Raw genomic sequence first — 72,089 nt, 5'->3', positions numbered from 1 at the left:
AAGAGGAAGTTTATGTATTCTGGGCGTTATGCCAAGAGAAGGAACGAAAGAGGAAGTGCTTTCCTTGCATAAATCTGTATCTAGATTTAGGGCTCATTCACATCTGAGCATTTTGTAGGTTATTCTAAAAAAAAAAAAAAAAAAGAAAAGAAAACATTTATTCCGTATGTATTCATATATCCCCTTTGAAACGCCTGAAGCCTATATGTGTTTAAGTTTACTGATTTGGGTTTTAGTGTGCTGAACAAAGCACATAGACACATGTTAATTTATTTCATGTCTTAAAGAGTCGATCCGAAAGGGTCTGAGTATAGAGTAATGGAGTAGTAGAGAGTAGCTCCTCGCATGATGGCCTCTGACACACCCTATCTGCGCCCATCAGTACCAACTCCAAGTGTCTGCTACAACTGCGGAAGACCTGGCCGTTCCAGAAGAGAATTCCGAGGACAGCAGAAGATTGCCCACAGGCAACCAGGCCCCAACCGTGACCCACGTGAAGACGACCAATAGGAGCGATGACAATTCTCCTCCACCCCCTCCAGACCATACAGACCTTCTCCGCTAGGATTTCAGGAAACCTGTGTCACTTACCCCTACAATGGTACAGAATGGTACAAGACCTTAGGGCTATGAACAAAGCTACTGTATTGGAGACACTTATTGTGGCCAACCCACACACCTTACTGGCAGGAATACCACCCACAGCAAAATACTTTACAGTAGTAGACTTAGCTGGACTGTTTTGCCACAAGGTGCCCAGAACTCCCCTTCTCAATTCGCCAAGGCAATAAGGTAATGGCCCTCATTCTGGACAACTGGATGAAGTTACACCCAGACATTGTACTCCTTCAGTATGTAGATGACTTCCAACTTGTGCAGATACCCTTGGTGATGCCTTAATCTTCTCTGAAAGCCTCCTCCACTACCTGGCTGAGCAAGGATGCAGGCGACCACGTAGGGACTGGCCTTAAAGCAAAAAGTCCAAAGAGAAAGTGACTTTCCTAGGCCTCTGCATCTCCCAAGGTACCCAACATCTCACTGAAGAAAGAGTTGCTGCATTCAAAGCCATCCCTTTGCCTCAAGGTCATCAACCCTTACATGCTTTCCTAGGATTAATCTCCTATGGCCGCTCTTGGATCCCAGAAGCCTCCCACTTGATGCAACCCCTCTATGATGCCCTTTCTTGCTTTCTCCAGAAGCTGTGGACTATTTTGAAACTCGGAAGGAGATCCTTTCAACAGCCCCTGCTTTGGGGCTAAAAGACTTTTAAAACTATTTGTCTCAGAGAAACAAGGAGGGACCATCCTGTCTCAGAGCTGTCTTTGCAGCCCAAGCCCTTTTGGACAAGACTGCTGACTTGGTGTTGGGCCACCTGTTAATCCCTCTTACCCCTCATGACATAACTGCCATACTAAACCAAGTATAGCCCAAGCATCTGTCTTCAGCAAGACACCTCAGACTCCAGTGTGCCTTGCTCCTCCCTGATAACATCACTCTCCTCCGATGTGATACTCTCAACCCATCCACTCTACTTCCACTTCTCGAGGGGAGATCCTCTTTGGAGAATGATGCTCACCTCACCGCTCATGACTGTTTCGAGGTGATGAAAATGGAGACTTCACATTTACCGACAGTCAGTGAAACAGCTCTTGAGAATCCTGACTTGACAATCTTTGTGGATGGTTCTAGGTATGCTGACAGCACTGGACGGTACCACACAGGATACACAGTCACCAACGAAGATACAGTTCTTCAGGCTTCAGCATTGCCTTCCTCCATGTCTGCCCAGGAAGCAGAACTCCAGGCCCTAACAATGGCATGAAAATTGGCAGAGGGGAAAAGAGCTAACATCTATACAGACTCAAGATACGCCCGCGGCGTTGCCTGCGATTTTGGGGTCATTTGGAAAATCAGAGGGTTCCTAACAGCAGCAGGTACACACGTAAAACACAGTACAGCTATCAAGGATTTAATGGACGCCCTACTCCTACCAGCACAAGTGGCTATACTCAAGATAAAGTTGGAAGAAACAAAAGGTGTCCCCAAATGATATTATGGGCAGAAGACCAGTAAAGGATAGTATAAAGTGGGGATACCAGATATATAAAATTTAACAAATTTATTTATTTATTTTTTTAATTTATTTTCTAATTTATACAATTAGAAAATATACAAAATTACAAAAATAGCTTAAGAACTTTTGAAAAGAGCATGATTTGTAAATGCAAACGATGTACATACCTAATAAATGCTACAGACGGCGCTAGAAAGCACAGTTATTACATAACCAAGCACCCTGCATGTTTCGGAAAAGGTCACAGAAAAATACATTTCTATGGAAAGTGTACTTTCTTCTTCAGGGGTTTAGGTAGGTTGTAATGTTGCATTTAGATCAAAAAGTGCTCTCTTAGTGGCAGGAAAGTTACACAGCACATGTGCAGGCAGATTGGGTCCCACACTCAAAAGGTCCTTTTGAGAAATTGGATCAGTGTGCAAGGAGTTGTTTTCTAAGCACAGAGGCAATATGCATCCACTCATTCAGTGAATATGGGACATATGGAGATGTTTGTAAAGATAGGGTGAAGTGATGGTGTCAGGGACCCCCCTCTCTCTCATATACCCATAAATCAGCGAAAGCGGCAGGTCAGAGCTTGCAGGAGCCACCTGAATCAGGGTATGGAGAGCATATACCTTGCCTTTAGATCAACCCCAGTGTGTCCATGTCAGATGCCTCAGCTGTGTAATGCTGGAAGCCTTTAGGATTAGTCTCTTGCATAGTTCCCTCCCCCCCAAACAATTTCTCTTCATACTCAAGATAAAGGCACACGGCAAGCTGGATTCCCAAGAAGCACAAGGCAATCACCTGGCGGATACTACTGCAAAACAAGCTGCAAACAGAACACAAGAAGTGGTCAGTGGAGTGGATGCACCCATCCTGGACGATACAGTGGGTACCCCTGAAGAAACAGTACAGACCACCATGATTCTACAAAACCCTCCTGTAAGCAAAACCCATCTCAAGGAGCAGCAAGAAGCAGCTGACAAAGAAGAAAAAGAAGTGTGAATCAAGAAAGGAGCCAAAGAAACTGAAGGGATCATGGAATTAAACAAGAGGCCGTGTCTGCCACAATCAATGTTTCCTGCAGTGGTACAGTGGGCCCACGGTGCCTCTCATCTGTCAAAAACTTTGATGAATGCCATAATCAATAAATACTACTTAGCCCCAGGGATTACACCACTTACCAACAACTTTTGCAAGTCATGCACTATCTGTGCTAAATGTAACCCAGGAAGAACGGAAAAAGTACCTTTGAAGCATCTAGCAAAGGCCCAGTACCCCTTTCAAAGGATTCCGTTCAACCACATCCAGATGCCAAAGAGTGGCCACTATGAATACGCATTGATTGTCACTGACATGTTTTCTGCATGACCAGAAGGCTATCCCGTCATCAACATGACAGCAAAAACCACAGGTAAAAGACTTTTAACTGAAATAGTGTGCAGGAATGGTGTTGCAGAGGTTATAGAGAGTGACCAGGGGCCAGCTTTTATGGCCTCAGTAACCAAGGAAATATGGGCAGCTCTAGGGGTCACATTATCTTTCCACACCCCATACCATCCTCAGGGCAGTGGGAAGGTGGAGAGATTAAACGGCACAATAAAATCTAGGATGCTAAAAATGTCTCAGGAAACAGGGATGAGTTGGCCAGATAACCTGCCCATAGCCTTGTTCAGTGTTAGGTACACTCCAAGGGGAAACCATGGTTTGTCACCCTATGAGATATTGTTTGGTTCAGCCCCCTGGCTGGGTTGTTACTTCCCACAGCAATTGCAGCTCCAATCTAATGTATTGACTGATTATGTGACTGCTTTATCTCGAGAATTAATCTATATCCATTTGGAAGTATTCTCCTCCATTCCAGATCCTGAGCGAGATACAGGATCACATAAGTTGGTCCCCAGAGACTGGGTCCTGGTAAAGAAGTTTGTGAGAAAACTCACCTTTGAACCCAGATATGATGGTCCTCTCCGGGTTCTCCTAACAAGTGCCACATCAGTCAAGGTGGCCGGGAAGAACACGTGAACACATGCCTCCACTGCAAGAAAGTCCCTGTACCTGAGGAAGAGGCCGAGGGGACCAAATGATTCTGTATATCCTTATCATTGTGACTACTGTTCAGGCACAGGAGGTAGCCATCAGGCAAAAAGATGGTATAACACAATTCTGGTATAACTCATCCAATACACATGTTGCCACTTTTATATCCTCTTATGAACAAATAATTCCAGGTACTATGTACAAAATCCGGCCCTGGGATGAAGCAGTGAGACCCATGACTGTGTATGTATGCGTCACAGACACCTATTGGGGCGACAACTGTGATTCTTGGGGAGCAGTGGCTCGGAACACTGGGGGTACAAACTGGGGGAACATACCTGAAAACGCCCAAAATAGAAAAGACGAAAATGGGAAGTCACTCTTAGATAGAATGACAATCAACAAACACACAGATCAGCCTTACACCAAAGAGTTCAGGCTGACCATTGAGAATCCTAGCCCAGAAGACAGTGGGACCTATGTTCTGGGCCTATGGTGGGGAAGTGGGTATCCCGGTTTTAGAAAGCCTTTCCAACTGAAAGATATGTTCAATAAGCCAGAGTGGGTAGTTCCCCAATCCACCTTTAGCTCAAACCCCCTGAGGCCCCATATACAGAAGTTAGGGGACATGGTGGCCATAGCAGACCCTACCTTTGAGGAAACCATGGCTGCAGAAACCGGGTTCTCAGATATCAACTTGTGGCTAGAGTGGATGAGGTACAATGCAGAGAAACATAACAAAACCAATTGTTATGTATGTGGGGGGGCTAGGCCTCATCTGGGAACAGTACCTGTCATGAGAGGGTTTACCCATTGGTGGCGCTATCGGTCTCTTGGATCGCAGTACCAGTGTCCATCAGCAGGTGTCTTCCAACACCTAGGACCTGCAGTAAGAGGTCTTTCCTGCTGGTGGCACTGTTGCATCCTTGGGCTGTAGTACCGGTGTCAACCAGCGGGTGCACTCTGGCAGTGTGGAGCAAACAACACACACTGCGCTCAGCTGTGACATGAGGTCAATCACCACAGCCTTATAAATACCCGGCAAGCCCTCATAGGCTTGCCTTGGTATCTCTCTCTCTCCCTGCGTTCTGACCTTGCTGCCTGTTTGACCTTGAGCCTGCATCTGCCTTGTCCTGATCTGATCCAATCCCTATCCTGAGGCCTTCCTAGTCCTGTCCCTTCTGTTCCTGGCTACCTTGGATCCCTGCCCTGAACCCCATCCATCCATCCTCTCCTTGTCCTGTTCAGGTTCCCGTCCTTACCCTTCTGCTGACTTCCCTGTGTATGACCTTGGCTTGGCTTTGTTTACGATTACGGTATCTCCATTTACCTATATATATTGTTGTTTGTAGTGGGTTGTTGTGTGGGTTTTGCACTGTTTATATTCCTTTCACTTATCACTTGTTAATAAACACCATCATTTCACTTACATGTGTTTCTGGTCTCCTCTGTGCAGTCCACACAGTCTGGTCTACTAGTCTCCTGACAGTATACCAAGGCCATCCCTGACCAGACGTGGCTGCACTGAGAAACCGTCCTGTTACGGTGGGCGCGCAAAATGGACTTTGATGAAATTGTCTATTATTCTCTGCTGGCGGCAGAGGATAATGAATATTGTTGTCAGGCTCTTAAAGATTGGACCCGAGACCAACTGCTGGAAACGATACAAACCGCCCATTTACTTGTAGATCGAGGTCATATGTTATTTGAGGATGTTCAGCCTTTGATCCAATTATGTACAAAGTCAGCCTTGTCATGCATTCCCGAAGGTAGTGACGATTTCTCCCCTCCTTTCAGTTGTGACCAGGTTGAATCCCGGGTATGGTTGTTAGAGGATGATCCGGCTTCCTTTGATGAACATTATTCCGCTTGTTCCCAGCAGGTGTTATCCGATTGCATTTATTCAGTACAATCTTTGGTTAGTCAGGCTGTGTGTAAATCAGCGTTTGTTCAACCTTTGCTGCAGGCATGGTCAGATCTCCTGTCTTTAGCTAAACCACAATATTCCAGCCCTGCCATTAATCATCTGCCTTCCAAAAAATCTATCTCCCCGTCACCTATGGCAACCTCAGCTACAACCCAGTTTAATCAGCTCCCTACCAAATACTACCACCCAGTCTCCAAGTGTCCCACCTATCCTGCCTTCAATTCACCTGTCTCTTCTCCTCCACCTGTAACAGTCCCACAAAACCCCTCTCTAGCTACAGTTCCTTGGTCTTCCTTCTGCCCAGCTACTTTCTTTTCTTACAGCCCTGCACCTACATACAAAACTGCACGGGCTAAACCAAAAAAGAAACAAAAATTCTTCCCGACCCACACCATCTTGCCAGTAACCCAACCTGCTCCCACTTTACAGTCTGATGTGCCTGCCTCCCAGTCTGTTGTCCCGATGCCTGCCTTCCAACTCGATGTCCCTGCCTTCCAGCCGGATGTCTTGAAGCTGGCCTTCCAGCCTGAAGTCCCGGTGCCTGCTTTTCAGCCTGTGCCCGCTTTCCAGTCTGATGTTCCAACTTTCCAGTCTGATGTTCCAGCTTTCCAGTCTGATGTTCCAGCTTTCCAGTCTGACGTTCCAGCTTTCCAGTCTGACGTTCCAGCTTTCCAGTCTGACGTCCCAACTTTCCAGTCTGATGTTCCAGCCTTCCAGTCTGATGTTCCAGCTTTGCAGTCTGATGTTCCAGCTTTGCAGTCTGACGTTCCAGCTTTGCAGTCTGACGTTCCAGCTTTGCAGTCTGACGTTCCAGCTTTCCAGTCTGACGTTCCAGCTTTCCAGTCTGACGTTCCAGCTTTCTAGTCTGACGTTCCAGCTTTCCAGTCTGACGTCCCAACTTTCCAGTCTGACGTCCCAACTTTCCAGTCTGACGTTCCAGCCTTCCAGTCTGACGTTCCAGCTTTGCAGTCTGACGTTCCAGCTTTGCAGTCTGACGTTCCAGCTTTGCAGCCTGACGTTCCAGCTTTGCAGCCTGACGTTCCAGCTTTGCAGCCTGACGTTCCAGCTTTGCAGCCTGACGTTCCAGCTTTGCAGCCTGACGTTCCAGCTTTGCAGCCTGACGTTCCAGCTTTGCAGCCTGACGTTCCAGCTTTGCAGCCTGACGTTCCAGCTTTGCAGCCTGACGTTCCAGCTTTCCAGCCTGACGTTCCAGCTTTCCAGCCTGACGTTCCAGCTTTCCAGCCTGACGTTCCAGCTTTCCAGCCTGACGTTCCAGCTTTCCAGCCTGACGTTCCAGCTTTCCAGCCTGACGTTCCAGCTTTCCAGTCTGACGTTCCAGCTTTCCAGTCTGACGTCCGGGTGTCTGCCCTCCAGCCTGACGTCCGGGTGTCTGCCCTCCAGCCTGACGTCCGGGTGTCTGCCCTCCAGCCTGACGTCTGGGTGTCTGCCCTCCAGCCTGACGTCTGGGTGTCTGCCCTCCAGCCTGACGTCTGGGTGTCTGCCCTCCAGCCTGACGTCCGGGTGTCTGCCCTCCAGCCTGACGTCCGGGTGTCTGCCCTCCAGCCTGACGTCCGGGTGTCTGCCCTCCAGCCTGACGTCCGGGTGTCTGCCCTCCAGCCTGACGTCCGGGTGTCTGCCCTCCAGCCTGACGTCCGGGTGTCTGCCCTCCAGCCTGACGTCCGGGTGTCTGCCCTCCAGCCTGACGTCCGGGTGTCTGCCCTCCAGCCTGACGTCCGGGTGTCTGCCCTCCAGCCTGACGTCCGGGTGTCTTCCCTCCAGCCTGACGTCCGGGTGTCTGCCCTCCAGCCTGACGTCCGGGTGTCTGCCCTCCAGCCTGACGTCCGGGTGTCTGCCCTCCAGCCTGACGTCCGGGTGTCTGCCCTCCAGCCTGACGTCCGGGTGTCTGCCCTCCAGCCTGATGTCCGGGTGTCTGCTGCCCAGCTCAAGTGGTTCCTGTCGTCTGCTGCCCAGCTCAAGTGGTTCCTGTCGTCTGCTGCCCAGCTCAAGTGGTTCCTGTCGTCTGCTGCCCAGCTCAAGTGGTTCCTGTCGTCTGCTGCCCAGCTCAAGTGGTTCCTGTCGTCTGCTGCCCAGCTCAAGTGGTTCCTGTCTGCTGCCCAGCTCAAGTGGTTCCTGCCCGCTGCCCAGCCCAATGACTCTGACATGCCAGCCGTCTGCTCGGATGTGCCCACTGTCATCTCAGACGTACCCACCGTCCAGTTTGATGTACCCGATGCCCGGCCTGATGTGCCCTCATCTGTTCGGTTGGAGGCCATGAACTTTGGACAGATGCACCTTGTTGGAGCGTCCGGAGGCCGCTCCTTTAGGGGGGGGGGTACTGTCATGAGAGGGTTTACCCGTTGGCGTCTCTTGGATCGCAGTACCAGTGTCCATCAGCAGGTGTCTTCCAACACCTAGGACCTGCAGTAAGAGGTCTTTCCTGCTGGTGGCACTGTTGCATCCTTGGGCTGTAGTACCGGTGTCAACCAGCGGGTGCACTCTGGCAGTGTGGAGCAAACAACACACACTGCGCTCAGCTGTGACATGAGGTCAATCACCACAGCCTTATAAATACCCGGCAAGCCCTCATAGGCTTGCCTTGGTATCTCTCTCTCTCCCTGCGTTCTGACCTTGCTGCCTGTTTGACCTTGAGCCTGCATCTGCCTTGTCCTGATCTGATCCAATCCCTATCCTGAGGCCTTCCTAGTCCTGTCCCTTCTGTTCCTGGCTACCTTGGATCCCTGCCCTGAACCCCATCCATCCATCCTCTCCTTGTCCTGTTCAGTTTCCCGTCCTTACCCTTCTGCTGACTTCCCTGTGTATGACCTTGGCTTGGCTTTGTTTACGATTACGGTATCTCCATTTACCTATATATATGGTTGTTTGTAGTGGGTTGTTGTGTGGGTTTTGCACTGTTTATATTCCTTTCACTTATCACTTGTTAATAAACACCATCATTTCACTTACATGTGTTTCTGGTCTCCTCTGTGCAGTCCACACAGTCTGGTCTACTAGTCTCCTGACAGTACCCCTAAACATACCCCCCGAACATGAGACATGTTTCCTTAGCCTGTTTACCAACACAACCACTAACCACTCCCTATGTGAACATTGGAAGGAGGAATATCCCATAGTCACCAAGACTCCCAAGCCAGGAGAAGGTATCACCATATATCCTGGCAATTACACATGCTATGGATGGTATCAGGGAATGGGGAAACCCTTTGGGAATTTCACTAGGGGTTACTGTGGATCTTATAGTGAGGCCTCCATAGATCTAGTACAAAATCAAGTCCAGTCCCTGGGAGACATATACTGGATTTGCGGGGACATGAAAATCAGAAGCAGATTGACAGAGCAGTGGACAGGAGAATGCGCATTGGCCAAGGCCATAATGCCTCTGCATATTTTTTCCAGAGGCCACTCCACAAATAGAACCAGACTTAAACGATATACCCAGGCTTAACAGGAGGCGTAGGCGTGCCCCAGCAGGAAGCTTTGACCCTCATGTATACATAGACAACACAGGGGTCCCTAGAGGGGTCCAGATGAGTTCAAAGCAAAAGACCAAGTAGCAGCAGGATTTGAATCTTTGATCCTCATCATCACTGTAAATAAAAATGTAGACTGGATAAATTACATCTACTATAACCAACAAAGGCTTGTCAATTACACCAGAGATGCACTCCGAGGTTTAGCCGAGCAACTAGAAGCCGCGTCACACATGACTTTCCAAAACCGCAGATATGGTCTTAGATATAGGATACTTGAGGATTTGTCCGCAGAATTAAAAAAGAATTCAGGGCTCACCAACCCTTGGGATCAGTACTTCACCTGGGTTAGGGGAGGGTGGCAGGGATTACTAACACAGATAGGAAAAACCATCCTGATAATTTTGGTAACCTTGGCTGTCATAGTTTGCTGTATTCTCCCCTGTCTTAAAAAGTGTGTAGAGAAAGCTATTAACCAATGTTTTTTTGCTTTTATGAATCAGGAAATACCAGATGAAAATTATGAAATGCACTCTGTTACAGTCACCTCCCCTCGGGATGCAACACCATAAGGTTATAGGGACAGACAGCACCTGATTGCCCTTCCCAGCTGTATCGAGTAGGGTAATGAGTTAGTCATTGCTTTCCTCTATATACAGTTGAAAAAAGTTGAAGGGGAACGGGCCAGGGGTAGGATTTTAGGTGTAAGGGACAGATTTTAAATAGACATTTTGAAAAGGGGGAACTGTAATGGATGTCAACAGATAAAAATATTAAAATGGCTATTTCAAATGTAATATTGTATCAGAGGTTTGAAATGTTAAAAACCTTAACTCTAAGAACTTTCAGATGACAGCAGATATTTGCTAGTTCCTCTTTTTCAGTCTGAAGCCAAACCGCAATGAATTATAAAAAGACTGTTGCTTCCTGTTGCTTCCTGCACCGATAGCAGACATGACGTTAACATATAATAATAGCTTTGATTAATTGTTAAGTTTGTTGAAATTATTGCTAAATTTGCTGAAACTGCTAAAAAACTCAGACAATGTCACAATAAAGTGTTTTGCAAGTGCTTTGTTTTTGTCTGGCAAATGTATAAAACTGTGGAAGCGGAAATAAAGAGATCAGAAGTCTTTCATTCTGAACTGAGTGTCAGAGCGTGATTACTTCATTGCATGCATGCTTTTTGATTTGGAAAAAGGGGTAGATATAATAATATCAGATTTTGTTCTGAATCCAAAACAGCGCCACCCCAGGCCCTATCAGGGAACCCTATATTAACCTGTGCACTGCAAGCCAGTGGTGCTGATCAACAATTGTGTATTCATTGTTTGGCTTCCTGTTTCCTGCTTGCCGTGGGCTCTTCGTTTGTCTCTGTTACTGACCTTGGTGTGTTCCTGACTATTCCTGTCTGCTCGTGAGCCTGACCTTTTGGCGTGTACCCGACTATCCCTATTTGTCTGTGACCCTGAACCTTTGGCGTGTACTCTGTTGTTCCTGTCTGCTAGTCGCCCTGACCTCTGCCTTATTCCTTTACTATCCTTGTTGTTCCAGCCTGCTGCTTGCTTCTCCTGTAGTCTACCGTGAGCGTGAGCTGTGTGACCCTAGGGGCCGCAACCTGGAGCCAGACTGCAGCGCAGTCCATCCTCACCACTAGAGGCTCTGGTGAACACCTGCTGGCTCTTAGACTCCACACCCTGGGGAATCTATGCTCTATCTCCCACTGGGATCTGTGTTAGTGATCCAGTAGACCTGCTTCCTGAACCTCCCTGGGTACAATCCGCAGCAGTCAGTCCTAGGGTCCACTATCTTAGCGATGCACTTCCGATTCCTACAGAGTGCATCTGTCTCCTGGTCTCAGGTGACCTGACAGTGAAGTTACATAGCTAGTCAGATTGAAAAAAGACACAAGTCCATCTATAAAATAAATAAATAAATAAAGAAAATAAAAAATATCATACAATCCCATATACCCAATCCTAAACACACAGTTGATCCAGAGGAAGGCGAACCCCCCCCCCCCTGAAAAGCACAATAAATGTTAGTACCCAGTTATATTATGTACATTTAGGAAAGAATCCAGGCCTATCTTAAAGCAATCTACTGAGCTGGCCAGAACCACCTCTGGAAGGAGTCTATCCCACATTTTCTCAGCTATTACTGTCAAGAAACCTTTCCGTACTTGGAGATGAAATCTCTTTTCCTCTAGACGTAAAGAGTGCCCCCTTGTCCTCAGTGTTGACCGTAAAGTGAATAACTCAACACCAAGTTCACTATATGGACCCCTTATATATTTATACATGGTGATCATATCCCCTCTTAATCTCCTCTTCTCAAGAGTGAATACATTCAGTTCCTCTAATCTTTCCTCATAGCTGAGCTCCTCCATGCCTCTTATCAGTTAGGTTGCCCTTCTCTGCACTTTCTCCAGTTTCGCAATATCCTTTTTGAGAACTGGTGCCCAAAACTGAATTGCATATTCCAGATGAGGTCTTACTAATGAGTTGTACAGGGGCAAAATGATATCTCTCTCTCTGGAGTCCATACCTCTCTTAATGCAAGAAAGGACTTTGCTCACTTTGGAAACCGCAGCTTGGCATTGCATGCTATTATTGAGCTTATGATCTACCCCCCAGATCCTTCCCCACCATTAATTCCCTCAGTTGTACTCCCCCTAGTATGTATGATGCATGCATATTCTTAGCCCCCAAGTGCATAACTTTACATTTATCAACATTAAACCTCATCTGCCACATAGTCGCCCAATTAGACAGTGCATTGAGGTCAGCTTGTAAATTGGAGAGATCCTGTAAGGAAGTTATTCCACTGCATAGCTTTGTGTCATCTGCAAAGACAGAAATGTTACTTTTAATCCCAGACCCAATATCGTTTCAAAAGTAAGGTTCATTAACCACTACTCTCTGAATTCTGTCTTTTAGCCAGTTTACTATCCATTTACAAACTGATATTTTCAAGCCTGTAGACTTTACCTTACACACAGTGGCGGCTGGTGCTCAAAATTTTAGGGGGGGAGCAAACAAACTGAAAAATACTGACTCCCCATCAGTTGCAGCCTCACTGTGCCCATCAAATGCAGCCATTGTGCCCATCAATAGAAGCCATTGTGCCCATCAAATGCAGCCACTGTGCCCATCATATGCAGCCATTATGCCCATCATACGCAGCCACTTGTGCCCATCAAATGCAGCCACTTGTGCCCATCATATGCAGCCACCTGTGCCCATCATATGCAGCCACTTGCCCACCAAATGCAGCCACTTGTGCCCATCAAATGTAGCCACCTGTGGCCATCATATGCAGTCACTTGCCCATCAAATGCAGCCACTTGTGCCCATCATATGCAGCCACCTGTGCCCATCATATGCAGCCACTTGCCCATCAAATGCAGCAACTTGTCCCCATCAAATGCCGCCACTTGTGCCCATCAAATGAAGCCACCTGTGCCCATCATATGCAGCCACTTGTGTCCATCAAATGCAGCCACTTGTGCTCATCATATGCAGCCACCTGTGCCCATCATATGCAGCCACCTATGCCCATCAAATGCAGCCACCTGTGCCCATCATATGCAGCCACTTGCCCATCAAATGCAGGCACTTGTGCCCATTAAATGTAGCCACCTGTGCCCATCATATGCAGTCACTTGCCCATCATATGCAGTCACTTGCCCATTAAATGCAGCAACTTGTGCCCATCATATGCAGCCACCTGTGCCCATCATATGCAGCCACTTGCCCATCAAATGCAGCAACTTGTCCCCATCAAATGCCGCCACTTATGCCCATCAAATGAAGCCACCTGTGCCCATCATATGCAGCCACTTGCCCATCAAATGCAGCCCCTTGTGCCCATCAAATGCAGCCACCTGTGCCCATCATATGCAGCCATTTGCGCCCATCAAATGCAGCCACTTGTGCCCATCATATGCACCCACTTGTGCCCAGTATATTCAGCCACTGAGCCCATCAAATTCAGCCACTGTGCACATCGACTGCCCCCCCCACTCGCGGGGTTTGGAGCTCTGACATGGGGGGGCAGTCGATGGGCTCAGTGGCTGAATTTGATGGGCTCAGTGGCTGAATATACTGGGCACAAGTGGGTGCATATGATGGGCACAAGTGGCTGCATTTGATGATCGCGGCTCTCCTGACAGGGGGGGTCTGTGCTGATTGTTTATCAGCACAGCCCCCCCTCGGATCCCACCCAGGACCACCAGGGAAGCTGCCCAGGACCACCAGGGAAGCCGCCCAGGACCTCCAGGGAAGCCATTCACACTGGACCACCAGGTATGCCCCCTAGACCCCCAGGGAAATACCAATCTGTGCCCAGGCAGCTGCCAATCAATGTCCAGGCAGCTGCCAATCAGTGCCCACTCAAAAGGCCTACCACTGCCAGTGCCACCAGGGATGCCTATCAGTGCCGCGTATCAGTGCCACGTATCAGTGCCCATCAGTGCCCAGCAGTGCTGCCTATCAGTGCCCATCAGTGCTGCCTATCAGTGCCCATCGGTGCCACCCATAAGAACCCATCTTTGCAGCCTTTCAGTGCCCATCAGTGTCGCCTATCTGTGCCCATCAGTGCCCACCAGTGCCACCCATGAGTGACCATCAGTGCCGCCTATCAATGCCCATCAGTGCTGCATATCAGTGCCACCCATCAGTGCCGCCTACCAGTGCCCATCAGTGCCGAATATCAGTGCCCATCGTCAGTGCCCGCTCATTGGTACCACCTCATCGGTGCCGCCTTATCAGTGCCTGTCAGTGCCGCCTTATCAGTGTCCATCAGTGAAAGAGAAAACGTACTTATTTACAAATTTTTTTAACAGAAACAAAAGCAGAACTTTTATTTTTTTCAAAATTTTCAGTCATTTTTTATTTGTTTAGCAAAAAATAAAAATTGCAGAGGTGATCAAATACCACCAAAAGAAAGCTCTATTTGTGGGAACAAAATGATAAAAATTTAGTTTGGGTACAGTGTTGGATGACCGCGCAATTGTCATTCAAACTGCGACAGCGCTGAAAGCTGAAAATTGGTCTGGGCAGGAAGGTGTATAAGTGCCCTGTATTGAAGTGGTTAAAATATATTTTTCCAGCAAGAACTCGTCTATGTGGTCTTTTATTAACCACTTGCTTACTGGGCACTTAAACCCCCCTCCTATCCAGACCAAATTTCAGCTTTCAGCGCTGACGCACTTTGAATGACAATTGCGCGGTCATACAACACTGTACCCAAATGAAATTTTTATCATTTTTTTCACCACAAATAGAGCTTTCTATTAGTGGTATTTGATCACCTCTGCAGTTTTTACTTTTTGTTAAAAAAATTTAAAAAAATGAATTTTTTAAATTTATTTATTTTTTTATATTTTGTTATAAAAAATTTAAAACAGGTAATTTTTCTCCTTCATTGATGTACGCTGATGAGGCGGCAGTGATGGGCACTGATAGGTGGCATTGATGGGCACTGATGGGTGGCAGTGATTGGCACTGATCAGTTACACTGATAGGCAGCACTGCTAGGTGGCACTGATTGGCACTACTGGTGGGCATTGATAGCTGGCACTTGTGGGCATTGATAGCTGGCACTTGTGGGCATTGATAGGTGGCACTTGTGGGCATTGATAGGTGGCACTTGTGGACACTGTTAGGTGGCACTGTGGGCACTGTTAGGTGGCACTGTTAGGTGGCAGTGATGAGGCATCTTCCACTTCGAGATCGGCTTTTTTTTCTACTCACGCTGTCAGCGTGAGTAGAAAAAAAAAGATTACCAATCTTTTGTTTACATCATGTGATCAGCTGTCATTGGCTGACAGCTGATCACATTTTAAGGGGCCGGGACCGGCCCTTTACTTGGATCAGTTATCACCCGAATCTTAGTGACTCGGTGATCACAGCGCACTCGGCGAGCGCCCTACAGGGCGCGTGCACAGGGGAGGCCATCATATGACGGCCCTTTGGGAATTCAGGTCCGCGCTGTGGCCGTCATTCGGCCACAGCGCGGATGTCAAGTGGTTAAACTCTCCAGTATCTTCCCGACTATAGAAGTTAAACTAACAGGTCTATGTTATTTGGTAAAGACTTTTTTTCCCTTTTTAAATATAGGCACCACATTGGCCCTACGCCAATCCAGTGGTACTATTCCCATCATTAATGAGTCCCTAAAAATTAGATACAATGGCTTTGAAATTACAGAGCTCAATTCTTATAGGATCCGTGGGTGGAAGCCATCTTTATCCACCTTTATTCTGTCTAAATATCTCTGGACCATATCCCTTTTGAGCCATTGTGGATCATTTAGGGCTGTGTCACTACCACCACCATTATGGACATGAGCTCCCCCATGCTCCTTTGTATACACAGAGCTGAAGAAAGTATTTAATAAATTTGCCTTCTCTTTTTCCCCAGTCTAGATTATTTTGTAAAGGGCCTCACATGCTCAGACCTGATCTTTTTACTATGAACATATTTGAAGAATTTTTTGGGGTTTGTCCTACTATCTTTTGCAATCTGTCATTCGTTTTGTGTTTTTGTGTCCTTGATTTCCTTTTTACATATTCTGTTATATTCTTTGTAACATTTAAAGACACTAGTGTTCCTTCTTTTTTATATTTTTTAAAAGCTCTTTTCTTATTGTTTATAGCTTTTTTAACTGTGGTCGTGAGCCACATAGGTTTAATTTTTAGCCTTTTAAACTTATAGCCCATGGGAATATACTTTCCAGTGAGTGAACAAACAGTCACATTGAAGAATTCCCATTTCTGTTCTGTGCCCATTGATGCCAATATTCCCTCCCAGTCCAAGTCCTGGAGAGCAGCCCTCATCCTTGGAAAATTTGCTCTCTTGAAGTTAAAGCGGAGTTCCACACAAAAATGGAACTTCCGCTTTTCGGAACCCTCCCCCCCTCCGGTGTCACATTTTGCACCTTTCAGGGGGGAGGGGGGTGCTGATACCTGTCTAAGACAGGTATTTGCACCAACTTCCGGCATAGACTCCCATGGGAGTCTACGCCTCTTCCCATCCCCACCGCGCTGTCTCCTGGGAAACACACAGCTCCCAGGAGAGAGTGGGGACCACTTGGGACGCGCAGCACGACTCGCGCATGCGCAGTAGGGAACCGGGAAGTGAAGCCGCAACGCTTCACTTCCTGATTCCCTCACCTAGGATGGCGGCGGCAGCTGCCGAGAACCGAGCGGGTTCTCTGCGTCACCTGCCGACATCGCTGGACCCTGGGACAGGTAAGTGGCCATGTATTAAAAGTCAGCAGCTGCAGTATTTGTAGCTGCTGGCTTTTAATATTTTTTTTTTTTGGCGGTGTGGGTGGACCCCCGCTTTAAGTGTTTTTATCTTTACCTTATGTGTTTTTTGCTTACAGCTAACATCAAATGAAATCATGCTATGGTCGCTGCTACCAAGATATTCCTTTATATGAACATTAGTAATATGCTCTGCATGGTTTGAGATTACCAGGTCCAACAGGGCATCGTTCCTAGTCGGGGCCTCAATAAACCGGACCATAAAATTGTCCTGTAATAGGTTTATAAATTTTTACCCTTTAACTGTCGCAGCAGTGCCATTACTCCAGTCAATTTCTGGGTAGTTAAAATCCCCCATTATTATCACCATCCCAGCCTTTTCCATCTGTGCAAGGAGCTGAGTCTCCACCTCCTCATTAACATTGGGTGGTCTATAACAAACTCCAATGATTAACTTTGAACCGCGCACATCTATATGCAGTTCTACCCATAATGCTTCAGACTCATCGCACTCTCCATCAACCAGGTCCTCTTTCACACTCACTTTGAGATCACTTCTCACATAGAGACAGACCCAGCCACCTTTCCTTTTTACCCTGTTTCTCCAAAAGAGTGCATAGCCAGGAATATTAATAGCCCAGTCATGTGAGGAATGAAGCCAAGTTTCAGCAATACCGATTACATCATAGCTCTCCTCGTGCACCAGAGCTTCCAACTCACCTATTTTGCTTGGCAGACTTCTGGCACTGGTGAACAAACGCTTTAACCACTTACGCCCCGGACAATTTGGCTGCCTAAAGACCAGAGGACTTTTTACAGTTTGGCACTGCGCTGCTTAAACTGGTAATTACACGGACATGCAATGCTGTACCCAAACAAAATTTGCGTCCTTTTGTTCACACAAATAGAGCTTTCTTTTGATGGTATTTGATCACCTCTGCGATTTTTATTTTTTGCAATATAAACGGAAAAAGACCGTAAATTTTGAAAAAAAATTATATTTTTTATTTTTTGTTATAAGAAAAATCCAATAAACTCAATTTTAGTCATACATTTAGGCCAAAATGTATTCGGCCACATGTCTTTGATAAAAAAAATGTCAATAAGCGTATATTTATTGGTTTGTGCAAAAGTTATAATGTCTACAAACTAGGGTACATTTTCTGGAATTTACACAGCTTTTAGTTTATGACTGCCTATCTTATTTCTTGAGGTGCTAAAATGGCAGGGCAGTACAACCCCCCACCCCAAATGACCCCATTTTGGAAAGTAGACACCCCAAGGAAATTGCTGAGAGGCATGTTGAGCCCATAGAATATTTAATTTTTTTGTCTCAAGTGACTGAATAATGACAAAAAAAAAAATGTTTTACAAAAGGTTGTCACTAAATGATATATTGCTCACACATGCCATGGTTATATGTGGAATTGCAAAATAGATTTTGCTGCTTCTCCTGAGTACGGGGATACCACATGTGTGGGACTTTTTGGGGCCCCAAAAACCAAGCACCGCCTTCAGGATTTCTAATGCCGCGTACACACGACCGGACTTTCCGGCAGAAAAGGTCTGACGGAATCATTCCATCGGATATTCCGATCGTGTGTGGGCTTCATCAGACTTTTTTTCTTTCGAAAATTCTGACGGACCTAGAAATAGAACATCTTTTAAATCTTTCCGACGGAATCAATTCCTACGGACCAAAAACGACACAAGGGCAGCTATTGGCTACTGGCTATTGAACTTCCTCTTTCTAGTCCAGTCGTACGTCATCGTGTTCTAAACGATCGGACTTTGGTGTGATCGTGTGTAGGCAAGTTTATCCTGCCGGAAAGTCCGGTCATGTGTACGCGGCATAAGGGCGTAAATTTTTGATTTCACTCCTCACTACCTATCACAGTTTTGAAGGCCATAAAATGCCAAGATGGCCCAACCCCCCCCCCCCACGAATGACCCCATTTTGGAAAGTAGACACCCCATTTTTTGCTGAGAGGCATGTTGAGTCCATGGAATATTTTATATTTTGCCTCAAGTTGCGGGAAAATTACAAACTTTTTTTTTTATTGCACAAAGCTGTCACTAAATGATATATTGCTCAAACATGCCATGGGCATATGTGGAATTACACCCCAAAATACATTCTGCTGCTTCTCCTGAGTACAGGACATGTGTGGGACTTTTTGGGAGCCTAGCTGCGTACGGGGCTCCAAAAACTAAGCACCGCCTTCATGATTTCTAAGGGCGTAAACTTTTTATTTCACTCCTCACTACCTATCACAGTTTCGAAGGCCATAAAATGCCAAGATGGCACAACCCCCCCCCCCCAATGACCTCATTTTGGAAAGTAGACACCCCAAGCTATTTTCTTAGAGGCATGGTGAGTATTTTGCAGCTCTCATTTGTTTTTGAAAATGAAGAAAGAAAAGAAAAACATTTTTTTTTTCTTTTTTCAATTTTCAAAACTTTGTGACAAAAAGCAAAGTCTGCAAAATACTCACCATACCTCTCAGCAAATAGCTTGGGGTGTCTACTTTCCAAAATTGGGTCATTTGGGGGGGGGGGGGTTTGTGCCATCTGGGCATTCCATGGCCTCCGAAACTGTGATAGGTAGTGAGGAGTGAAATTAAAAGTTTACACCCTTAGAAAGCCAGAAGGCGGTGCTTGGTTTTCGGGGTCCCATAAGCGGCTAGGCTCTCAAAAAGTCCCACACATGTGGAATCCCCGTACTCAAGAGAAGCAGCAGAATGTATTTTGGGGTGTAATTTCACATATGCCAATGGCATGTTTGAGCAATATATCATTTAGTGACAACTTTGTCCAAAAATTTTTCAAACGCTTTTTTTTGGAAAAAACACACTTTTTTTAATTTTAATGCACTAAAACACACTATATTGCCCAAATGTTTGATGAAGTAAAAAAGATGATCTTAGGCCGAGTACATGGATACCAAACACCACATGCTTTAAAATTGCGCACAAACGTGCAGAGGCGACAAACTACATACATTTTTAAAAGTCTTTAAAAGCCTTTACAGGTTACCACTTTAGATTTACAGAGAAGGTCTACTGCTAAAATTACTGCCCTCGATCTGACCTTTGCAGTGATACCTCACATGCATGGTGCAATTGCTGTTTACATATGACGCCAGACCAACGCTTGCGTTCACCTTTGCGCGAGAGCAGGGGGGACAGGGGTGCTTTTTTTTAATTATTTATTTTGCTTTTTTATTTTATTTTTAAACCGCTCCTTTCATTTTTTTTTTTTTTTATCATTTTTATTGTTATCTCAGGGAATGTAAATATCCCCTATGATAGCATTAGGTAGTGACAGGTACTCTTTTTTGAAAAAATTGGGGTCTATTAGACCCTAGACCCTCACCTCTGCCCTCAAAGCATCTGACCACACCAAGATGAGTGTGATAAAATGCTTTCCCAATTTCCCAATGGCACTGGTTACACCCGGCGAAATCTAAGTCATGAAATGCTCCTAGCTTCCGGTTTCTTAGGCCATAGAGATGATTGGAGCCATTCTGGTCCCTGATCAGTTCTATGGTCAGCTGGCGGAACCACCGGCTGCATTCTCAGATTCCCTGTTGGGACAGGAGCCAGAGAAAACCATGGAAGACGGTGGTGGAGGGGGCAATTCCCTCCCACTGCTTGTAAAAGCAGTCTAGAGACTAATTAGCTGCTAGGATTACTTTTACATGAAAGCCAACCGCTGTCTGAAAAGAATGATACCAGGATGATACCTAAACCCGCAGGCATCATTCTGGTATAAGCACTCAAAGTCCAGCAACATACCAGTACGTTGCTGGTCCTTGTTGGGCATATATTGTAATCTTTTTTTTCATGCAGCCTGTGGGAAGAGATTGATGGGTGGGTATGACCACCATTAAAGTACCTCCCTTCATCCACCCACTTCTAATGATGGGCATACATGCACCATTTTGTTTTCAACTGTGGTGGTGAAATCACCTCCTACAGCGCTGGAGTCATGGCTTTATGTATCGTGGGAGCAAACGCTGTTGCTATCAAGATAAATCAATCCGCGCTGCAACTGAATGGCGCACCTGCTAAGCAAATGATGGTTAACAATAAAACAAAGTAACATTACAGTATAATAGTAAGACTTACCATACTTGCAAAGCAAATACAAAAAAAACAGTAAAAAATAAAACATTTTTTAACGCAATCTGTGCCTAAAATATATATATGCCGAAGCATGGGGGCATCCGCCCCAAAAGTTAGGAGCAAATTGCTCCTCCACCCCTGCTGCCCCCCTTCTTCGGCATATATGCTTTTTTTTTTAACTGTGGTGGTGAAATCACCTCCTACAGTGCTGGAGTCACGGCTTTATGTATTGTGGGAGCAAACACTGTTGCTTTCAAGATAAATAAATCCGCACTGCAGCTGAATGGCGTACCTGAAAACAAAAAAATGGTTAACAATAAAACACAGTAAACAGTAAAGTATAAAAAAATTACATACCTGAAAAGCAAATGTGATAAAACATAATAACAATAAAACATTGCAGAATAGAATACAGTAAAAAAGAGCAGAACAATAGAGAGAGAATAGAGAGAGAGAGAACAATAAAACGACAACTATTTTTATTTTTTTATTATATTTTTTTTGTGTTTTTTATTTTTTACTTTTTTTTTTTACACTTTTATTTGTAACTGTAACGGTTCGGTTTCAGGTTCGGGTCGCTCAAAATGCGATGGCATCTTGGGAGACCCTGTGAAAGTGTGTCCTAGTCTGTGCAGTGCTGTACCCTACGCTAAAACTCCACTAGTGTATGGTAGCATTCAAAACATTCACCAATGCAAAGACCAGGATTGTCAGGACAGGAGGGACAATAACAGCGGGTGTCATGCCTATATTCGTGCTTGCTACAGACACAACATCTTCTTTGGGGGGCTCGTTGGGTAGGGGTACTCGGGAGGACATACGGAAAATGCCTCTCATGTAGCCGGCTTACTGCATTTGGATTGGGAAGGTGAGGTGGAGCACCATCTGGAAACAGAAGGGCTCTGACGATCACTTCCTGGAATCTAAGGAAGGATCCAGTCTGTCCTGGCCTTACGGGCAACTAGGTACGGTGCCAACAACTGGTCGTTGAGGTCCACCCCTCCCATATTTTGGCTATATTCGTGGACACAGAGGGGTTTCTCCACAACACCAGTCACCGTAGGAATTTGGACCGTCGTGTCTGCATGAAGGGAGGACAGAACAAAAAACATTCTAATTATCCCTCCACTTCACAGCAAGCAAGTTATTACACTTCAAGCAGGCTCTCTCCCCCAGCCTAAGACGGGAATCTACAAGCCGCTGGGGAAAGCCCCGGCGATTAGATCACACAGTGCCACCTGCACCAATCTGATGATCAAACAAGTGACTAAAAAGTGGCACGCTCGTTTAATACAAGGCTGCAAAATGTTAGTCGAAGTGGTTTACGAGGGGTCGAATTTTGTAGAGCCAATCGTATCCAGGGTCTCCACGAGGACGACAGAGTTTATTGTTGTTGAAATGCATGAATGCATGATCTGCTCATATTGTGCCCTGGTCATGGAGGCAGAGAACACGGGCATATGGTAATTTGGGTCAGTGGACCAATATGACCGCAACATACTCATTTTAACTATGCCCATGTCGAGGGATAGGCCCAGAAAGGTTTTAAATTCGGAAACCGTAATTGGTTTCCAATCTCTGGCAAGGGAGGACTGGGGATTAGCGGCAAAGAATTGACCAGTATACAAATTACTTTGGTCCACAATAGATCTATAGAGAACAGTGAACAGTGAATAAAAATCAAGTGATGTAAAATCAACTGTTTCCACCTCAATTCCGGGTTGGCCAGTGAATGGGGGAAGTACGGGTGCTGCAGATTGGCAAATTCTGCAAGAAGGACACTATGGGCACGACGGGCCTGTCTTTGTCTTCTTGGTGGCAGCGGGACACTAATTGTGCTTGCCACCTCGCCAGCTTGAGCTGCACTTATGGGACTCCCCACGTCACCACGTGATACTGCAGTGCTGGATGTACGACCAGGGTTTACTAGGCAGCTGGTACTTGCCAGTTCACCAGAAGGATGAGCGCCACTAGTACTTCTCTGCTCCATACGAGAGCCCTGCAGTTCTTGCACCTCAACAACCCTAGAAGAAGATAGGGGTCTGGTAGGCCTGACCATGGCAGGGACCACAACTCCGTCGTCAGAGCTATCTGTCATGGAGCCGCTGTCATCTACAGGATCATATTCTGAGCCTGAATCTGACAGATGAGTGACTTCCTCTTCACTATCTGTCATACTCAGAAACATGTAGGCCTCTTCACAACTGTACCTTCGATTTGCCATTTTGGGCTCTAAATTTACTGGTACAGTAGTGAGACTCACAGGTAAAAAAAGTTCCTAGGCTGTCAGCAACTGTATCAAACGCTACCAAAAAAACTGTTAGCGATTGCAGGGATTAGGCCTGACTCTGCGAAAGGTGCAGTTATGTGTTTAGCGTTTTGTAAGTGACAGTGATCGATCGATACTGCACTTGGGTGGGCTGGGCTAGGCAGAGGGGCAAAATGCAGGTGCTAGCAGGTATCTGGGCTGATCCCGCTAACACTGCGTTTTTGGGAACCCTAAACTGCTGGGGACGCTAGTATAGATCTGATCAGATCCGTTCAGACACTATACCACTAAGGGAGGTGTATGCTGCGTGCATGGGTGTTAGCGGTACTGGCACTAATCTGACGCTGCCTGGGGCGACGCAGACCCTATCTGACCCTAAAACCTAACTGATATCACCCATTGGGCGATCAGGAGTTTAAACCTTTATTGGGTAATAAACGGCGGGTATAAAAAACAAACTAACCAGCGTCACCTGTAATAGGGCGTACACACGGTCGGACTTTGTTCGGACATTCCGACAACAAAATCCTAGGATTTTTTCCGACGGATGTTGGCTCAAACTTGTCTTGCATACACACGGTCACACAAAGTTGTCGGAAAATCCGATCGTTTTAAACGCGGTGACGTAAAACATGTACGTCGGGACTATAAACGGGGCAGTGGCCAATAGCTTTCATCTCTTTATTTATTCTGAGCATGCGTGGCACTTTGTCCGTCGGATTTGTGTACACACGATCGGAATTTCCGACAACAGATTTTGTTGTCGGAAAATTTTATCTCCTGCTCTCCAACTTTGTATGTCGGAAAATCCGATGGAAAATGTCCGATGGAGCCCACACACGGTCGGAATTTCCGACAACACGCTCCGATCGGACATTTTCCATCGGAAAATCCGACCATGTGTACGGGGCATAACACTTATACGATGATCACTGATGAAAGGGTTCACTAGGGGGCAAAAATGGAGGTTAAAACCTTTATTAGGTAGTATATGGGGGTACCTGATGCTATAAAAAGCTGACGGTGAACCTAAATAACTAACAGGCTAACTAGCGTCACTCGTGACACTTATACGGCGATCAGAAAAATTATCGATTAGCGACACTGGCAACAGGGGGTGAAAGGGTTAACTGGGGGGCGATCAAGGGGTTAAACCTTTATTAGGGGGATTAGGGGGGTACCCTAGACCTAAAGGGGCCTACCACTAATTGCCCTAACACATATAACAGTCACAAAATGACACCAATGCATTGATCAGTAAAAAAATTAAAACTGCTATTGGTGTCACTGTAACAGGGGGTGAGAGGGCGTGCAGGGGGGTGATCGGTCCTTCTGATTTTAGAATTCCCTATTACCACCAACTGTTTGGGCCTACCTGCACTCCCCTCATCACCTCTACTAGATGGGCTACTCTCCCGGCTGTTAGGGGTAGCAGTGACATCTAGGGATACCACCTCTGTGTTTGCCACCTCCACAACTTTACCCAACTTGGCAAATTTGTTTTGATGTACAAATACAGGACTGGCCTTCCTTTTCTGTGAGCCCCTTCCACTCCCTTTAACTACATTAACCCATTTTCCTATCTGATAATCCTGACTTGCCCCTCCATATCAACCCTACTTTCAAGGTTGTCCTTTCGATGTCCGTGGGGATACCCACGATCGTCTCACGGAGAGGAAGAATGGGGAAATGCTAATGTAAACAAGCATTTCCTAATTCTGCCTAGTGACACTGACACTGATCACAGCTCCCTATAATCGGGAGCAGTGATCAGTGATGTGTCACACGTAGCCCCTCCCCCCCACAGTTAGAATCACTCCCTAGGACACACTTAACTCCTACAGCGCCACCTAGTGTTAACCCCTTCACTGCCAGTCACATATACACAGTAATCAATGCAATTTAATCACACTGATCGCTGTATAAATGTGAATGGTCCCAAAAATGTGTCAAAATTGTCCGATGCGTCCACCATAATGTTGCAGTCACAATTAAAAACGCTGATTGCCGCCATTACTAGTAACAAAAAATTATTAATAAAAAAGCCATAAATCTATCCCCTATTTTGTAGAATCTATAACTTTTGCGCAAACCAATCAATAAACGCTTATTGCGATTTTTTTTACCAAAAATATGTAGAAGAATATGCATCAGCCTAAACTAAGTAAAAAAATGTTCTTTTATATATTTTTGGGGGATATTTGTTATAGCAACAAGTAAAAAAATAATGCGTTTTTTTCAAAATTGTCACTCTGTTTATAGTGCAAAAAATAAAAACTGCAGAAGTGATCAAATACCACCAAAAGAAAGCTCTATTTGTGGGAAAAAAAAGACGTCAGTTTTGTTTGGGAGCCACGTCGCACGGCCGCACAATTGTCAGTTAAAGCGACGCAGTACCGAATTGCAAAAAGTGCTTTGGTCTTTGGCCAGCCAAATGGTCCGGGGCCGAAGTGGTTAAAAAGCAAACATGTTTTATTTTTTTCGTTCTGTTGTACATGTGTTTGTACAGTTTGAAATTGACTAACCTTTGCACATTTTTGTAAAAGTTGCAACTGTTATATTTGAATGTATGATTTTACTTTAGCAAAAGACTGACATATGAACCTGCAACTCCATGATTTGTCATTATCTTTTTAGTTGCCTACATCATGTTAAACAGGATCAAACTGATGCATTTCAGCACTTACAGCCTTCCTCAGATGAGTAATTATGCTTTAGATGAAACACATCAGCTTGTTTCCTATTTACATTTTTTGGGAGAAAAAGAGGAATCATTGAGTTGCCAGCTCTATTTTAACTTTGCCCATTTCTCAGGGTGGTTTGCTCCCCCAGCTACAGCACCAATTTGGACACTGCTGAATATGGTGGGGTAGCTTGTCCAAACATATTGACATGTACAAAAAGCTTGAAGGTGTGCTTTCACACATTGTACAAATATCCGTGTTTTGTATATTACTATTTCACCCAAAAACTTGAATACCTTCAACAGTTTGTTTCACGTTTACCTGTAATTTTAGAAATGTTATAAGAAACTTTTAGGGGAAATGTGGCTGTTAGCCAAGTTACATCTAAAAAAGTAGTAACCAACTTTGTGTCTGTCCTTGCATCTTTAGGAATGCTGTATTTTGTTTGCAGGAAAGTACAAATACGTACTTTAGGATGCAAATCGGTTTGGGCAACAAAGCTTTATGTGGCGAGTGCAAAAATCATTGTAAGCTCTGGTTCACATTGATGCTACTTGTAAATCGGACTACTTCACTTAAAGTTGTGTGATTTCTAAGTAGCAAGGTCAGCGCAATTTCAGGTGCTACTTGATAGACATTTGTGTGGCTTCATGCCCAGATGTCTAATGAAGTCGCACCTAAAATCTGCAAAAGTAGTATAGGAACTACTTTGGCAAATTGGTGCGGTGCCGCTAATTCTGTGTCGCACCGATTGGAACAGTGCCGTTGCCTCCTATAGGCTGCAATTTGTCATGCAATTTTATATCTTAAATCGCATGACAAATCGCTCCAATGTGAACCTAGGATTTAGTGTCCAAGATCAATGTTTCTCTATTCCACTTCTCTAGGTGCACCACCAGGTCTTGTTTTCTGTATTTTCCTCAGTATAAAAACGACTGTGTGAATTACTAACCTTGAAAATTACATCATCATCTGTGACAAAAGCAAAAAATATAGAAAACATGACCTGGGAATGCATCTGGAGAAGGAGAGTTGGGAAACACTGCCCTAAGTAATGTTAATTGCAATCTTTATGTTACATAGTTACATAGTAGGTGAGGTTGAAAAAAGACACAAGTCCATCAAGTCCAACCTATGTATGTGTTTTTAAGAATCGCAAAGCCAAAATTTGAAGATGCCAACAAATAGTCAGCTAAAGCCACAAAACACACAGTGGGTCAACATGTGGTAGCTCCCATCATGGACGTGTTCCGAGGGTACAAACCCTTCCTCTTACCTACTTTATGAGGAAGGATTGGCACCCCCAAAACACGTCCATTGATACCCCGTGATGGAAGATAGCACATGTTAGCAATGGACGTGTTTTAGGGGTGCAACCCCTTCCTCTTACCTACTTTTTTTATGAGGAAGGGGTTGCACCCCCAAAACACGTCCATTTATACCCTGTGATGGGAGATAGCACATGTTGACACACTGTGTGTTTTGGGGCTTTAGAAACTAACCTGTTTGTACCTACACACATTTTAGGCAGGGGATCATAAGGGACATTTAACAGTTATGCCTATACGTGGTTGTGGCTTCAAATTTTGGCTTTGAGAGGGGTGAGATCACCCCATCTGAGGAAGGCAACATCAACACAGTCTTGGGATACCAATGTCTCATATGACCTTCACTTTAACAAACTCGAACTTTGTAAGTTCCAGACCTGGGGATGTGTATCTTATATTTTCAAACATGCCTGTTTAGCCCCAAAAAAGGCAAAATAATGGCAAACATACATGTTTATACACCAAGATGTTGGTTTGTTATAAAACCTTAAAACGCACATGTGAATGTGCTTTGAGTAAAATGTTTTTTAATAAACAATGTGTGGCTTATTATTTCAATGCTCAATATCAGTGTATTTGTTACGTTTATGTAGTTATGCTGCGTACACACAATCGGAAATTTGGCCAGCAAAAGACCGATGAGAGCTTTTGGTCGGAAAATGCGACCGTGTGTATGCTCCATCGGACTTTTGCTGGCCTAACTTCCGCCAACAAAAGATTGAGAGCATGTTCTCAATTTTTCAGACGGAAAAAGTTTCTATCGGAAATTCCGTTCGAGTGTATACAATTGCGATGCGCAAAAAACCACGCATGCTTAGAATCAAGTATGAGACGGAGCCGCTCAGTCTGGTAAAACGACCGTTCGTAATGGAGATGGCACATTCGTCACACTGCCAATTTTTTAATCTTCAAATGCAGCGCATTCTCTTCTTCTTTATAATACTAGAAGAATGAAGTTGTTTTGCTGCTCATATTCACACAAAGTTCGCACAAACTGATTTCTTTATTATTTCTCGTAATCTCCTGAATAATCTTTTTTGTTTTTCAAGCCAGATCTCCCTAATAATGTTTAGAATTAATTTTTATAGTCATTTTTTTTAAATCAAGATCTCCTGTTGTATTTTTTGTTTTTAAATTATTTTATAGTCATCTCCATATTTTTTTTTTTTTTGTGTGTATGTCACGTTTCCACAACACCATTATTATCTTGTATTTGTAAACCTCAAGGAGGTTGCTTGGTGTCCCTTGTTAATTAGACATTATATTTTTGAAATGTACCTGCCTATTCACAAAAAACCTGTCCTATTTAAAGAAAAACACATCGGCAAGTATTTTCATTTCCAAAAATCACTATTTATTCTGGTTCATAATAACAAAATAAAGAGGGAAGGCAACACTGGAGAAATAGCTGGAATTGGCGAAGCCTTTGGCCCCCAGGGCAGACATCAACTCCGTGGATAAAAAAATTGGTAGCTTGAGAAGTCCATATAGAAGGGAGCACAATCTGGTCCAGGACTCCCAGAGATATGGAACAGCAGCAGATGACATGTATGTCCCCAGGCTGTGGTACTACAACAGGCTGCGTGTTCTGTCAGACCAGACTGAACCCAGGCAATCACTTTGTCTTCCGTACAACCTTCCCTCCACGCTGCCCTCCAGCCTTCCCTGCAGGCTGTGGCTCTGGAGGTGGACTTGTGGCAGGAAGAGGAGGATGGGCGAGCCTACGTAAGTGGACGTCATCCGTCATTTGGCCACTCAACCCCTTATGGATGGCCTCAAAAATGATTTTCTTGCATTTGCGGTGTTGGCCCTCCTCCATTTTCTGCAAATTTGAGGCTATATAGATGCCATAGGCCTCTACAGCGTCTAGGGGGGCTTTCAGGGCATCATTAGCCTCCTTAATGAGGACAAGTGCTGCCTCCTCCACGTTCCTCCCCTTCCTGGGCCTTTTGGTTGGAAGGCGGAGGGGAGGGACCTGGGATTTGGTGAGGCTGGGACCCGCCACCTCCTGGCTGACACTAACCCCTGCCTCCTCCTGTGTGCCACATTCCAGAGCCTCGTACTGGCAGAGGTCTTCCTGTGTATAAAAAAGGGACATAGTTTTAGTTTTTGGTTCATCAATCACACACAGTTTTCAGCTCATGACTGTTACTAATTGAATGTTAATAAATATAAAAGACTATCATTCTGACCCCAGCATTTTTCATTCTTGTCACAATCATTTTTGGCCCCTACTGTCTATTGATTAGTAAAACACTTATTGTTAAATCATTCATTTGTTAGTAATAATAACATCTAGTTAACAATAATCATTTTCCCACAAAAAATATGTTTAAAAATACTATACCTGGCTCATTCTGGGCTCCTCAATTTCTTCCAGGATGGAAGGCCCAGGTTGGTCCTCGGAAGCCTCAGCTGGGGTTGAGGGAAGGGTGGATGGAAGGGGGGCCGGAAGAGTCGAAAGTGATTCCCTGGCTTCAATCTGGTCTTCTAGAAAAAGCATCCTGTTGTAGTACCACAGACTGGGTACATACACGTCTTCTGCTGCTGCTCCAGATCTCAGGGACTTCTGGACCTTCTGAAGCTCCTTCCTATGCGTGCTTCTCAAGCTACCAATTTTCTTATCCACAAACTCAATGTCTGTGTCGGGGACCTGAGTATTCACAAATTCCAGCAGTTTCTCCAGCGATGCCTTCCTTGCTGGTTTGTTGCGATATAAGGGGTTTTTCACCTTCCACAAATTGCGCATATCCCTGTATCTGCCTATGAATTCGCAGAGGAAGTCTGGGTCTTTTTTTTTTATTTTTAAACCACATCAGCGAACACCGCTAGAGGGCAGAATCAGCTTAACATTCATTAACTGTCGCCTTCGCCAATTCACATCATTGTGGTATATGCATTTCCTCTTTTCCAGTTGAAAAATAACAGTGTAAAGCTTTATTAAATTAACATACTAAAAGCCCTGGTTACTTGCTCTCAAATACCCAGTTTTATCGAACTAAGAGCAATGAGGCAAAAAGACCTTGACTCTTGCTAACTGAAATATCTGGGCTAGTATTGCAATAGGGGTACCACGAGCCACCCTACCAAAGAAAAACAAAAAAGAATAAGAAAAGAGAACTAAACTAATGGGCTCCCCGCGCCCACCTCCTAATGATAAAGCCAATGTTGTACATACCAGTAAAAGGACATAGTTACCCACCTTCCCTCCCTCCCCCCAACCGACTCCCCCCCCTTTCCCAAACACTACCTAGGATAGTTACATACCCATGAACAAGATTTACATACTTTCTACAATTACCTAAAATAGCTTATCAAACCAGCCACCCTAAACACCCGATACCGTCAAAAGTTCCATATTCCTACCGGCTTTGTCTATGGCCCGCTCTGCTGCTCTCCGAACTCTCCATTGAGGCGGCCCACCTTTTCCCCCCATGGCTTCCACATTCTATCAAATTCCTGGAGATTACCTCTCTTAATATATTCCAATCTTTCCCTACACAGGGTCTCACTAAGTGTATCTATCCAGTCTTTCACAGTTGGGGGGTCCTTTGATTGCCATCTTAAAGCTATCATTTTCCTAGCTTGAAACAAGCCTCCCTTTTCACTAATGTGCCAAAAATATCTCCCAGGCTGTTAGTCATCCCCTCCCAGTACCGAAACAGCTTGGGGCACCTCCACATCATGTGGATGAGATCCCCAGTCTCCCGGCATCTGGGACAGCTATCATTAGACCTTCTGCCAAACTTAAAAAGGCGTTTAGGTGTGTAATAGGCTCTGTTTAGCAGCATCAAATGCGAGATCTTCTGTGGAGGGGACACCAAAACCAATGGCCCCAGCTCCAGAATCCTCTTCCATTGTTCCTGGGTCAGTACTCCTATATCCCCTTCCCATTTAGCTCTTACACTCTGGAGTAACCCCCCCCTGTTATCTGAGTTGCTTAGTTGACCGTAGATCTTAGAAATTAACCCCCTAGTGGGGACTACCTGAAGTATATTTTGAAACAGGGGCCTTACTTGCCATCTTAAAGGCTGATTCTTAAATTGAGCCTTGAGGGCATGTTCTATCTGGCCATACAAAAAAAGAGAGCTCTGTGGTATCTTAAATTCCCTTACCAACTCTGGGAATTTCTTTAGAGTGTTGCCTGTATAAAGTTGTCTTAACCTTTTGATACCAAGATTCTCCCACCCTCTAGCTTTTCCAATTTTAAGAATTTCCTGTAGGTTGCGATTATTCCAGATAGGGGTATAATCTGTAAACCCCTCATACCTCATCCGTTTCTTAACTGTTTTCCAAAGTCTAGCTAACAATTTGATTGTTGGAGATTCATGGTGAAACATGTCTGCCTCCAAGGCATCAATTAACGTGTTATGCAGGGCGCTTGTTAATAGCAGCCTACCATTCGGGGTGCCACCCTCCGGAATCCCACACCCCATTAATTGCTGCAGTTGAGTTGCAAGAAAACAACGCTCTGGATGTGGGAGGGCAAAGCCCCCCTCCCGAGTGGGAAGCTGAAGTACACATAATCGTATCCTGGCCTGTCTCCCTTTCCATATCAGTTCCCTAAAAAGAGCCTCAATTCTTTTAAACCAACTCTTGTAAATCCACACAGGGGAATTATGCAAGACATACAGCAGTTGAGGCATCCAAATCATTTTTATTAAACTACATCTTCCTGCGACTGACAAAGGGAGGCGTCTCCATATACCTATCTTTTGTTTAATTTTTTTCAAGAGTGGTACAAGGTTTTTACTAATATATTGGTTAGGATCCTTCATCAAGACGACTCCCAGGTGCTTCAATGCTTCCACATTTGTCATCTGGGGCAGTCCATGTACTGTTGGCACACCTATGGGGTCTATTGGTAGAAACTCGGACTTCTCCCAATTTATTTCCAACCCAGAAAAGCTGCCAAATTCCTCCACTATTCTCATTGCTCCCATCACTGAGTTTCTGGTATCCCCCAAAAAGAGCAAGATGTCATCCGCGTAAAGCGCAATCCTTTCTTCGCTCAATCTTCTCTGGAAGCCCGTTATCTCGTGGCTCTCTCTTATGGAGATAGCCAGGGGTTCCATCGCCAGTGCAAAAAGCATTGGAGAGAGTGGACACCCCTGTCTTGTCCCCCGCCCCAGCTCAAACCAGTCCGACAACTCATTATTAATTTTTACTCTTGCCTTAGGGCTGTTATAGAGCATTTTAATCCAGCCAATAAAGGAAGGACCAAATGTCCCCAACACACGCCACATATATCCCCATTCTACGCTGTCAAAGGCCCTAGAGACATCTAGGGTCATTAGGGCTCTCAAACCCACATTCTCCTTGGGGGACTGTAAGTTCAAGAAAGCCCTTCTGATGCTCAAACTTGTGGATCTGTTGGCCAAAAAACCCGCCTGGTCCTCATGAATTAATTTATGTATGACTCTATTCAATCTAGCCGCTAAGACCTTGGCCAGGATTTTAGCATCAGTGCATAAAAGGGAGATTGGCCTATAAGCAGCCACATCTAGGGGGTCTTTCCCCTCTTTCTGTAACACTATAATTGTTGCCTCTAGCATTGATGCAGGCAGCCGGCCCCCCTCAAATGCCCCTCCCAATGCTTTCAGCAATTCGGGGATTAATACCTCACCATAATGTTTATAGGCCTCGACTGGAAGTCCATCGGGACCAGGCGACTTAAGACTTGCCATACTCACTATTGCTTGTTGTAGTTCTGCAATTGTTATTGGGGTTTCTAGTAAGTCCCTTTCCTCTTGTGATATGGCCGGGATCGACAACTTCCCCAAGAAGTCCTCCATCACGGCTTCCTTTCCTTTTTTCTGAGAGGTATACAGGTTTTTATAGTAGTCCCTAAAGGTTTGTACTATTTTTGGGGTACTTGATAGTATATCTCCACTCTGAGATCTAATAGCGAGGACCGTGGATGGAGCGGTATTGGATTTCACCAATTGCGCCAGCACTCTTGCCCACCCTCTCGCCCTCCACCAAGGATACCTGTCGCCTAGTCTCTGCCTTCTGCATGATAACTAGCTTATACACTTGTTGTTTATCCCGCCATGCTATTTCCTTCTCCGGGGTTGGATTTCTAATAAAGTTATTTTCAGCCTCAAGTGCTTCCCTTAGAGAGTTCTCTTCCTTACTCCTAGCCTCTTTATTAAATTTGGCCATCTGTTGTATTAAGGCCCCCCTAAGAAAAGCCTTAAGGGTGTCCCATAGCACAGTGGGTGACACCGTTCCCTGATTGAATCCTACAAACTCTCTCAGAGTAGGGAGCACCCCATCCGCTTTTTTAATAACTTCAAACCAGTGTGGGCTTATTCTCCACTCCTTCCGAGATCTATTTCCTCCTAGATTCAATGTAACTACCATGGGTGAGTGGTCTGAGATACCTCTTGGCCCGTAAAAAAAATGTTTCTAAAAACTGGAGTGCTCTATCATTTCCCAGAACCAGGTCTATCCTTGAGAGTGCTGAATGTGACACTGAGCGACACGAATACTGTAACACACCCGGATTCCTCACCCTCCACAAGTCCACCAACCCCACTTCATCCAAAAATTGACTTAACTGACTCTTCTCAGTGTACTCTGAGAGGGTTCGTACCGGGAATCGATCCAACCTTCTGTCTAAGATCTCATTGAAGTCCCCTACTGCTATTATCGGTATCTCTTTTTTGTCTAACAGGAATTCATTCCATTTGAGCATAACATCTAAATCAGTGTTTCTCAACTCCGGTCCTCAGGACCCACTAACAGGCCAGGTTTGTAAGATAACTGAAGTACATCACAGGTGATATAATTTGCTGCTCAGTGATTGCAGTATTCTAGTCTGCCTCTCCCCAAGGTAATACTTAAAATCTGGCCTGTTAGTGGGTCCTGAGGACAGGAATTGAGAACCACTGATCTAGATTAAACGGCGGCGGGATATATATATTTGCCACCACATACATAACACTGACAATAGAACAGAGTAGAAAAATGTATCGGCCCATTTCATCAATCCTGGACTGCCTGCAGGAAAATTTCACCCCTGCTTTCACCAAGATACTTACACCCCTACTATAGGAACAGTGAATAGCATGAAATTGGCATTGAAATTTTTGCGACTGTAGATGCCTGACTGTATCTTTGGTTAGGTGAGTTTCCTGCAGGCAGACCAGGTCTGCCCCATAACTCTCCATCACAGAGAGTACTGCCAGCTTTTTGAGCGGAGTCCCTAGACCCCTAACGTTCCAAGATCCTATTTTCAAAGTTTTAACCTGCATCTAATTATTGAGAATCATAGAATGCCCAGACGGATACCACTGTATAAAACTGAGTTCATTACAGCGCAAAGTTTCCTGTGCCCGGCAACCCAAAAAAATGGTTTCAACCAGTGGGATCCATATTTTTTCTAACCATTTAAACATTAGTGATTCTAAAAAAAGTGTAAACAAAGCCACATCAACACAGCCTTAATACGTATGAAAAAAAAAAACAAAAGTGCTTTTCAAGTGCAAATTTAAGAGCCAGTTTCCTGTCATCATATCCATAAGTGTGAACCTGGGTCCAACCAGGGTGTATTCCAATAGTGTATATACTTCCTGTGAATATTTTACCAAAAATGCTGTCCCTCCTCCCCCTGCCACTCCTACCCCCTCACCCCCCCCCTTCCAACCCCCCTCCCAACCCCCCACCACCTAACTAGGTGAACCCCCTGGGGGTTAACCGTGACCAAAATGTAATCTTCCGTATGCCCTCCTCTACCCGGCGAGGCTACGGGTAACAGCTTTGGAGGAACCCTGTTCTTTCACTCCCCTGCCGGTGTGGAGAAGTGGCTCGAGGAGAATAGAGAGAAATGTTTAAGTTCCCTGTAGAGGGTCAAGGAAGATATGATAGGCTTGGGATATACCAGTTCATTGGGATATATATATGTTTTTTTTTTTTTGATACACCCTGTCAATGTTCCATGTTATGGGGGGGCCGGGGGGGGGGGGGGGGGCAGGTGCACATAGGCCTCTGTATGAGGGGTGGTGAATGGGAAGGGAAATTAGTATTAGTATTGGTTGGTTGGGTAATGGTCACGAAGTCTGGGTCTTTAAATTGTTTCATTTTTGCTGCAAGACCAAACAAAATATAAAAACACTAATATCAGGCTAAACTCTCCTAATCTTATCCCAATATAGGCCTCAATCTAGAATCAGTATAGGCCACTCGTGTCCCAAGGTAAAATATTACCTTCGTTATTACGTTTGTCGCTTCCGTTCCTCCTCCCTCCGCACACAGACCGTACATACGACAAGCGCGTGTTAGCTTTATATACACTGCATGTAAATGAGTGAAACTCCGTCCGCGTCGCTCTCCCCTGATGTTCTCTCTAGAATATTCCCCGCCCCGTCTCTTTCGTCGCAGTGGGGGAGAGGAACATGGCGGAGACACAGCAAGTGCATAATAGCAGTAATGACAAGGAAGAAAGCCCAAAGCCAGAAACATCCTGATCCAGTAGGAGATCTAAGGCCTCAAATATGTCCTTTGTCGAGATGGTGTAGATATTGAAGAGGGCCGACTATGATGGGAATTATGGACCGTACACCAACCCTAATGAGAGAAAGGCCAAGATCATGACTAAAGTTGTGAAGAGTCTGCACAGGAATTTTGGGGTACGACGATCCAAGGAGCAATTGAGGAAACGCTGGTCAGACCTGAAATTGAGGGAGCAGGATCAGTACAGAAAGATCAAGAATGTGCTTCTAAAAAGTAAGTAGTTGTCGTGTGTTCCTATTCTTATTATTACTTGCATGCTGCTCCATGTGCTTTTCTTTACTGTTGGACAGATTAAAATGGCTACTTTCATATTCGTGGGCACAGTAATCGGTCGTAGTAAACATAGTTCGTTTGCCAACTAAATACGATGTTTTTTCCAGATACAGGGTTAACTACATTTGGTCATGATAATATGTCTAAAAAGAAGTTTAGGACATTGTTGTCTAGATATGTTTGAAATAGAATGAATTGCAAACTTGATGCAGTGTAATGTAAGGAGAGGACACTCAGCAGCTGTTTACATGTCGGGACTCAGGAGTACTAGTGTGGGACACAAGAACAAACTTTTTAGGGTGTCCCACACAGGTGCTCCAGTGGATACCAGGGGTGTCTCCATGTGTGAAACTTGTCCAAAAAAGGTAAGTATTCCAGCTTTGGTAAGGGAAAAAATCTTGTCTTCAGCTTTGAACTCTGCCAAAACAGACACTTCCAACCAATGTTTCATATTCATATTTCTGGCCTAAAATATCAGTGTGCTAAGTATACCTTTTGTTTCATTCTCATAGGGGAGAAAAGACTCAGGACATCAGAGGACACTAGGGACCCCCCCTCCTCCTGAAGAAGGGGAACAGAGGTCACAACCTGAGGATGTGGAGGAAGGAGAGGTGGTGGAGATTGTCACCACAACAGGTGAGTGTCTGACACCACAGATTCAGGTAAAGGATGTATGCCAGCATATTTTTAATACATGGTGTGTATTTTTTATTTTAGGTGATGTGCAGGTTGTGGAAGAACAATCACATCATTTCACCAGTTACAGTGCCCAAAGGCTAATCCAGGACATCATGTTCTGTAGTCGGGATTTAGACTTTATAAAGCAAAAAACAAATGAGATAGAACAAAAACTGAAGAACATGATTGATGTACTAGGAAGAATATAAATATCCAAAAAATGGCACCATTTTTGATATTTGCGGACAAATTTTTTACACATTTTAAAAGCCAAATTTTGAAGATGCACACGCTGTATAGATAAAGAAGGGGCCAGGGGCGTACCACATCCATATGAAATTGCTAATGAAAAAGAGGGAACGTTGGAGCGGACTTTATAGGTAACAGAAAAGGAATACAAAATATTATTAGAAAAATAATTAATTTATTATACAAAGTTATAAACAATTGACAATATAACATTAAAAACAAATAGCGTTGGCTTCCAATAAAATAAGCCACACTAGTATGTATATTGCTCCCTATTGCTGCTTGAATATGGCAGGTCGACGTTTCGCTTCCTCAGGACCTATATGCCTGACACCAAGCAGAGGGATTCTGCATAAGAAAGGAGAAATAATCATATTTCAAATATGGACAATGGCTACACATATACATATCAAAAGGTGAGATGTCCCAGAAAGACATATAGGTGATGCATAGAGGAAACCACTCACTTAGAACAGCATAACTCTCATACGCATGACATGTCCCACCTCTTGTGGTGAAATACCTAATCTAGTGAGCACCCATTTACTGGTGTGTATCTACATATGAAAAAAATAAAATAAAAAATATATGTGCAATAGGTATATAATAATAACACACTATTGATAAAACCAAATAATTATAAAACACCAAATAAACAGTACATAAAGTGACTTTGTGCCAATACTGCTCAGATGCTAGTATGCATCAGTCCCCATGCAGTGACTACATAAGGGCCGTGCATACCATCACAATTAATAACAATCTTTTAAGTGTCACACTATGCCTATGTAACTACAACAATAAAATAATATAAATATAAAATCTGTGGGAAACACACATATGTGCAAAGTGTCCGTGATCGTGATCAAAGCAACTTTAAATGTGCAACAGCAAGTCCCTCTATTTCAGGAATGTGAGTTCTTCTACCAAATTCTTCCACCACACCACTGTGTTCAGTGACCACTCTCCCAGTGGACAGCCACTGTGCCTCCACTTTCGTATGAGGCTATAAGGCATAGATATCTGCAACTACTGGCAAGGGTTAAACCATTTCCATCTGGAGGATCGTTCCATATGAAAATTAAAAAAACTCCCAATAGTGTGATAACGTAAAACACTTTAATGATTCACACTGCAAATCACACTCCAACAGTTCCACTCACATTGTGTATAAAATTAAACAGCACAGCAAACTCCACAGCAATCTGTCTGATGCAATATTAATATAGCAGCTTAGATCAACCTTCTAGGGGGTGTGCGGTCACGGCGGACCCTTTAACAGCCGGCGTCTAAGAAGTCTCTCTCACCCTCTCCCCGCCTGCTTACTAGATGGGCCAACCGTCTCCCCCGCTCGGTAAACCGTACAGCTCGCTTCTTCCTGTCACTTGTACGTGGTGTTATCCTTCGCTCGGCCACGCCCCCGACATGTTTCGTTACGCCTGTAACTTAATCATGGGATAGGCCGCTCTAGACATCCATCACTCCTTATATCCCCTCTTGTCTCCAATCAAATGGGGATATCCCAGTGCGCATGCGCACCTGTCTGCTCAGCGCCTGCGCTCTAGGAGTGTTCCTGTGAGCGCAAACCCCCGCTGATCGCTAATAACAAGACATACGTTGCTGGTGTACTCCGTAGCGTTGTCAGATTGTCCCCACCGCTCCGACCCATCACCACTATTCATAGTGACATCTAAGAATGGCGGGTCATCCGACAGCGCTACTCAACCCTGACATGTCAGTTACAGAACCCGCAGTGTGCTTTTCACACATCAATACGGTCTTAACTTATAAATTGATTAAAATATTATACTTGTCAACTCGGTTCTTGTTATCACAACCTATTGACATAAATAGACTGAATATCCACACGATGGTGCATGTAATAAAAAACATCTAGAAATGGCTAGAATCCAAAGATATAATAAATATTTGGAATAACTATAATAAACGAATATATGGAAATGGCTGAAATATAAAAATCCAATTAAAATTATCACATCTTAATTCTTAATATAAAATGGAAAATACCAAATCTTTAATATATATACCTACAGATCAATCTGAAACTGAAGTCACCAGTTATTATTAATATTACTATAAATCACTGGCTATTTATGTTAACTACTAATATTATTCCTCATTACTTCTTAATTCCTCATTACTTCTTAATTTAAAGTTAAATCATTAAAAAGTAAATTTATTAAAAGATCCATAAAATTATATAAAAATATATATATTATCCTCATACTCATTACAGCGTGGGTACATATATAAAAAAAAAATGGGGAACCCTGTATCAAGCATAACTAAAAATTCTATCTAAAAATCATTAATAAAACAATTCAGGTCCAGCTCAATGTTGAGACCTCTCGGGGTTAAACTCTTATCCATTCCGTTTCTCTCCGTGACAGGTCCCTTACCCTGTTGGAACCCCTCCAGGAAGGATGGACCACATCAATGCCACAAAATTGTAGCAGAGATGGGTCCTGTTGGTGTTTATCCTTAAAGTGCATGGATACACTATGGTATTTGTATCCATTTTTAATGTTGGTCAGGTGTTCACTAATACGGATCTTCAACTGCCTTTTGGTCCTCCCAACATAACACAAGCCACAGGGGCACCACATGAGGTTTACCACATGTGTAGTGGTACAAGTGCTAAACTCTTTGATCTCAAAACTATCCCCTTCTCTGTTAGTGACACTCGTGATACCTCTATTACTGACCTTCACTGTTTTGCAACAAATACACTTCCTACAACAGAAAAAACCTCTAAAATTAAAGGATAAAGATCTCGGGTTTGGTGGATCAAGAATTTTCTTCACTATTTGGTCTCCTATGCTTGGGGCCTTCCTGTATATGAACTTTGGGTGTGTTGGTAATATTCCCCCCAAGTGTTTATCTTTACAGAGAATATACCAATACTTTCTATAAATGTTCTCAATCTCTCTGTACTGGTAGTGGAAGCCAGAGATGAAACTCAATTGGTGTTGGGTGTCCCCTCTTTTTACTTCTTTTTCCTTTAGACATTGTTCCCTGGGGATTTTGGCTACTTCTTGTATAATTTTTGTTAGTTCTTCATTCTTATATCCCTTCTGGATGAATTTCTCCTTCAAAGTATTCGATCGGATAACGAAATCCTCCATATGAGTACAATTCCGCCGGATCCGCAATAGCTGGCCCTTCGGAATATTTTTTATCCATGATGGATGGTGTCCGCTCGCCACGGACAAATAGCTATTGCGGTCCGTCGGTTTCAAGTACACCTTGGTTTTTAATGTGTCGTTCATTTTCTCTATAGTGACATCCAAAAAGTTAATTGTTTTATCACTAATAAGGTATTCCAACTTGATATTGTTTGTATTCTTATTTAACTGTTCCAGGAATACTTCCAGAGTTTCCTTGGATCCCTCCCATATCAACAGGATATCATCAATAAACCTCCGATAGAAAATCAATTGAGGTCTATTGATGTTGAACACTCGTCTATCTTCCCATTCAGACATAAACAGGTTGGCGAGGCTGGGGGCATATTTTGCCCCCATTGCCACGCCAACCTGCTGGGAGTAGAACTGTTCATCAAACCAGAAGTAATTGTGGGACATGCAGAAATCTAGTGCATGTCCCACAAATCTCTTCTGTATAAATGGGATGTCGTCCCTCTTACTTAGTGCCCAATTTAGGGCTAATGACGCATCCTCATGTTGTATGCTAGTGTAAAGAGAAGCCACGTCTGCCGTTACCAAGTAAGATGTTATTGCAGAGTCAAACTTTACTTGTTCTAACAGACGCAGCAGATCCGAGGTGTCCTTCAGATATGCTCTAGTAATCTTCACACTGGGTTGGAGGAATTTATCTAAGTATTCGCCAAGCCTTGCAGTTACAGATCCAATTCAATTTACTATAGGGCGCGGGGGTGGGTTCTGGATGTTTTTATGCACTTTGGGCAGCGTGTATATCACTGGTAGGCGACTCGCACTAGGTACAAGACATATTTTTTCCTTAGGGTTTAGGGCTTTCACCCCAAAACCCCACTCCACTAGTGCAGCCAACTGAACACTGTATGAGTCTGTGGGATCAGATTTCAATTTTTTATATGTGTTTTGATCACTTAATAACTCCACCAATTGTTCATGGTAAAACTGCTTCTCCATAACTACCACCCCTCCACCCTTATCAGCTGGACGAATAATAATGTTTTTCCTATTTTCCAAGGATTCTATCCCCTCCTTGATATACTGAGGGTTCACTCCTTTCCTCACTGGAAGATCCTCAATATCTTTCAATACCAAGTTCTTGAACACCTCCACATAATGATTGTTTTGGATTTGGGGATTAAAAATTGATCTATTCTTTAGGCCACTATCTATTTTATCCGATGCCATTGAAGCTCTCATTCCTGCTTCCACCGGATGACTCAAAAAATGTTTTTTTATGTTCATCGAACGAATGAACTTATGTGTATCAATGTACACCTGAAATTTATTCATTCTCTTTTTCGGTGCACATTTAAGGCCCAAATTCAAGATATTAATTTCCTTGTGATCCAACTCAACTCCACTCAAATTGTAAATTCCCGTATTTACATGTCCCTCTGCCGTTTTTTGGGTTGCTTGGATCTTCCTCCCCTGCATCCCCTCCTTCTTTTGGTGGGGCTTTGTATTCATATTTTGTGCGTGTGGGGGTCCAAGCCTTCCTCCACCTCTCTGTTGTTGTTGGGGTTCCAACAGGGTAAGGGACCTGTCACGGAGAGAAACGGAATGGATATTCCTGTTTAAGAGTTTAACCCCGAGAGATCTCAACATTGAACTGGACCTGAATTGTTTTATTAGTGATTTTTAGATAGAATTTTTAGTTATGCTTGATACAGGGTTCCCCATTTTTTTTTTTATATATGTACCCACGCTGTAATGAGTGTGAGGATAATATATATATTTTTATATAATTTTATGGATCTTTTAATAATTTTACTTTTTAATGATTTCACTTTAAATTAAGAAGTAATGAGGAATTAAGAAGTAATGAGGAATAATATTAGTAGTTAACATAAATAGCCAGTGATTTATAGTAATATTAATAATAACTGGTGACATTGATATTAAAGATTTGGTATTTTCCATTTTATATTAAGAATTAAGATGTGATAATTTTAATTGGATTTTTATATTTCAACCATTTCCATATATTCGTTTACTATAGTTATTCCAAATATTTATTATATCTTTGGATTCTAGCCATTTCTAGATGTTTTTTATTACATGCACCATCGTGTGGATATTCAGTCTATTTATGTCAATAGGTTGTGATAACAAGAACCGAGTTGACAAGTATAATATTTTAATCAATTTATAAGTTAAGACCGTATTGATGTGTGAAAAGCACACTGCGGGTTCTGTAACGGACATGTCAGGGTTGAGTAGCGCTGTCGGATGACCCGCCATTCTTAGATGTCACTATGAATAGTGGTGATGGGTCGGAGAGGTGGGGACAATCTGACAACGCTACGGAGTACACCAGCAACGTATGTCTTGTTATTGTGATCAGCGGGGGTTTGCGCTCACGGGGACACTCCTAGAGCGCAGGTGCTGAGCAGACAGGTGCGCATGCGCACTGGGATATCCCCATTTGATTGGAGACAAGAGGGGATATAAGGAGTGATGGATGTCTAGAGCGGCCTATCCCATGATTAAGTTACAGGCGTAACGAAACATGTCGGGGCGTGGCCGAGCGAAGGATAACACCACGTACAAGTGACAGGAAGAAACGAGCTGTACGGTTTACCGAGCGGGGGAGACGGTTGGCCCATCTAGTAAGCAGGCGGGGAGAGGGTGAGAGAGACTTCTTAGACGCCGGCTGTTAAAGGGTCCGCCGTGACCGCACACCCCCTAGAAGGTTGATCTAAGCTGCTTTATTAATATTGCATCAGACAGATTGCTGTGGAGTTTGCTGTGCTGTTTAATTTTATACACAATGTGAGTGGAACTGTTGGAGTGTGATTTGCAGTGTGAATCATTAAAGTGTTTTACGTTATCACACTATTGGGAGTTTTTTTAATTTTCATATGGAACGATCCTCCGGATGGAAATGGTTTAACCCTTGCCAGTAGTTGCAGATATCTATGCCTTATAGCCTCATACGAAAGTGGAGGCATGAGGAGCTGGTGAGTGGCTGTCCATTGGGAGAGTGGTCACTGAACACAGTGGTGTGGTGGAAGAATTTGGTAGAAGAACTCACATTCCTGAAATAGAGGGACTTGCTGTTGCACATTTAAAGTTGCTTTGATCACGATCACAGACACTTTGCACATATGTGTGTTTCCCACAGATTTTATATTTATATTATTTTATTGTTGTAGTTACATAGGCATAGTGTGACACTTAAAGATTGTTATTAATTGTGATGGTATGCACGGCCCTTATGTAGTCACTGCATGGGGACTGATGCATACTAGCATCTGAGCAGTATTGGCACAAAGTCACTTTATGTACTGTTTATTTGGTGTTTTATAATTATTTGGTTTTATCAATAGTGTGTTATTATTATATACCTATTGCACATATATTTTTTATTTTATTTTTTTCATATGTAGATACACACCAGTAAATGGGTGCTCACTAGATTAGGTATTTCACCACAAGAGGTGGGAAAAGCTTTAGAGATAGCGCCACGGTTTAATTCTTCACGTGGAGTGCATAGCACTTATTACACGTCACAGATTTAAATATTTTTTTATTGTCTCATATACACTAAGTGGCAGCTGCAGGTAGGTGCTATCAACCTGGTGTTAATTATCATTGTGGTTGACTTTCCAAGGCGCAGTGGGGGTTAACCTAGTATAGGGTGGATATTTTACCTAGGAAAACCGTTCATTCATGTTTTGAAACATGCCTGTTTATGTACTCTAAAAAATGTTTTACAATGCACATGTGCATGTGCACGGAATAAAATATTTTATACTCAACAATGTGTGGCTTCTTCTTTCAATGATCAATACCAGTTTTTGTGTGAAGTTGGTGTTTACAGTGACAATGGGTGTTATTTAATTATGGAAAAACCACTTGGCACTACAAGTGCACTAGGAGACAGCAAAAATAAACCCAAGCAGTAAATGAAAATCAAGATTTTATCTGATAAAAGAAAATTTATTCAAAATTTGCTGGCATAGCAATGGCCCCCCTACCCGTAAAATATTCTACATATTTTTCTCGCACTTCACGGGTGCTTTGGGGGGGCAAGCCAGGACAGCCAGCTTCCAGGGCCGTCATTGTTTCCTGAAGTACGGCCTCAGGCCCAACTGAGGCAACATAATTAGGAATATTGTGTTTCTAAAAGTTATGCAGGATGCAGCAACATAAAATTATGTGATTTAGTGTGTACTCTGCCATATTTATGGCTGTTTGAAATAGGCAGAACCGGCTGGCCAGTATCCCAAACACATTCTCCACTACTCTTCTGGCTCTGGCCAGCCGGTAATTAAAAACCCTCTTCTCCGGGGTGAGGGTCCTCTGGGGGAATGGTCTCATCACGTGGTCACCCAGACCAAACGCCTCATCTGCGACAAATGGCAGTCCTTCCATGTTCTCCTCTGGAGGTGGCAATCCCAAGCCACCACTCTCGAGACGTCGATAGAACTCCGGGCAAAGACTCCACCATCCAACATCTGGCCATTCCTCCCCACATCCACATACAGAAACTCATATGTCACCGATACCACCACCATCAACACAATACTATTAAACCCCTTGTAATTATAATAGTATGACCCCGAATGGGGTGGTGGGACGATGTGGACGTGCTTCCCATCGATTGCCCCTCCGCAGTTAGGAAAGTCCCACCGCTAGGCAAATTGGGAAGCCACAGTCTGCCATTCCTGTGGCATTGAAGGAAACTGTGGAGTCAAAGAAGAAAAAAAAATTAGTCATTTTGCACATAAACATTGCAAGCAGATTAGACACAAACATTCTTGGCCAACATCAGTATAACATTTATTTTAAGGAGTATTTAAAGGCAAAAATATAAGGCCCACTTATCAGATTCCTCACACCCTCTAATGGCCCACTGTAAAAAATTTTAGGGGGAGGAGATGTTTTGGACAGGTAACCCTCTCCACTTCATTGAGAGCTGAATGCATAAATAATGTGTGTTACTTTGGCCAGCCCCTCCTTACTTACACTATTGGCAGCCCACTGGACAGGTAAGAAGTGTCATAATACAAAAATATGAATACACACTGTACAAATGGAAGCACATTTTTACATTCTGCAAATACCTAACAAGATAATAGGAGAAAAAAAACTTTAAACAATACCATTTGAAAGTATTCAGGCAGGCCCTTTCACTACATGCTTTGGTGAATTCATCCATAAATATGACCACAAAAGAGGTAGGTATAGTGTGTATGGGTTTGGCAAAGTCAGCAGATAGAGGATTGGTATCAGTTGACTTAGCGGTTGGGGGGGAAGGAGGGTTCCAAATGATTTTGGGCGCCCCAAAAATGTTGTGGCTAGAAGCCCAACACCAAGCCCCCGCACAGCACGAACTCTACGACGAGCACGTACCCACAACATGGCTTCAAAACGGTCGGCTGGTCAGAATGAACTCAACAGAACGCACTGAAGACCAGCAAGGCCTGTGAAGAGCGAGCTGAAAATCAGTAAAGAGAGGACAAGAACGCACTGAAAAACAGATACGAACTGACTACACGCACTGAAAACCAAATACAAACCCACAAGCACAAACTGAACAGCAGTAAAACGATCTGAAAAAGCAGGAGTCTGAAAAACGCGAATTGTCTCTCACCAAACTTCTACTAACACGAGATAAACACAAGATTAGCAGAAGGAGCCCAAAGGGTAGCGTGGCCTATTGAACTTCCCTTTTCTAGTCCCATTTTATGTGTTGTACGTCACCGCGTTCTTGTTGGTCGGAAATTTGGTGTGACCATGTGTATTCAAGACAAGCTTGAGCGGAATTCCGTCAGAAAAACCATCATAGCCTTTTCCGACGAGAATTCAGATCGTGTGTACACGGCATTACAGTGACAATGTGTTCAAAAATGTGCCCAGAAATTAAAGGAGTTGAAAAAGCATAATATTTTCAAACCTAATGCATTAGATACATTAAGAACAAAAACATTGTGTGTGTGTAGCAGACCCGCAGCACAACATAATAGTTAGCTGAAGAAGAGATTGTCACCTTATGTAGCAAATAAGGTAAATTTGCACTATTGTATAAAATGGACAAAAAAAAGCCGTTTGACAACCTATTATACAGATAAGAAACACAGACAACAGTAGTTGAAATGAAATTGTAGTTTATGATAAAATAAAATGATAATTCTGGATCAGCTACAGTTTGCTGCCAAGCCACTGCCCCTCTACCCACAAAATAATCTATGTATTTTTGACGGATATCTCTGACATTTTGGGATGGCAACCCAGCACGGGCAGGTTTGAGAGCCACCATGATGTCCACCGACAGGCGAGCTGCAGCCTCTTCAGCTGGGCCTGACATCAGTTGGCACTGAGGAAAGGTAGCTGCTAGCATTCCTCCGTAAAACATTGTGGAGGTTACAACAGCACAATACAACATGGTTGATTTTATATTGTGCCAGGTTGATAGGTGATAAAAACAGCCTGAAACGACTGGAGAGGATGCCAAAGGCGTTTTCAATGACCCTTCTGGCACGAGAGAGCCTATAATTAAAGATACTCTGCTCTGGAGTGAGGCTCCTCATAGGGAAGGGCTTCATAAGATGTTCCCCCAGAGCAAAGACCTCATCTGCCATAAAAACAAAATTGAGACCCTCAATATTGGCCTCAGCAGGTGGCAAATTTAAGATGCCATTCTGGAGCTGATGGTAGAACTCAGTCTGCATTACGACGCCTCCATCCGAGTTGAGGCTGTTCTTCCCAAATGAACTCACACATTGCAGACACTACAGCTAGCAGGACTATGCTGCAAAAGCCCTTGTAGTTGAAGTAATATAAGCCCGAGTTGGGCGGAGGGACAATCCTGATATGTTTGCCATCAATAGCACCACCACAGTGTATTTAAAGACAAAAGTGTAAGGTCAACTTACCAGATTCCTCACCCCCTCTGGTGGCCCATTAGAAAAATGTTATGGTGGGGGGGAGGTAATGGGTAGATGTTTTGGACAGGTAACCCTCTCCACCTCCATGAAAGCTGAATGCATAAAAAATATGTGATACTTTGGCCAGCCCCTCCTTACTTACCCTATTGGCAGCCCAGTGGACAAGTAAGAAGTGTCACAATCTAAAAATATGGATACACACTGTCCAAATTGAAACACATTTTGCCATTGATAAATTACCTATCAAGATAATAGGAGCCAAAAACTTTCTACGTTACAATTTGAAGGTAATCAGGCAGGCCCTTGCACTACATGCTTTGGTGAATTCATCCAGAAATATGAAAACAAAAGAGGTATAGTATGTATGGGTTTTGCAAAGTCAGCAGACTGAGAATTTGTATCGGTTGACATAGCATTTTGGGGGGGGGGGTTCCAAATGAGTTTGCACCCCAAAAAAATGGCCTCTTGCACTCTGCCTGAATTTGAGGACAATAACATTTGGACACATTTTAGGAGGTGTTTAGGGTAAGCTAGGGATGCACCGATACAACTTTTTTGACACCGAGTACGAGTACCGATACTTGACATCATGTACTCGCCGATACCAATTACCGATACCTGATTTTGGTCATGTGACCATCTTTAAAAAAAAAATAATTATAAAGTACACATTTTCACCATAATATGAGGAATTGAAACGCAGTCAAAAGATTATGAAAGAAAACATGTTTATTTGAAGGTCACAAAGCTGTTAAAGCGCAAATTGCACAAAACATGTTATATAAAAAATAATGTCAATGTCATCAATGACATGTACATTGCAAGTTCACAATGTTTAGGCATGAGGAGAAGCAAGAACAGTACAGTACCTCAGTCAACTCACAACACAAGACGTTATTTATAAAATTTCAAAAACCAAAAAAAACGCAACATGTGTTTGTTTCCAGTTCAACTTACACATGTGTAAGAGAAACACATTTGATGATTTGAAACACAAATGATGATGTAAGCTAGTAGTACTGTACAGCAATCACTGGCCGCGGGACACATAAGAAGAAAGCAAGCAACAGTTAGAAATAGAGAAGAGCACTCACCGGCCGCCATGAGGGGACATGGTGTAAGGAGAACGCCATGTGGGGCAGCCATGTAGCAGGCGTAGCAGCAGCAGCAGCAGCAGCAGCAAAACACATGTCTGTCATGAGGGAAACGGCACTCACCGCCGTGTGGTGAGGCCGCAACCTTATCCGGTTCCCGTGCTCCGTCCAAGCTAACGTCACTTCCGGTATTGGTTTCTGGTGTCGGTTAATTTTCATGAGTACCGATACCCCCGAAAATGCCAAGTATCGGCACTGATACCAGTATTGGTGCATCCCTAGGGTAAGCACAAAAATGTAGCTGACAAAATACATTGTTACGTTACTAGGCTAGGTATGTATGGGCCCAGGATAGCATGCTGGGGAGGTTAGTGAAGGGAAATATGCATGAAGGACAAAAAAGGAGCATAAAAAGCTTACAGCATGCATGAGGACAAAGAGGACATTCACAGCATATTACAATAATGGTAATTATGGAATCAAGAAATGAATACAATACATTAGCAAACATTAAATACATAGAATGTTATTTAAAAGGCTGAAACTTACCCGAATATAGTCCTTCTGCATGACTTGAATAATGGCAGAACAGGTTTCTGGAATAATGAGTCCCAGAGCCTGGGGGAGATCCCAGTTGTAAACTTGAGGTCCTGGAAACTTCTCTCCGTCGCCAAGTACCGCAAGGTGGCTATGAGCCTTTGCTTGGGAGTAATGGCAAGCAGCATGCATGTATCCTGCTTCTTAATATAGGGGGTCAACAATGCCAAGAGATGGTGAAAGCAGGGGTCCGTCTTCTGGAGATAGTTCCTAAAATCATCAGGCTTATTCTCCTGGAGCTCCCGCAGCAAAGGCATATGCCAGAATTGGTCATGATTAAGTAACCAATTCTTGGTCTAAGAACGCCTCCTCCTCCTGTTCCTGGACTGGACTTGGGTCAAAGCAATCACTCCAAACCCAATAATAGCACGTTCTCTCCGATAACGCAACATGGCTGGTTGACGAACGGCTGTTCAGAAACGAACTAACAAGCATGAACAGAAAAGGGGGAATTGACACTCACCAACTTCTACTAACACAAAATTAGCAGAAGGAGCCCAAAGGGTGGCGCATGACAATTGAACTTCCTCTTTATCGGCTCGTAGTACGTCTAGTACGTCACTACGTTAGGGTTCGTTGGCCTACAATTGTGTGCCATTTGTATGCAAGACAAGTTTGTGGCCAACGCCCTTCGGACAAAAGTCTGCAGTTTTGTCTGCGGAAAATCCGATCGTGTGTACGAGGCTTAAGTCCTCAGATCTCTCCTCCACCCTTGAAAGCATGAGATAAAAAAAAAACATTGATCTCATGCTTTCCAGAGAAAAATGGCTCTGCTTGCATTTTGTCTTTTAACAGAAGATGTGTCAGAACATATGACAACAGCTGCAGCAATCATTTATATTGACCCCCCACCACTTGTAAAAGCAATCCAGCAGCTAATTAGCCCCTAGGATCGCTTTTATGAAGTAGGGCATTGCCGGCTGAAAAAAACTTTACCGGAGTTATGGCTTACAGCAGCAGCCATGGCCCTGATATAACTGCTTGAACACTGTGACGTACATGTATGTGACTGTACAGGCAAGTGGTTAATGAGATATTTCTTACACATGTCATGGGCATATGTGGAATTAACCTAATAACACATTCTGCTACCTTTCCAGAGTATGGGGATATCACATGTGATAGACTTTTTAGGAACCTAGCCATGTACAGGAGTCAAAAAACCAATGACCACCTACAGGTTTTTAAAGGGCGTAAATTTCTCATTTCACTTCCTGACTACCTATCACAGTTTTAGAAAATTTTTGGACAACTTTGTGTAAAAAAGTAAAACTTTTTTTTTGTAATTTTACAGAAATTTGTGGCAAAAAATAAAATATTCCATGGACTCAACATTCCTCTCAACAAATACCTTGGGGTGTCTACTTTCCAAAAAATAGTCATGGGGGGGGGGGGGTTGTACTCCCCTGGCATCTTAGCACCTCACAAAATGTGATAGGCAATCAAATAGTAAAAAGCTGCGTAAATTTCAGTATATACTGGTACATTTCATAAAATTTGAATATCATCAAAAAGTTAATTTATTTCAGTAATTCAATTCAAAAAGTGAGACTCATATATTTTATATAGATGCGTTACACACAGAGTGATATACCGTATATACTCGAGTATAAGCCGACCCAAATATAAGCCGAGGCACCTAATTTTACCACAAAAAACTGGGAAAACTTATTGAATTGAGTATAAGCCTAGGGTGAGAAATGCGCAGCTACTGTAAGTGGAAAAGAAGGTCAACAATGCCCATTTGCAGCCTCACTGTGCCGATTTGCATGCCTCACTGTGCCCATTTGCAGTCATAGGTCCCCCGAACTTCAAACTCGGTAGTTAAGGGTTCCTAGATGCCCCCTAGCTGCAGCCAAAATTTGGGGTCACTGGACCCAAAGGGTCCCGAAATGACATTGCTGCAGATGGACATAGTTGACTGACTTTAGGGCCCCTTATCTCGGGGCCACTTGGTGCTAGGAACCCCAAATTTGGTGTGCAAACCCAGTGGAACTAGCACTACAACATAGGGGTTCCTAGCACCTAGTGGCCCCAAGATACTGGGCCCCAAAGTCGGTTCGGAAAATGTCAAGCACCTTTTTGCAGCAGAGAATGGCATTTTCCGAACCGACTTTGGGGCCCCATATCTCAGGGGAACTTGGTGCTAGGAACCCCAGATTTGGATAAAAAGCCACTATCAAAGCAACCTGGGGGCGTGGCCTGGCAAGTAATGGAGTGAGACGTGGGTAGAGAGAGCTCCCTGCACAAAAACTCCTGACAGAGATCCTGCAGTCAAACCTGGGGCAGAAATTATTCCAAATCAATCTCATACACTCCAGGCTCACAGAGAGAATGTCTCCTCCGAAAAGGACGACCGGGGCGGCCGACAAACTAGCACAATATTGCCGCCAGGACAAGGACGTGCAGCCAGAAGATGGTGCCGACACGTGTTCGGATCCTGAATCCCATGCATCTGACATGGCCAAAGTGCTGGACGCTATTGCGGCTTTACAAGGCACCCTGATTGCCAAGATTGATGAGGTGAAAATTGACATATCTCTCATGCGGCAAGACTTCTCCAAATTGAAAGACAGGGTTACGGAAGCTGAAACCCGTATAGGCAATGTGGAAGATATCCTACATCCTATGAGACACACTACAGAGGACCTACAGCAGCAGATACAGCAATTACACTCCCATCAGGACGACATGGAAAACCGCTTAGGAAGATGTAACCTTCGGTTTATAGGTCTTCCAGAAAAGGAGGAAGGCACGGATCCTGTAGCATTTCTGGAATCTCTCCTGATCAAAAGCTACGGAAGGGAGGCCTTCTCTGTGGTGTTTGCAGTGGAGAGGGCACACCGCATCCCAGCGAGACCCCCACCACCTGGAGCGCCTCCTCGCACTTTCATAGCAAAGTTTTTACATTTCCGGGACAGAGACAAAATACTAAAGCTCACTCGACAGAAAGAAAGCATCCAACTTGGGAATGGCCAGATCGCGGTATTCCCGGATTTCTCTAACGAAGTGCAGAGGAAAAGATCGCAATTTCAAGAGGTGAAGCATCGCCTGAGAGCCCAACACCTCAAATATACAATGCTCTTCCCCGCCAGATTGCGGTTAGAGGAAGATGGCCGAGCTCATTTTTTTGAGGATCCAGCGGTAGCTGCAGCATGGCTGGATCAGAGAGGTCGTTCTCCCTGATGTCTGCAGTGTCTTTCAACCTCAGTGAGTGAGTACTGTGACAAAGTTTGGTTAACGACATTCATTCTACTATGGGGGCTAGTGAACCTGTTTCCCTGACTTTGCCCTATCCATGCAGAGGAGAGTGCTTCTGTGCGGGGAGGGGGTGGAGTGGGGGCTAATGCGCTTATCTGTACCTACCATAATGGGGTTCCCATGGATGGTTCAGGACTACTTATTCCCCAAGTGCTGGTCCACGGCCATCGCTGCATCACATGATTAGTACGGTGTGGACTGAATTGTAAATGGCTTGCCGTATGTTATACTCCTGTGCTATGATCTGTAGGACATATGCAAATAATATACTTGTACAAACAAATGGAATACTTGATATGATATAGTCGGATTTAGACCATAATTTCTGCACTGATATATATCAGATGTGCAGGGAGCAAACATTAAGGGAGCTCTGTGGTGGTCTAGTACCCCCTCTTATCACCTCGCTCCACAATTGACAGTGGATTTTTCGCTCCCCTAACAATGGTTATTCAACATATTGAAATGACGTTACCTATGATAAGAAGTGTGCCTCCAGCGGGTCGGAACTGCTGGATGTTTAATATCATGTTGATAGTTAGGGAATATATGCTCGCATCAAGTTGGGGGGATGCGCAGCTGGGAGGGACGGGATATGTTCACTGTGTTTTTTCGTTTTGTTCTGGGAAATACTGCACTGTTGACGATTATACAAGTACAGACATGCAAATTGTACATACTATTGATAAATATAATATACAGAAGCAGAGGATTGGGGAAGCTGGATGGGTATTAGTTCTTTCTTGCTTTGCTGGTCCGGCCACGATGTTAAGAATCTGGGGGCAACATGACTGATCTTACATTTTTAACGTGGAATGTGCGGGGCTTGCAGGACAAAATTAAACGCACCGCTACCCTAGCACTTCTTAAGTCACAAAAAGCTGATATTATCGCTTTAGTGGAAACCCACATTACAGGTCATCTACAGGTAGCTTTAAAAAGACCATGGGTGGGCTGGGTATATCATAGCACGCACACAAATCAGTCTAGGGGCGTATCGCTACTCATAGCCAAAAAAGTCCCCTTTGAGTTGGTGGCATTGGAGTCGGACCAGCAGGGAAGATACCTGTTTTTTTTTTTTTTTTAAACAATAGTGTTTATTCAGTTTTTAGGTTTACAGAAAGTAAAATAAACAACCAGGAACATTATTTAGCATACTGTTATAGATGTCATTGACTGTGGTGAGAGGTAAGGATCGTAAACAAAAAGAGAAAGGGAAGAAAAAGGGAGGGGGGGAACAAAATTATAGGGGAGAGTAACCGCTTTCAGGTTAGTATTTTAACTTACAGTTACCTCGTCCCGGCCTGGCTCATGGAGTTCATACCTTGTGCAGATGGCACTGCATTCCCCCACCCGCCACCAGCCTGGGAGCTTGCTGTGGCTAGGCGAGGGTACAGTCCCCTCAACACAATATTTATTTATTGGCTTCTAACTTTTATTCCTTTATCCGCTAAACTCCCGAATCAGACCGGGGGAACAAGAGTGTCCGTGTACATCACCAGTGTAAGGATTTTTATCACTGTAATGGACTCAGTTGTTAACTTATTGTGTTATTGTAGCCTGTGTGCTACCCGACATATAAACATTTTACACTACTATATATGATGTACACAAAACGAGTCATCAACCCATTAAACATAACAGTGTTATCGAGAACCTGGAAAGAGAGAATGAAAAGAGAAGCAGAAAGAAGAAGAACAGGTAAGAGAGGGAGTAGGAGGGGGGAGATGGTAGGGGTGCTTCTCCTGCCGCACAGTAGGTGCCTCAATCATTCGGCAACCTACGTGTTGGTGAGGTATTTTATCCAAGGATCCCAAGTTTTGTTGAATCCAGTCATCTTATCCTTCAATATTGCCGTAAGGCGTTCATTTACCATTATCCATGATAGTTTGGCTTTTAGTAAGTAAAAGGGAACTGTGGGAGACTTCCAAGACTTAGCTATTGAAATCCTGGCCGCCACAAATATAAATGTGATTAGTCTGCGCATTGACTTTGATGCCCCCTCCACTGGGCGTCCCAACAGCGCATGCAGAGGTGATTTAACTAGGTTCGCTTGTGTGAGGGAGTATATTAGGTTGTACGTGCGTATCCAAAATCTCCTCACTTTGGGGCACATCCACCAAGTGTAAAGAAAAGTGCCATTTACGTTACATCCTCTGAAGCACCGGGGGGACGCCCCTGGAACGAAAGTTGCTATCCTCTCCGGGACCATGTACCATCGCATCATTACTTTATAGTTTGCCTCTATCAGGGAGGTATTAACAAGCGACTTAGATGCATTCAGTATTATCTTGTTCCATACTTCCATATCTAATTCCATTTCCATGTCTTGTTCCCATTTATGCATATAATACAGTTTTGATGTAGATGAAGTCAGAATATTATATATCTGTGATATATGACCAGTGTGCTTATCAAAATTCTTACAGAGGTTTTCCATTGGGGTGAATGTGGTAATATCAGAGGTGCGATTCAATGTCGCTAAAAAATGCCTTATCTGGGTAAAGCGGAAAAGTTCTGAATTTGGAAATTCATATTTCTCCTGTAGGGTTGATTTCGATAAAGCACCTCTGTGGTCACAATAATCTGCAATGCGCATTAAACCTTTGTTGGTCCACCACAAGAAATTTCGGGGTTGAAGACCCGGAGTGAACAGTGTCTTCCCGAATAGAGGGGCTAATGGGGTGTGTTGGGACCTAAACCCGTAGGCTGTCGATAGTCTGTCCCACAAATTTAAGGAGAAAGACAAGCTCGGGCACATCATGGCCGGCCTGTCCTTCACCTTTAACCACAATAATTGACTAATCTCTCTGTCAGGGTACAGAGAGGATTCAATTGACATCCAGAGCGGTCTGGGCTGCCTAGTGTGGAATTTGATCAATTGGGACATTTGTGCTGCTTGGAAATATTTGAGTAAGTCTGGCATTCCCAGGTCCCCTCTCAGCTTTGGTGTATAAAGTGTTCTCCTGTTCACTCTAGGTCTCCTGTGGAATATCTGTAAATCTTTCCTTACAACTGCTATTGGGAGGGTCCTAAACAGGTATAGCACCTTCGGCAAGACCGTCATTTTAATTGAGCGCAGCCTTCCAAACCATGACGGAGGGTTATTTGACCATTTTTTGAGATCATCAAGTATTTTCCTAAATAGTGGGGGATAATTATGTTTATACAGTGTAGTGAGGGTAGGAGTAAGGAAGATGCCCAAATATGGCATTGTCTCCTTTTGCCATTTAAAAGGGTAGGATTGTTGTAATGCTTGAATTATGTGTGTATGCAAGGAAACGTTAAGCGCCTGAGTTTTAGAGTGATTCACTTTAAGTCCCGAAAATTCCGTGAAGTGTCTCAATACTAACTGTAGGTTGGGTAAGGAGGTGACCGGAGCGGAGAGAAGCAGTAAGATGTCATCCGCAAACATTGCACATTTGTGCTCCCGGTCGCCGCATCGCACCCCCAGTATATCCTGATGTTCTCGGATTTTAATGGCCGGGGGCTCTAGGGCTAAAATAAATAATAGGGGGGACAAGGGACATCCCTGTCTAGTACCTCTTAGTATCTTTATGTTTTGGGATTTATATCCTTTGACTACTAGATTATCTGTGGGGTAACTGTAAATTGTTTTAAGTGTGGTTAGAAAGTGAGGTCCAAACCCATATTTTCCCAAAATTATTAGAAGGTAGTCCCAGGATAGGGAATCGAACGCTTTATGTAGGTCTAATGAGACCAATAGTGCTCCTCTCCGGCCCCCTCCATCCCAACCCGAGTTTAAAGCAGAGATTATGTCTATTATGCGTCTAGTCTGGTCAGGTGCTTGTCTATTGGGGACAAATCCCGTCTGGTCTGGATGGATATATTTCGAAATGAACGAGTTCATGCGGGTGGTTAATATCTTTGTCAGTATTTTGAGGTCTACGTTGATCAACGATATGGGGCGGTAGTTCGCACAGTCCCCGTGGTCTTTATTCGGTTTGGGTATAACATGTATAAAGGCCTTATTTTCATGAAGTGGAATCGGAAGCCCCTTTCTTAGTGAATTATAAAAGGCGCAAAGACGAGGAGGCAGAATTTCCGTGTATTTGCGGTAATAGTGGCCTGAGAATCCATCTGGACCCGGAGACTTCGACGGGTTCAGGGATTTGATAGCCGCCGCTACTTCATTCGTCGTAAACTCTGCCTCCATTATCTCAGCATGGTCACTAGATAAAGTTGGGAGTGGTAAATTCCTCAGGAATTCTTCAGCTTTGTTTACGTTAAAGTCCTTTGGGGAGTCATATAGTTTAGAGTAAAATGTATAGAATTCCTGGAGTATGAGTTGGGGATTTTGTGTCACTTGTCCAGTCTGCAATCTCAGTTTGGGGAGCGCCGGGTTATAAGGTCTTGGGTTTAGTTTTCTAGCTAGTAATCTATTTGATTTGTCCCCCATTGTGTAATAGCGGTGTTTAGCCCATCTGACATATTTTTCTGCTTTAGTAGTGAGACTCAAATTTAATGCTGTTTTTGCTGTATCAATCTGGCTTCTAAGGTCCGTTTGCGGGTTGGATTTTTGTTCATGTGTTAGTCTATATAATTCTCTTTCTTGTTGTTGAATTGTTTGAGTTCGTTCTCTCTTGACCTTGGTAGCTAGTTGTATTAATATACCCCGTAGGGTGGCCTTAAGGGCTGCCCATACTATCTCTGGAGAAGAGGACGGAAGGGTATTTTCTTGAAAATATTGTTGTATGGCTTTCTCAACTTCCTTGGCGATTATAGGGTCGCTCAGTATGGATTTGTTCAATCGCCAAGAAGGCTGTCTTGATTTCGACCATAGATCTGATAGAACCACCAGGACCGCAGAGTGATCCGACCATGCTGTTGGCACTATTTTAGTCGATGAGATATATGGGAGTAATGGGGATAGTGTGAACAAGTGATCAATGCGCGAGTATGTTTTGTGTACGTGCGAGTAGAATGTGTAGTCCCGTTCTGTGGGGTGGGCGTCTCTCCAGAGGTCTATCAGGTCGTGATTGTGGAGCAGATGTGCTAGGGAGCTGCTTTGTTTAGGGGTATGCTTTAGGATCGTCTTTCGGGGGTCTGACTTATCTAGAATTTGATCAAGGGAGGTGTTACTGTCTCCTCCTAGCATCACATGACCCACTAAATGGGGTGTTATGACCTCCAGCATTGTATTAAAAAAGTTTATCTGTCCAACGTTAGGAGCATAATAGGAAAGAAAGGTGACCGCACTGTCATTGATCCTACCAGCGACCATAATATAGCGGCCCTCCCTATCCCTTATCACAGTAGTGGGGGTGAAGGGGACCCTTTAAGCAATGCATATAGCTACTCCTCTCTTTTTATCTGGACCGTTAGACAGATAAACCGTCGGGTATTTTGCGTTCAGATATTTTGGGGCTGACGTACGTGAGAAATGCATCTCCTGTAAAAAAAAGGATGTCCGCCCCTAATTTATGATATTGCTGAAAAGCCTTGGTCCGTTTAGTTGGGGAGTTAAGACCCTGTGTATTGTGCGTCAATATCGTGTAGGTAGTTGGTTTCTACAGGACATGGCTGTTTGGAAGGCTGTACTCACATTTTAGGCGTTTCAGTGGGATTATTCGGATGTCTCTTGGATCCTCCTCTCGGGTTCTTGCGTGGAGCAGGAGCGCATTTAGGGGGTAGAAGAGGGATAAGGGAGGGAAAAAGATAGAATTAGAGAAATAGAAACACATATAGTATAGTGCTGTTTTTTGTTGTAGCATTAAGCAAAACCTGTTAATTATGGCTAGAACTACAAAGAGATTTTCAGAAGAGATAAAAAGGGGGAATAAAAAAAAATCAAAAAAAAGGGGAGGTGCTAAAAAGGCACCTGCACACTGCATTGCAGTGTGGTTGCAGGGGTGGCTAGCCCCTGAGTTTTTGTCGTGAAGTTGTCTCTCCGCTTGCGGTAGAGACAGGTTCACTTGTGGTGGCATGCGGTTCACCTACGGCACTATTTACTAGCTTCAGATGGGGGTGAGCGGGGTCCACTCGCAAACTGATTGGGAAGTTTCACTACTAAAATCAAACATAATAGTGGAGGGGTGGGGAAAGGCGAAAAAGTGTGGAGGCAATTCTGCTGATAAAGCAGATTTCCCTCTCGGGATACCTAAGACAACATAATTTATAACCTGATATAAAGTCAACTTTTAAGTCTGTATCAAACAGGAATGGCGTCAACAGATACGGCGTCTTCGGGAACATTTAGACGCCTGCAGCAGGGTCTTCAGGAGTAGGTCTTAGACCAATGCCAGAGTACTCGGTCACAAATACCGAGGTTGTGATCTGCTTCTTGGATAGGGTTCAGGTAACTGACGGAGATTTTCTGGCTCTAGGACCTTTCTGCTGAGACCACAGGGGGAAAATCGGTCGGCTTTCGTCGAGTAGGGCGTTAGATCCCTGTGGTTCCGTAGACAGAAGGCCCAGATCTTGGAGAAGGGCCTCACCCGACTGGAAGGTAGTAAATGAATAGGACTTGCCTTTGTAGAAGAATGACAATCGGAATGGGAACGACCATCTGTATTTGATCTGTCGGTTGATGAGTTGGTTGAGCAACGGCTTCAAAGCTCTCCTTTTCTGGATTGTTACTTGGGCTATATCCGCGAAAATCTGGATTGGGTAACCTGAGATGGTTATGTCTCCATGGTTTCTTGCTTCCAACATGATCCTTTCTTTAATGCGGTAGAAATGAGGCTTAACTATCACGTCGTGTGGCAGTCCGTCTTGTCTTGGGGCTGTCAGGGCTAGATGCACCCTGTCCAGTTCCAGTTGGTGAGGGGAAATGTCCGGTATCAATTGTTTCATTAGGTCGTGGATCGAATCTTCCAGGTCTAGTTCGGATTCTGGGAGGCCACTTACGCGGAAGTTATACCTTCTAGACCTGTTTTCCAAATCTTCAATTTTTGCGTTTGCTTGGTCTAGTTGGTCCTGCAGGGATGTGATCATTTTGGAGTTTTGGTTCACCCTTTTAACTGTCCCATCCATTTTGGACTTGAACGTGTCTAATCTCTCCCCTATATTTTGGAAGTCATCCTTCATACCCGTAGTAATAATGTTACAAGCTTTAGACAGTTCCTGTTGCAGGAGTGCTGAGAATCTAGCTAGGAGAACTAACTGTGTCACCTGAGTACCCTGCAGCAAGGGCCGGTGGTTGTGAGGAAGGCCCACTGTTTTGACTCATGGCTAATTCAGCAATTTCAGCCATTTGCCTGTCTGTGGAGGAGGCTGGGGAGTCAGTGAATAATAATGGTCTGTCCGAGGAGCCTGATAATGGGGACATCTGTGGGTGGCCGCTCTGTGGGGAACAAGGTCCCTCCTGGGACTGGGAGGAGAAGGGGTTCCTGTGCACCTCAGCAAGGAAAGTAATTGCTGGGTGGAGCGGTTCATTCTGCTGTGTCTGCATCTGGTTTCCCTCATGTGGGCGATCTCCCCTGGCAGGCGCCACCTTAGGCTGGGGGGGCCGCAGCTGTGTGTGGGGACTAACCTTCTCAGGTGCTGTAGGCTTTGATTGCTGTAGTGGCTGCTGGGTCACCCAGTTCTGGTGCTGGGCTTGAGTTGTGTGGCCCTCAGTGAGATCCCCTCCCTGTTGTGTGGAGGGCTGCGGGGTCCGTTGCTGTGCTGAGGCTCCGCCGCGTGTGGAATCTCCCTTCCCAGGCGCCATCTTGGGAGAGGGAGACTGCTGGGCCTTAGAAGCGCGGGTGTTCCTGAGGTGCTGTGGGGGGTTTCGGTTGTTTCCCGACCCTCTCCGCTGCATCGTCCGCTCCCAGGCTCCGGGATGTTAGTTTGGTGGAGTTTCGCTCGTTCCCCTCTCGCTGGTTTATGCTGATCTGGCCGGAGGTGTGCGGAGCGGAGTCAGTTCATGTCCGACCTCGGCGCCGCGCGCATGCGCACTTTAAGATACCTGTTTTGCTCTCATTGGAGGAAACCCATTGCTAGTGTTGGCAAATTATGTCCCTCCCCCATTTACGTCGGAAGTAGTCCTGAAAGGTTTGGCATTTATGGCTGAGAACCCGGCGATCCCGGCGGTGTGGATGGGGGATTTTAACTTGGCCATGAATCCGACACTGGATAGGCCAATGCAAGCTGGCTCCTCCAGCGGCTCACCACAACATACCAGACTAAGTAGAATGCTGACGGAGTTTGCTATGACAGATGTATGGAGGTGGCAAAATCCGTCAGCAAGAGCATATACATGTCATTCTACTAGCTACAACACAATGTCAAGAATTGACTTTGTGTTGGTGTCGAACTCCCTGCTGCCTAAGATTACAAGATCGGGTATTGCCCCCAGAGCCCTATCGGATCATTCCCCGTGTTGGATAACGGTATCCATATTACGAGTAGTACCCATCCCTATTTGGAGACTTAATCCATTCTGGCTCTCGGATGTGCCAGACCTTGAAGGAATAGCAAGGGAATTGCAGTATATTTTAAATAATCCAAATACCAGAGAAACAGTTCCTTTGGCTTGGGATGTATTTAAAAATCAAGCCCGCAGAATACTCTCATCTAGAATAAATAGATTTAAACAATCTTCTAAACTTATTTTACAACTGACGACTGACAAACTGCAGGAACTTGAAACAGCTTATGCTCTAGATCCCAGTTCTGACAATCTTCAAAAAGTAAAATTGCAAACTAGAGTAGTATCTCAAATGCATATTGAAAAAGCCAAACAAGTGTTTTTTCGCAAACAGTGGGTATTTGAACATGGGGAACAAGCAGGGAAAATGCTGGCGTACCTAGTGCATTTAAATGATAAACCCCTGGTTGTGGTGTCCCTGGCTACACCTCAGGGGGACATCATAACAGACCCACCTCGGGTAGCCGCTCGATTCCAATCTTTTTATAGTGAACTGTATAAAACACAAAGTACACACTCTCCACAAGATATCAAAAACCACTTACATAGTATTCAATTTCCTAGGCTTACCACGGACCAGGTTAGGATGCTTGAAGCCCCTATAACTCAAGATGATATCTCCGAAGCTTTGTCCCAACTGTCTAAATCTAAAGCTCCTGGATTGGATGGCCTACCGTTAGAATTTTATGTTACATTTTCGGAATTTCTTATCCCTAAATTAAAACAACTCTATCACAACATATTTGATAACGGAACGCTCCCCTCCTCCATGCAGGAGGCACAAATCATAGTTTTTCCCAAACCGGGGAAGGACCCCCATTATCCCGAGTCGTACCGTTCCATATCTACTTGCCTCCCGCCTTAATAAAGTCATACTTTCACTAGTAAACCCTGATCAAATTGGCTTCATGCCCGGTAAAAACACGGCCATGAATATTAGAAGGTTATCTTTAAATCTTCAAGGCATTTGACTTGGTGGAATGGTCAGTTTTATGGGAATGTTTACAAGAATTCGGATTTGGGCCAAATTTTATTAAGTGGGTGCAAATACTATATCAATCACCAAAAGCACGGGTCTTTGTCAATGGATGGTTATCTGGGCAATTTCCCCTTGAGAGGGGCACATGGCAGGGGTGCCCTCTCTCCCCACTACTGTATGCATTGGCGGCTGAACCCTTGGCTATTGCTATCCGGGCGGCTCCAGAGATAGTTGGTCTACGCTTAGATAATTTTACAGAAAAAATGGGATTATATGCGGACAATACTATATTGTATCTAGCTGATCAAGGCGCGTCGCTCCAGGCAGCGCTGGGGATCATTGACAAAATGGGAAGTTTCTCAGGGCTGCGTATAAACTGGGATAAATCCCAGATACTCCCCATAGACCATCCCCCCCCATACACACCTGGTCTTACCATTAGCCAGGGTAAACACCATTAAATACCCTGGGGTGTTAGTCTCACGGGAACTAAAGGATTACATTGTCAACAATGTGGAACCACTATTCGCCATGCTGAAAGCCAAAACACAAGCCTGGTCCAAACTGCCCCTGAGAGTAATGGGACGAATAAATATCATTAAAATGATTATATTACCTAAGATCCTTTATATTGTGTGGCACGTTCCTCTATATATTCCTCTAAAGTTTTTTAAAAAGATGGAATCTATACTAAATTCATGTGTTTGGGGACACCAAAGACACAAATTGGCATGGCACATTCTTAAAAATCCCTGTAATATGGGAGGAACCTCACTTCCAGACCTACAAGAATATTATATAGCGGCACAGTTATCCAATATGCACTATTTCCATAAGACCGAAATGCAACGTTATAGAATGTTAGTGTGTAACAACCCTGTGAGCTCATTAACGTCTCCTCTACAAGCTATATTTAGGGGAGGTCAAATTAGTAAAAGAATTTCTCACTACAATGATGGTGTGCTTTTGACCCATCAAAAAATATGGGCTATAGCTCTAAAGAAGCTTCAAATGGGGCATATACATTCCCACACCCCCCTATGGCTTAATAACCATATACCAGAGCTTAAACAAATACCAGACTCTACTATATGGGCTAAGTATGGGATACTTTATCTTCATCAAGTAATGACTGATTCTCGACCTAAAATATTTCAATCCCTCAAAGAAGAATACTCTATTCCACACCATTTAATTTTTAGGTACCTACAGCTCCGTCATGCGCTGCGCTCTCAATTTAGGGACATTACTATTACTCTGGAACGCCCCCAAATTCTGGATATAATTATGGGATCAGAGTCTCAAAAACTGATCTCAAACTTATACTATATCATTAGACTGCCAAGAATAACGTCAGTGGTACAAAAGGCCAAATTAAGATGTAAAAGGATATAGGAGCTATCAGTGACTCTGACTGGGATGAAATATTAGAAAACATTAAAACAACTTCACCTAAACTTTCAGATAGATTGACACAGCTGTATATTGTTCATCAAGCATACCTGACACCCAAGAGAATGGTCAAGTTTCAACTTGCATGTAGGTCAACATGCCCCCTGTGAGATGGGGAGACAGGCAAATTTTATCACTTAATATGGGAATGCTCTACCCTTCAAGTTTATTGGATCCAAGTGATTAAATTCCTACATGACAAAATGGGGTCCCCAGTAGTACTGGACCCCAAATTATGTATCCTGGGCCTTCTCCCGGATACAGATATTGATAAATTTCAAGCCACTTTTATCTATGAAGTTCTCTTTATGTCTAGAAAAGTAGTAGCTAAAACCTGGGTGCAGAATATTACTCCTACATTATCAAGTTGGAAAAGGGATGTTAATAATTTTCTTCCATACAAACAATTGATCTATAAGCATAGAGGATGTACAGAAAAGTACTCAAGGATATGGAACAGGTGGTTGGAAGACGGGGAGACTTGTACATAGAGTTAGCGGAATATTGGGAGATTGCTGGAACTTATACCAAGTGGAACTTTTGTAAGTGGTGAGTTAAAACCAGAGGGAGAGTGAACAAGTTTTACTTTTTGTTTGCTGGGTAGCATTTTTGGGGCTTTTCCTTTTAGCTTTTCAATTAGCCTTTTCTGTCACTTTTTAAATAGCTTTTTTTTTTTTTTTTTTTTTTTTTTCCTTCTTTGGTTCCTTCAGGCTATTAAGTAGGGGGAGGGGTGATTGCTCACAGGTGCCTGCAGTCTATATAACTGTGTGTAGGACTCATCCTGAGCCTGCTCATTGGGAGATTGCTGGAACTTATACCAAGTGGAACTTTTCTAAGTGGTGAGTTAAAACCAGAGGGAGAGTGAACAAGTTTTACTTTTTGTTTGCTGGGTAGCATTTTTGGGGCTTTTCCTTTTAGCTTTTCAATTAGCCTTTTCTGTCACTTTTTAAATAGCTTTTTTTTTTTTTTTTTTTTTCTTTTTTTTTTTCCTTCTTTGGTTCCTTCAGGCTATTAAGTAGGGGGAGGGGTGATTGCTCACAGGTGCCTGCAGTCTATATAACTGTGTGTAGGACTCATCCTGAGCCTGCTCATTGGGAGATTGCTGGAACTTATACCAAGTGGAACTTTTCTAAGTGGTGAGTTAAAACCAGAGGGAGAGTGAACAAGTTTTACTTTTTGTTTGCTGGGTAGCATTTTTGGGGCTTTTCCTTTTAGCTTTTCAATTAGCCTTTTCTGTCACTTTTTAAATAGCTTTTTTTTTTTTTTTTTTTTTTTTCCTTCTTTGGTTCCTTCAGGCTATTAAGTAGGGGGAGGGGTGATTGCTCACAGGTGCCTGCAGTCTATATAACTGTGTGTAGGACTCATCCTGAGCCTGCTCATTGGGAGATTGCTGGAACTTATACCAAGTGGAACTTTTCTAAGTGGTGAGTTAAAACCAGAGGGAGAGTGAACAAGTTTTACTTTTTGTTTGCTGGGTAGCATTTTTGGGGCTTTTCCTTTTAGCTTTTCAATTAGCCTTTTCTGTCACTTTTTAAATAGCTTTTTTTTTTTTTTTTTTTTTTTTTTTTTTCCTTCTTTGGTTCCTTCAGGCTATTAAGTAGGGGGAGGGGTGATTGCTCACAGGTGCCTGCAGTCTATATAACTGTGTGTAGGACTCATCCTGAGCCTGATCATTGGGAGATTGCTGGAACTTATACCAAGTGGAACTTTTCTAAGTGGTGAGTTAAAACCAGAGTTTAAAACAGGAGATTATAACAGGGGTCATAGTACCTGTGTAGTGTGAGTACATGAGTGTTGTCTGAGTAGTGTGTGTGGATCGTTAGTACTTGTGTATTGTGTATTGTATACTTGAGTATTGCGAGTGTACATAGGTCTGCGACTGTTCTGCGATTGCACGTAGGTCTGTGAGTACCTGTGTATTGTCTTGTTGTGTACCTGTGTATTGTCTTGAGTATTAGTGCCAGGAAGCTAGCTGTTAGGTAATTTGGACAGGGTAAAATCCCCAAATCCTCACTAAATTTAATAGGTACGATGCCCGGCGGGTGTGGAGAGGCGACTCTTTGTACATCTTGCCGCATGTATGCGTTCCTTGATCATCAGATCGAGGGCGAATACTGCTGTGCAAAATGTAAGCACATTGTTTCCCTGGAAGCCCAGGTTCTGAATCTGGGGAAGCAACTGTCAGCACTGAGAAGTCCCTCCATACTAAAGGAGAGCCAGGAACGTACACGGCAGGTGCCGGCAGGGGCCAGCACAGAGGCGGGTGGAGACAAAGAGGTGCTGGCACTAGCAAAGAGTAGATGGGTGACAGTCAGGAGGGGTAGAGGGGGAAATGCCAGGGAGGCCGATCCAGGACTGGAGCATCCCAATAAGTACGCTACTTTGAGTGACATTGGTGAAACCAGTCAGGGACCAGCACTGCTGGAGATGAGGGACTCTCCTAGCTGCCGGGGGAAGAACTCCTCCAGTGAGAGTGGGGGGGCAGCAAAGGGAAAGGAAAGACAGATTCTGGTGGTAGGGGACTCAATTCTTAGAAGGACAGAGAGGGCAATCTGTAACCAAGACCTGAAGTGCCGAACAGTATGTTGTCTACCGGGCGCTCGGGTTCGGCACATCACGGATCTTGTGGACAGATTACTGGGAGGGGCTGGGGAAGACCCGGCTGTCATGGTGCACGTTGGCACCAATGACAAAGTCAGAGGCAGATGGAGTGTCCTAAAGAACGATTTTAGGGACTTAGGAGCTAAATTGAGGAAAAGGACCTCCAAGGTAGTATTCTCAGGAATACTACCGGTACATCGAGCCACACCAGAAAGGAAGAGGGAGATTAGGGAAGTAAACAAGTGGCTGAAGAGCTGGTGTAGTAAGGAGGGGTTTGGGTTCCTGGAGGACTGGGCCGACTTCTCAGTTGGTAACCGGTACTATAGAAGGGACGGACTGCACCTAAATGAGGAGGGTGCAGATCTGCTGGGAAGGAAGATGGCCAAAAAGTTAGAGGGGTTTTTAAACTAGGCGATGGGGGGGAGGGTCCAGAGGCAGAGATAGCCAGCGCGGAAGATATTCCAGAGGGTAGTATTGGGGGCATTAGTGGTAGGTTAACCAAAGCACAAAAACACAAGGTGAGTATAGTAGCAAGTTCTAGTTGCAATCTCGAAACACCCAATACGAGGACAATATGCGACCGGTCTAAATTATGTGGCATGTTCACCAATGCCAGGAGCATGGCGGACAAGATGGGTGAACTAGAGATACTGTTGTACGAGGAGGATTTGGATTTTGTGGGAATTTCAGAGACCTGGTTCAACAGCTCTCATGATTGGCTGGCAAACATTCAAGGGTATACCCTATACCGCAAGGATAGAGAGGGTAAAAAAGGGGGAGGGGTATGCCTATATATCAAGAATAATGTACAAGTGAATGTGAGAGATGACATCACTGAGGGAGCTAGAGAGGAGGTGGAATCCTTATGGGTAGAGCTCCAAAGGGATAAAGCTAAGGGGAAAATAATACTGGGAGTATGCTATAGGCCCCCAAACCTGAGGGAGGAAGTGGAGACGGATCTTCTATCACAAATTGGATTAGCAGCAAGAATGGGAAGTGTTATCATAATGGGGGATTTTAATTATCCAGACATAGACTGGGCGGAGGGAACCGCACATTCATTTAAGGCTCGCCAGTTCCTTAATGTCTTGCAGGACAATTTTATGGGTCAGATGGTAGACGCACCAACTAGAAATAAAACATTACTGGATCTACTGATTACCAACAATACAGACCTGATCACGGATGTGGAAATGCGGGGCAATTTAGGTAACAGTGATCACAGGTCAATTAGTTTCAGTATAAATCACACAAATAGGAAACATAAAGGGAATACAAAGACACTGAATTTCAAAAGAGCCAACTTCCCTAAACTACAAACCTTGCTAAAAGGCATAAACTGGGATAAAATATTAGAAACAAAGAATACGGAGGAGAGATGGGTTTGCTTTAAGAGCATATTAAATAAGGGCATTAGCCAATGTATCCCATTGGGTAATAAATTTAAAAGAGCGAACAAAAGTCCTGGATGGCTTAACTCCAATGTAAAAATGCATATAAAAGCAAAGGAGAAGGCCTTCAAAAAATACAAGGTTGAGGGATCATCCTCAGCATTCAGACTTTATAAAGAATGCAACAGGATATGTAAAGGTGCAATTAGGACAGCTAAGATAGAACATGAAAGACACATAGCGGAGGAGAGCAAAAAAAATCCCAAGAAATTCTTTAAGTATGTAAACAGTAAAAAAGGGAGGACAGACCATATTGGCCCCATAAAGAATGAGGAAGGACATCTGGTTACAAAGGATGGGGAGATGGCGAAGGTATTGAATTTATTCTTCTCCTCAGTCTTCACGAGTGAATCGGGGGGCTTCAGTAACCAAAACTGCAGTGTTTATCCTCATGACACAACACAGGAAGCACCTCCATGGTTAACAGAGGACGGAATTAAAATTAGACTTGAGAAACTTAACATTAATAAATCACCGGGACCAGATGGCTTGCATCCGAGGGTACTTAGGGAACTCAGTCAAGTGATTGCCAGACCGTTGTTCCTAATTTTTACAGATAGTCTACTGACTGGAATGGTACCAGCTGATTGGAGAAAAGCCAATGTAGCACCTATATTTAAAAAGGGCCCAAAATACATCCCTGGGAATTACAGACCAGTTAGCCTAACATCGATAGTATGTAAACTCTTGGAGGGGATGATAAGGGACTATATACAGGATTTTAGTAATACGAACGATATCATTAGCAGTAATCAGCATGGATTCATGAAGAATCGTTCTTGCCAAACCAATCTATTAACCTTCTATGAGGAGGTGAGTTGCCATCTAGATAAAGGAAGGCCTGTAGACGTGGTGTATCTGGATTTTGCAAAAGCATTTGACACAGTTCCCCATAAACGTTTACTGTACAAAATAAGGTCTGTTGGCATGGACCATAAGGTGAGTACATGGATTGAAAACTGGCTACAAGGGCGAGTTCAGAGGGTGGTGATAAATGGGGAGTACTCAGAATGGTCAGGGGTGGGTAGTGGGGTGCCCCAGGGTTCTGTGCTGGGACCAATCCTATTTAATTTGTTCATAAACGATCTGGAGGATGGGATAAACAGTTCAATCTCTGTATTTGCAGACGATACTAAGCTAAGCAGGGCAATAACTTCTCCGCAGGACGTGGAAACCTTGCAAAAAGACCTGAACAAATTAATGGGGTGGGCGACTACATGGCAAATGAGGTTCAATGTAGAAAAATGTAAAATAATGCATTTGGGTGGCAAAAATATGAATGCAATCTATACACTGGGGGGAGAACCTCTGGGGGAATCTAGGATGGAAAAGGACCTGGGGGTCCTAGTGGATGATAGGCTCAGCAATGGCAGGCAATGCCAAGCTGCTGCTAACAAAGCAAACAGAATATTGGCATGCATTAAAAGGGGGATCAACTCCAGAGATAAAACGATAATTCTCCCGCTCTACAAGACTCTGGTCCGGCCGCACCTAGAGTATGCGGTCCAGTTCTGGGCACCAGTCCTCAGGAAGGATGTACTGGAAATGGAGCGAGTACAAAGAAGGGCAACAAAGCTAATAAAGGGTCTGGAGGATCTTAGTTATGAGGAAAGGTTGCGAGCACTGAACTTATTCTCTCTGCAGAAGAGACGCTTGAGAGGGGATATGATTTCAATTTACAAATACCGGACTGGTGACCCCTCAATAGGGATAAAACTTTTTTGCAGAAGAGAGTTTACCAAGACTCGTGGCCACTCATTAAAATTAGAAGAAAAGAGGTTTAATCTTAAACTACGTAGAGGGTTCTTTACTGTAAGAGCGGCAAGGATGTGGAATTCCCTTCCACAGGCGGTGGTCTCAGCGGGGAGCATTGATAGCTTCAAGAAACTATTAGATAAGCACCTGAATGACCACAACATACAGGGATATACAATGCAATACTGACACATAATCACACACATAGGTTGGACTTGATGGACTTGTGTCTTTTTTCAACCTCACCTACTATGTATCTATGTACTATGTACTATGTACTATGTATCTATTTTGATTATCATAATACATATGTATGGTATATAAATAAAGAAACATAAGATTGTTGGGCGGGAGGGGAGGAGGGGAGGAAAAGTAACCTAAGACACCTGTGAAAACCTTACTGAATGATTCGCTTATTAAGGTTAGCAATTCGGTGTTGAAGAATGGAACAGTATTCAGATGTACTGATTGAATTTATGTCTGCATCATTTGTACTTGTCAATTGTTTGATGATTACTTGTCTGTCTTTAATTAATAAAGTCTGACTTCCCAATTTAAAAAAAAAAAAAAGAAAGCAACCTGATCTTCCATAACCCTTCAGCAGTGCCACAGGCTGATCGCCTCCATGCCACACTGCATTGATGCAGTAATGCATGCAAAAGGAGCACCAACCAAGTATTGAGTGCATACTATACTGTACATGGACATACTTTTCAGCAAGCTAACATTTCTGTATTCAAAATCCTTTTTTTATTGGTCTTATGTAGTATTCAAATTTTCTGAGATACTGAATTTTGGGTTTTCACTAGCTGTAAGCCATAATCATCAAAATTAAAAGAAAGAATAGCTTGAAATACCGTATATAATTGAGTATAGGCTGAGTTTTTCGGCACATTTTTTTTGTGCTGAAAGTGCCCCCCTTGGCTTATACTCGAGTCAATCACTTTTCTGGTGCAAAGAATGAAATTTTCCAAACCGATTTTGGGGCCCCGTATCTCGGGACCATTTGCTAGGAACCCCAAATTTGATGTGCAAACCCAGTGGAATTAGCACTACAACATATCCAAATCTGGGGTTCCTAGCACCAAGTTGCCCCGAGATATGGGGCCCCAAATTGGTTTGGAAAATGTCATTCTCTGCTGCAGAAAAGCGCTTGACATTTTCTGAACCGAATTTTTGGCCCTATGCAGTTTGTGAAAAGTTGATCGGGATAGCAGAGAGTCCAGTGGTATGGGGGAGGCTGTCTGTAACACTCCCCTGTTGTCTAATCAGCTTAGGCTGTCCCTCGGGGATGTTCACTATCTCCTGAGGCAGCCGGAGTTGGTGGGCGGGGTCAGGGTGTGGCTACCTCCTCCACTCCTCCTACAGACTCCTCCCCCCAGGCTGATCCTGCTGCTAAAGAAGAAAAAGGAGGAGAGCACAGCTGCCCGGGAATCTCCATCATCTGCCATGCTGTTAGTGACTGAGCACACTGTCACTACATACAGACCTAACATGTCACTATTTCACCCTACATGCCCTAACCTGCCGTATACTGTCACTACATACTAAACGAGCCTGCCGTATACTGTCACTACATACTGAACGAGCCTGCCGTATACTGTCACTACATACTAAACGAGCCTGCCGTATACTGTCACTACATACTGAACGAGCCTGCTGTATACTGTCACTACATACTGAACTATCCTGCTGTATACTGTCACTACATACTGAACGAGCCTGCCGTATACTGTCACTACATACTAAACGAGCCTGCCGTATACTGTCACTACATACTGAACGAGCCTGCCGTATACTGTCACTACATACTAAACGAGCCTGCCGTATACTGTCACTACATACTGAACGAGCCTGCCGTATACTGTCACTACATACTGAACTATCCTGCTGTATACTGTCACTACATACTGAACGAGCCTGCCTTATAATGTCACTACATAATGAACGAGCCTGCCGTATACTGTCACTACATACTGAACTAGCCTGCCTTATACTGTCACTACGTAATGAACGAGCCTGCCGTATACTGTCACTACATAATGAACGAGCCTGCCGTATACTGTCACTACATACTGAACTAGCCTGCCTTATACTGTCACTACATAATGAACGAGCCTGCCGTATACTGTCACTACATACTGAACGAGCCTGCCGTATACTGTCACTACATACTGAACGAGCCTGCCGTATACTGTCACTACATACTGAACTAGCCTGCCGTATACTGTCACTATATACTGAACTAGCCTGCCTTATACTGTCACTACATAATGAACGAGCCTGCCGTATACTGTCACTACATACTGAACGAGCCTGCCGTATACTGTCACTACATACTGAACTAGCCTGCCGTATACTGTCACTACATACTGAACTAGCCCGCCTTATACTGTCACTACATAATGAACGAGCCTGCCGTATACTGTCACTACATACTGAACGAGCCTGGTGCTTGACATTTTCTGAACCGAATTTTTGGCCCTATGCAGTTTGTGAAAAGTCGATCGGGATAGCAGAGAGTCCAGTGGTATGGGGGAGGCTGTCTGTAACACTCCCCTGTTGTCTAATCAGCTTAGGCTGTCCCTCGGGGATGTTCACTATCTCCTGAGGCAGCCGGAGTTGGTGGGCGGGGTCAGGGTGTGGCTACCTCCTCCACTCCTCCTACAGACTCCTCCCCCAGGCTGATCCTGCTGCTAAAGAAGAAAAAGGAGGAGAGCACAGCTGCCCGGGAATCTCCATCATCTGCCATGCTGTAAGTGACTGAGCACACTGTCACTACATACAGACCTAACATGTCACTATTTCACCCTACACTGCCCTAACCTGCCGTATACTGTCACTACATACTAAACGAGCCTGCCGTATACTGTCACTACATACTGAACGAGCCTGCCGTATACTGTCACTACATACTAAACGAGCCTGCCGTATACTGTCACTACATACTGAACGAGCCTGCCGTATACTGTCACTACATACTGAACTATCCTGCTGTATACTGTCACTACATACTGAACGAGCCTGCCGTATACTGTCACTACATACTGAACGAGCCTGCTGTATACTGTCACTACATACTGAACTATCCTGCTGTATACTGTCACTACATACTGAACGAGCCTGCCTTATAATGTCACTACATAATGAACGAGTCTGCCGTATACTGTCACTACATACTGAACTAGCCTGCCTTATACTGTCACTACGTAATGAACGAGCCTGCCGTATACTGTCACTACATAATGAACGAGCCTGCCGTATACTGTCACTACATACTGAACTAGCCTGCCTTATACTGTCACTACGTAATGAACGAGCCTGCCGTATACTGTCACTACATAATGAACGAGCCTGCCGTATACTGTCACTACATACTGAACTAGCCTGCCTTATACTGTCACTACATAATGAACGAGCCTGCCGTATACTGTCACTACATACTGAACGAGCCTGTCGTATACTGTCACTACATACTGAACTAGCCTGCCTTATACTGTCACTACATAATGAACGAGCC

The sequence above is a fragment of the Aquarana catesbeiana genome, linkage group LG05, assembly GCF_042186555.1.
Source record: "Aquarana catesbeiana isolate 2022-GZ linkage group LG05, ASM4218655v1, whole genome shotgun sequence".
Classification (NCBI taxonomy): domain Eukaryota; kingdom Metazoa; phylum Chordata; class Amphibia; order Anura; family Ranidae; genus Aquarana; species Aquarana catesbeiana.
The sequence above is the reverse complement of the archived record's forward strand: the minus strand, read 5'-3'. Positions refer to the sequence as shown.